Consider the following 60,948-nt stretch of genomic DNA (forward strand, 5'->3'; position numbering starts at 1 on the left):
TATAACTCCTTGTGAGAGGGCGAACCACATGTGGTCCGTGTTTACTCTCTGAGGGTCTTGCTTTATGTGCGATATTAGTGCTGAAGCTTATTGTTATTTTCAAGTCATTTATTCTGTTGATTATTTATACGTGTACTTCTCAGAGCCCAAGATGACGTCTTCAGAATACTTGTTTTGTCTGAGCAACACTCCAAAACTTAAATAAATCAAATTCACCATTATATATCATTAGACGTTGAGAGAAATGTTTGTTACACAGTCTGAAGCTCAAAGTACCCCAAGTTTCCAATTCCTACACACATATATATATATATACTATATTTTTCTTGAAGAGTGGGTTCTGATTAAGCATCCCTTTTGACGTTAAAGTCAGTAATTGTTAGTTATTAAGCCATCGTGCTTGTGCCATTTCCAGAAGTTGCCTGGCACGAGGCGACGCTCTAAAAGCTCCAGGGGCTGCTTGCTCGCCAACCCTCACCGCAAAACAGCCGACAACAGCCAGCAAGACGCCCCTTCAAATCATCTGCTCTCTCCTCACAAGACCTCTTCTTTACCACTCTCCTCCAGGCAAATGGCAGTCACTGTGTGCATTATTCCTCCTGGTGGTGCAAAGTCACGGAGTGATCTGGAGAAGGACAGAGGAGAGGAGGAATGTAGCCACACAGTCACTCAGTGAAAGGGTCCATTTTAAAGGAGCCCCTTTCCCACTGTCACGGCGGGGTTTATGAGGAGGGCAGAGCTGATCTATAGGACTCCACTAACAACACTCCACACACATCGTGCTGACAGTGGCCCTCTGAGTCTTTCCCAGACCAAAGAGGATTGTACTCACAGTGAGTGTCAATCGGGGCTTTGCCAAAGTGCCTTTTAACTATTGTTCTTGCTCATCTGGCAGTCAACAACACCCTTTTGCACCAGAGTGGATTCATTAGCCGTTACCTCAAATTCCCATTCACATCCTCACATTGACTGCAGTTTCTTCTTCATCTGGTAGTTCGTTAGCGTCTAACTCGACAGTGTTCAAAGTGTGACAGTTGGGGTGTTTTGAGGCCTGCATGGAGAAAAGCTGCTAACGTGTGTAACTGTGTGCAGTGTGCTTTGGTTTATATAAGACATAGTATTTATATATACAAATACAAATAAATATTTAGTTTTGGAGTCAGCAGGCCAATTTCCATCAGCTCCCATTCCCATAGATAACAGCTTCAGCCACGAACAAACCAACAAATACACTCAAGATATAGAGTTGAGATCCTTTGGCCACTTCCCAGTAATTGTAATCAACTCTCCTTCTGCTGATCGGTATGTTCAGTTTAGTGTAAACATTCCATGAAGAGGCGATAGCATGATGTGGCGTAAACAGCTGCACTATGTTGTGGAGAAGCTATGAGAGTTGAGGGACGTACAAACCAGCTAATGGTTTGAGTTTTATAGGCTGGGGGTTAAAGTGCGTGTGCATGGTAACATGAAAAGTCCTCTCCACAATAACTCACTCCATCCTGTCTCCACGCGGCCAGTTTGCCCAATTCTTCTATTTATGTTTTCATCATCTGAAACTTTTGGGACGGACATGAGGTGGAAGAGTGTAACTGTTTGTTTGTGTGTTGCCGGTAGCAATGCTATCTCCCCTGACCACCGCTCTGGCCTTGTGTATTTACTCATATTTCGACAGTGTGTCACGTTTCTATGGTTACAGGCATTCCTGGCCGACCACGCCCTGCCATGGGTTATTTGATGACTCACTGCAGTGGCCACCCACACACCCACACCCAGACACAGCCACACACACACACACACACACACACAGAGGAACTCTCATATTTCCTCCTCTGTGGAGTGATTCCTCTTGATACACGGGGCTCTTATGATCCAATCTGGCAAAACCGACAACTGCGGCAAAGTGCAGTCCTCCATTAGCTGCTTCCCAAGTCGGCCATTTTAGCTCCGTGATCTTGCAGACGGACTAAGTCGTGTCACCTCTGCATTGATCAGCATTTCCTCTTTAGATGCTTTCTTCCGTTCGGTCCACACCAGCAGCTGCTTCATGCCTCCCCGAGGTGCCCCGTGGGGTTCATCCATTAGCTGCTCCTACATTTTACCCCAACTGAGCCGCTCATGTTCCAATGCTTCTATACAGGTTTTACAGCCTGAGTGGTTTGTGCAATACCAGCTAAAACTTTACGCCCCAACTTCTCCTTTCACTTTGTCCCATTGGCACTGCCGAGGTACACGTGAGCAAGGCCACCCCAACTTCCCCTATTATTATTAATATTATTACTATTATTATGTATTCTTGTTGTTGTTCCTGGATCACGTGTGAGCAGGCTTGGGTTGCATGCATGTAATCCGTCCGTATGGTGAGCGAAAGAGGCGGAACGCATCGGCCATCGCCTTCATTTACACGCATTCATAAGCAGATATCTGTTTCAGAGATTGACTCTCAACTTTATTCTTGTGTGTAGAGTTGAGAATCGGACTGGAAACACTTGACCAGCACACGGAAGAGCAAGAATTGGAAGATATTCACAGGCTGCGCCTGAACCCCCGAAAGATGAGCCATTAACCCCAAAGACTAAATCGACTCCGAGATTGCTGAACGCCGGAACATAGGCCTAAATAATAATGGTTTCCTCATTTATAATCATTTTAAAAAACGTCTTTTTAATAGGCATTTAATCAGCCTTTTCTGCTCAAAGTAGTTTTGGGGTGTTTCAACCTCTGGAGGATGTTTTGTAAGACACATTCACCGATAATCAGTCTGCCATGGGTCAAGTATGTACTTGAAATATTTAGAAATTCAGTACACATGAGGCGGACAGATGTCAGATCCGACTCCAGAGCATGGAAGAGGACAGACGGTTCTTAGAAAGGCAGTGGAATCGGCCTCAAAGTTGTTTAGCTGGATTGTTATCGTTGCAGAATAGTCAGAGAGTTGGTCACCAGGTGTGTGTGTTTGTGTGTGTGTGTGTGTGTGTGTGTGTGTGTGTGTTCGTTCAAGCAACACTCTCCCAGTACTTTTCCCCGTTTTCCAAATGTCAAAATGCATAGTTGCGTTTAACAACTTGGAAGTCAACAACATGGCTTAAATTCCTGGCTGTAAAGTCTACTGGAATGCAGAGAGCGCTTCATCAGGGGAGTCGAATGGGTTTGTTTTTAAAGTAGCCACCGTCACCTCCAGTCGTCTCCATTCTCCAGTCGTCTGCCACTTCCACCATGGCAATGAGCCTTCCATCACGTCTCTGAGAAGGACCCAATAACACAAGGGCTTTATCTATATCCAGGCAAAGGCAGCCTGGATCCTTCATGCTTACACATATTCACGTTCACATCTTCATTTAAAGAAGTTTCCTTCTAGTATATCAATTCTTTTAACAGTGTGTTAAAAGAAAGGCTTCAGTTAAGAGCTCAAGCTGGAAGAGGTTTGACGTAGGTATTTCTCTACATTTGATATTTGGGGATTGGTAACCAAACAAAAGTCTGTTGCCACAGTTTTGTTTGATTTTGAGCCAAAGGACAGGTAATGAAGAGCACATGAAGATGGGAGTCCACATCCAATAAACCGACACAACCCAGGCCTCAAGTTTTGAAGATGGATCAAAAATACCACGGACTTACCACCGTGAGAGATGTTTTTCTTCTACCGTGCGTGATGTTATCCACCACGCCATATATCAAGACTTTACCCGAGCTAACGAAGCAGCAATTCATCCGCGTTTATGATTTGTGTTTCGCTCTCCTCGACACCTTCTCTTGAGCGCTTCAGTACATCACCCCTGACGATCAAAATACCAGGAACTGGTATGACCTGCAGTGTCTGGAGCGAAATCATTATTTGCAGTGCCGTTTGCAGTTTTAACGTTGCCAAAGACAAAGGGTTATGACTTAGAAATGCATCCTATTGTATTTGTATAGGTTTGATATGGCCTACACACAAAGCCCATATTAAACCGTAGGAATCTTTGACTAACACTGTTTGACCCAGACCGGTTGGAGTCCTCACTAAGCTTATCGCCTCCTCCGCATGCCAGGGATGTTTTAAGAAACCCTGCTCCCACTAGAGAGGAATCTGTTTCACATGCACAGGTCAAAGGGGATTACAAAATGGTTGAGTTGGTAAATCAGCGACTCGTCGAAACAAAACGGTGCTAACTGATGTTCGCCCGTGTTTGCAGAATAACAAGGCTCTCCGTTATCTCACCACTCTGCCCAGTACTCCCAATGCGCTCGACAGAGGGCACTGTAGCATGAGTCTGATATTCATAACAGGATGGCACTGAAGACACACAGCTGTCAGAGGAAGGCACAGCTCTACCGCCTTATTTAAAGGCTAATGGGAAGAAGAAAAAAAAAAAACTTTCCCCGCAAACATTTTTTCCAAGCCTCCTCTTTGTATTTTTAGCCAAACTTAGCCGGTGGTGGGCTGTGACTGCTGAGGAAAGAGCAGAGATCATGGGCAACCTTTGGAAAGGTATAGATGCTTTGACAGCATTATATTGGACGCCTTCAGCAGTTTAACACACAAAGAGCGCTGTTCATTCTGCACTTTTGCTCAAGTGACATGTTCGATACCATCAATCTCTTGCTTTTGAAAGTTGTAGCCCTGCTACAGCTGTGTGCGTTGGGTGGATGGGGGTTTCCCCTCAGCCCTGTTGATAGCGGGTTGTGTGTGTGTGTGTGTGTGTGTGTGTGTGTGTGTGTGTGTGTCATCTCTGCCGCCTATCAGATGTATCTTTATCTCTCTCTGGATACACTATACCTGGTATTTCGAACAGAGCATCGTTTGTACACCAGCTTTCTCAGTATGCACTGTGATGAATATCTTTTCACCAGACAGAGGATGTAATGTTACCGAGCGCTCTCGAACATGACTGAATGATAAGACGACAATCGAGAGAGAAGCAGTTTACATTTGTAAGATAACGGACTTAATTGGGAAAACAAATTCTGACTCATTTAAGGCCTGAAATCCAGAATATATTTGTTATTGTCTACAAAATTGTCCATCTCACAAAAATTGAAAAAAAAAAGGAAAAGTCTGCCATGACAGAGATAATTCTAAGCTTCTAACAATGTTCATACAAATATGAACGCATTTTTCTGATTTGTCTATTTTGTATATACATTTTCAGCCACTATCTCGAAACAAAATACATTAGATTAATATAGTTGTGACATTTTTATTCGTAAAAATCAATTTAGGTTGTTGATTTGTAAAGGAAATGGGTATTTATTTTTATATCTTTAAAATGTTCTAATATATTTCTTATATTTTTCACACAACACGATGGGAATATTTTTGGTTTAAGAACTAAACCTACGTCATTTGTTTTCCTTCATTCTCACCAATTACATTTCAATTAATATTTGCAAAAGAGCGACTTAAGAGAGCTATTTAGGTGCGTCTTAGCTGAGGATTGGTTTGCTTGTTCATGTGTTAGATTGGCTCGTGAGACGGTGGTGGCTTTGAAGCAGTAACGTCCATCAGGACACAAACCTTCTCTACGCAGCTGCCTCTCATCCTTTTGGTTCCTGTTTCCATCCCGTGTGCACACACTCTCCTCCACACAGTTTCTCTTTCGACTGGGGACTGAGAAAGGTAGGAGGGGTTCTGCTGACTCACGATGGTAATGTGGTTAAACAAGGTCTTTTATCACCGTGAGGCAAAACGGAAATATTGTTTTGCGTGATGATACAGCATTCAAACGGTATATATTGACGTTGTTGTCAGAAATATTTTTGAGAAGATATTGGAAAAGTCCAAATGGTGGCAGGAATGGTAATGCCTTTAGCCGACCTGAGGGCAATCTATGAGCTTCATTTTTGTGACGGTGTCATTGTGGCCAAGAAGGACAAGCGTCCACACCCTGACGTCACAGGGCTCGCTCAAACCCAAAGGCTGTGTCAGGGAGACTTTCGCTTGGAAACATGCCTATAACTATCTTAGCAATGAACCTGCCACCAGAGATCATGCCTGCACCCCTTCAACGCCTTCGTTGACCTTTGTCCTCCGCTCGAGGCCCCACATCGTACATCTCAAAACCCGAGTCTGGAAGAGAAATCCAAAAGGCCGCGACGGACAGGCACATTTACCACCGCGAGAGAGTCGGTGAGGAGGGACAACAATCTGAGAGGCCTTCAAAGGCACAATCCACTGTGATGCACTAGTCAGACCAAGGAGGGTTTCTGCAAGTTGTAAGCTCTCCTTTGTTGGGAGAGCTTACTGAAAAGGAAGAACGACAGGACGTTAACGATAAAGGTGAGGAAGCTTATGTGGTGACTGAATTTGAGAAGTATGATGCTGTGTTTATGAAACAGCTGAATGTTTAGGTCTTTGTTCCTGTGGCCCAAGCTAAAACCTTTAACTCTGATCCCGCCCGTAAATCAGCAACACAGCCACAGAAAAAGTGGTGGTCTTATCACCCAGAAAGTCATGGAGCAGACGAGTCCTACAACAGCCATGTCTGAGTCTCTTATCGCCTCAGAGACCTCCACCAGTCCAGCCTTTGAGACAGGTTGTCCCTTCAGAGGGTCCGGTTGTTACCCTGAAGACCACTATGCTTCAGGGAGACCAGGGCTTCCTCACAGAGGGTCCAGCTTGACTTCCTGGAGGGTTTGAGCTTTATTTAGTTCTTCATCCTCCTCTTCATCTGTGTCCTCCTCGTTCCTCTTGTCTGTAGTAGAGGCTATCTGGGTGTTGCTATGGGCACTGCTTGTGTTGGGGAGGTTGAGAGATGGATAATTTGATCTTCTAGCAATACAAGTAATGGACATGTCATTTTCCAAACAGCTAAATAACAACCAGACTGCCAATTAGATTATCTTTTCACCGGATGCATGAAGTATTAGGCCAACATGTGGCTTGCTCGCATGACCAGTGAAGTGTTGTGTAGATGTTTGCACAATTGTTAGCGTTGATTTTCCGTTCAAAAGGGGGCATCTGTGAAGGCAAGAGTTTTAAAACAAAGCACATAGCAACGTACTAATGTCTTTGCTGACTTTTGGGGCAGCTTTCTGTGCTGAAATGAGGAATGTGATCAGTTCTGCACAGTTCAACCACACTTTGATGCTATACGTCTGCTCTGTTTTATCGACACTGCACATATTTATAAATGCTTCCCAGGTCAAACAGAAAGCTGTGGCTGGCCTGTCAGGCAGAGGGAGCAGATCATCAGTTTACTCATGCTGATCAGTATTATTCCCCAATGACGTGTAGTGTAAGGGGTCACGTTTTCCATCACAGTAGTTCTATTACAGTTATTAAGTACGCACTGCAGGTCCGTATGCACCTTTGAGTTGTGTTGATTTGGCCAAACGTTCATAAGACCATACTATTTTAGCAATAATTCTAATGTGTCACCTTGTGTTTGCAATGTGTTTCAAGGTTAAAACATAAGATGCTTCAAAGAAAGTGAGAAAAGAGGCTATGGTGTGCCTCGGTAACCGGACGCGTCCAAAAGTATTACGAGTAAAGTAACTTATTACTTCGGACAACAAGAAACAAGAAGCATTTTTAAAGGAGCAAACAGTACAATTGTTATACTTCCTACTTGCCCAACACTGATGACGTTTCATGTTTGTTCCGTACAAGAACAGACAGACAGTCACCCTATTTATTTATAGTCTATACTGACGCATGAATTCACCATCCCGTGTATCCTCATATGGAACTGGTCTTAGACTTTATCACCCTGGTAGACCAGCTTTAATTATGTCAAAGGATGAAAGATTCATGGCTTGTGCAGAGTACATCATTAATATTAAAGTGTTGGGATTTAATTGTCCATGTAATGTGTACATGTTGTTGACATTGAGTCGTCTCTGCACAGTGATGATTGACGGGCTTCCTTCTGCCATCTGCTGGGGACAAAGTGATCTGCTTTGAATCCTGTCCGGATGCGGCACTGCACATTATTTCTGTGCACAGACCGTCCAGTCGTTCTCTCGTGGTCTTGCAGAACCAGCAGCATTTCCTATTTAAGCTCCCATATCGCAAAAAAAACACTTCCACAGAATGTCAGCTTGATGACCGGGCTTCACCTCCACATGCTGCTGGCTTTGCCTGCAAACTTTTCCGTTTGTCGAGGCCGCTGCGTATGACTGAGCCCGGTTCGAGCCTCACTCAGCTTCTTTCCTGCCCGTGCCTCCTCCGCAAGCAGGGGCCAAGCAGTCCAGATGAGAACATGTGGCAGTTGCCCCCTTTCATCTGCTCTTCAGTGTGTTAGCCCAGTCTGCAATGAAACGTAAAACTCCAACATTCAAACGGACTGCAGTGTCTTTGAATGGACCAGCCACGGCATTACGTGACATAACGGGACACCGCTGGAGCTGCGATGGACACGAATCACAAAAGAGACTTCATGGAGGCTTTGATTCAACACGGCCAAGGTAGGAAGCCTCTGCCGTTGAAACAGTTCTGTCTTCTTACCAAAAGGTGTCAGCACAGAAGTGCTTTACGGCTGGGCTGGTGCAGAGGACCAGAGAGGATGCAGCAGGTACGGGTGTGTCTGCTGCCAAGGCTTTGTGTTTGTCATCAAGTGACGACACGTCACAAGTGTTTTTTGTGTGACTGGATTTCTGATCCCAGATGTGTTTATTTAGAGAGTGAAGGAGATCATAGTTGCTGCTGTAAGACCACAACACCCACGCTGCCCGGCAGTGTCTGGTATCAAGCCCCCTGGTGTTGACTCCAAGCGGGTGGGGGCGGCAGCGGGGGGGGGGCCCCTGACTGGCTGCTCCACGTCTCAGTGAAGCACCGGGCCTGGGTGGGCTCTAACGCACAGCTGTGTAGATATCATGCCTTGGAGAGACCCAGACTGTGCAGAGGGTTGCATTGAACACACGCAGCGTTTCAGTGTTGATGGTAGTTTTCGTTTATTTGCAGGCTTGCAACTAATGATTTGCTACTTTCTTTATTTTTTATGAATCCATGAGATGATAAATTGTGAATGTGAAGAGCTTCAGGCGGCACCGTTATTTAATTTGTTTTGTTCGACTAACTGCAGTCATATAAAACATATTTATCATATTTAGAGAAACCAGCATATTTAGAGAAACCATGGCATTTGTTGCTGAATGATTTCAACCGATCATCAATCCATATTTTTTTCAGCACCATTTATCTTTAGTGTATCATAACAGTTAGTACAAGGAAGAGTACTTTATAATTAATATCAGTCAAATCTTCCAGCTCCGATGTTTGAGTCCATTGCTTTAGTGCTAATGTATGATCCATATCCTGTGGATGTGGGCGCATATTTTAACTGTCAACTCTTTTATATCAACAGAGAAGCCTTTGTTATAGTAGCTCGCTGGAAAAAATCATGTTTTCCGCTCTTTGTCTAAATCCTCTCAGAAATGATGTCCCTGGGAGTGTTTGCAGCGCTGCGCATGGATTTCATCCAGAAGCGCTCGTCAGAACCCACCACGCATGAGACGCTGTTTCCACTGAGGAAGCCTCATGAATTAAGTCAAAACTCTCAGCCCTGTCTCGTTCTCACTTCCCAGCCGAGCCTCCGGTTCTCTGTTCTTTTTCTCTTTTTTTCTTTTTTTTCTCCTTCTTTTTTTTTTTCCCCTCTTGCTTGCCTTCTCAGCACGCCCCCCTTTCATCAGGACATAATGTCGGGAGGTCAGATTTGACTCCTTGCAGTTCAGTGTTTTCTCTAAAAGTTGTGAAGACGCAGAGCAAAGATGGACTTGTGCTGCTGTTTCTGTTCTGGACCACCGAACGGTAGGTTTGCTTTCCATTTTTAAACTCTGTCCGTACATTTAGGGATGCTGCAAAGGGAACTAACTCGGTAGAGTTTAAATTCTTGCCCTCTGCATGCCATCTGAGGACAGGCCCACTCCCGGCATCAGAGTCTTTTTTTTCTTTTGAAGATTGCAGATTAAAAACAAATTGCTGTCATTGCTCACCTGTCTGGGAAGTCTTTGTCATTAGGGATTGAAGCGTTTTAACTGAAATCAAGAGAACCTTGTACTCAACAGACTGATGTGATGTTGGGCTTTATTGCCCTTGTATGCAGGACATGTGTGTATACGGGAATCATTGAGCAAACGCATACCATGAGAGTGGAGTGGGAGGGGGCCGACTCCTCCCACGAAGGAGTGGTGCACTTAATTCATTCCAGACATCTGTACGGCTCCCTTGGTTGGTTCCCTTTGCCCGGTCTTCACTGACTAATCGGCAACTTGAGCCTCCAGTTTCCGAGGCTCGGGGGAAATTCGGTTGACATTTTGAAAACTGGCATAATATGAGGTCTCTCAGATGAAATTACAATCAGCCTTTCCTCTTTGTTGAGAGCGCACACTAAGCTTCTGTCCCCAACCGCTCTACTTAACATGTATTCATTTATCTTTGTCAAAAGGTCTTTCACAAACGACTCCGCTCCTCTGTTACGGGAAGTCACGCTGTTTCCGGCGGCCCAAAGGCGTCTATTTCTGCTTCTTTTCTGCTGGCTTTGTCTATTTGGGCCGCCCCGCGCGTGGCATTGCATTGCTCTGCCGCTGTGTGACCGTGGCACCGGTCTTGGTGTCGGGTTTCTGCGTGACACTATTTGGAGTGCACACCAATAGAGTAATGTTCCCTGCGTGATATGTCCTGACTACAGAACGTCGGGCAGAGACGCTTGATGTTTTTTTTATGTCTCGACAAGCGTGATGCAAGCGTGTGTGTGTCTGTGTGTGTGGGCGTGTGAGAATTTGAGCAGTTAACGTTAATCTTATCAGAGGCGATCAATCAAATGTCAAGGGCTTACAGTCCTTGCAGCTATGAGGAAACACCTTAAGGGGTGAAATCCTTGTGACCGTAGAGTGACAGTTTTAATTCTAGCCGAACAACAGGTTTTGAAATGTCTACAGTGACGCCGTCAGAGGGGACTCGGTGTAGTTTTAAGCAGACGTTTTCCCTCGAGGCTCTGATTGTAAGGGTTAAATCCAAGGGAGAGTTTGAAATGGTTGGTGGTATGCAGCTAAATAGGTTTATGGGAAGCGTTTAGTCGCTGCGCTGCTCGAACATATGGAAGCAATCACCGCAGCGTCTAGGGAGAAGTCGTGAAGTTGCATAACGAGAATGAATGGATAGGTCGTGGGCTTTTTTTGTGAAGGGGGAAAACAATAGCGTGGCTTTAGTATACACATTTGGCGGGGGGAGGAAGGGGTTAGCCTGAGATGATGAGTCGTAAACCAGGATGGAAAATAACTGAAGGGGCTTTGGGCGGTGAAAGAGAATCCTATGGAGTGAGTTTGGAAACTTTGACACTGTCTCAAGGTGGATCTCGCTCAGTTTGCTTATCACCAAGGCTGACTGGAGCGTGTGTGTGTGTGTGTGTGTGTGTGTGTGTGTCATGAAACAGCCTCATGTATTATTAACTCCTGCAGATAGGCTGCAGCGAGCGAGGAGAGCAGCGAGCGGAGTCACTTGAGCCGCTGACGAGGACAAACACCTGAGTTGCTTGTGCTGGCAGACTTGGAGCGGCTTTTGAAAAGAAGTACAATTTAGAATAATAAGGGAGGGGGGGGGGGGGGGGGGGGGGGGGGGGGGGGGGGGGAAGTGTGTAGTAGCGATAGAGGAACTGTTCAGTACAGGGAAAAGGGGGAGGGAGGGAGATCGGCCGCTTGCTCCAGTGGACTGAGTCACCGGGAACAGAGGAGAGGGAGGGGGGTGCTCTCTGGTCCGTCTCTCTCTCTTCTGTGAATGTCACGGACAACTTGGCTGCGTCGCTTGTTTTTAAAGTCCCGGATAGCACCACACCCCTAGGCGCCCACACACCTCTCCGCTCCACCCCCTCCTCCTCCTCCCCCCATCCCCACACCCGCTCCCTCACCTTTCACCCCCCCCCCCCCCCCTCCCCACGCTCCCCAGCCCTCCTGTCCGTCTCCAGAGCCCAGGACTCTCCACTTTGTACCAGGCCCGATGCCGGCAAGCCCCCCTGGAAATGTGTTCCCGGCCCTTGTGGTCGTGGGCCACATTGTTACCTTAATCTTTGCCTGGCAGTGGAGAGTACGGAAGAAGCAAGGTAAGAGAAGCCGGGGGGGGGGGATGTCACCGCTGCTTTCTTCACTTCAGGAGCGATGACGATGCCTTCAGAGGAATTGCACGTTTTTTCTTCTTCTTCTTCTTCTTCTTCTTCTTCTGTTGAAAATAGTTTATTGCCGGCTGTTCCCGTCCGTCGTCTCCGCTCTCTCCTGTTCCGTGTGTTTTCATGACACACACTCCTTCTTTCGCTTCCTCGCTCTCCCTCCCTTCCCTCCCACCCATCTTTTTCTCCCCCTCACACGTCTGGGTTTCCTGTGGTATGGAGATGTTGCTGTTAACCCTCTAAATGCCGGCTGTAATGCAATGACTTCTGAGCCAGAGCATTCGGTTTGACTGGCTGCTTTTTTTCTTGGTCTGAATTGTGTTTTTAAGCCTTTTGACGAGTCCGTTTGTGGTTACCACTTTATTGTGAATGAACTGGTTCAGTCGGTTTCTTCTCGGATTGCTTTTAGTGTAAAACGTCTCTGTTGGTTGGTCAGAATAGTCTGAAGGTTACTCTCCAGGCCCCCCGTAGCTTTTGTTGTCACCAGACACACCTCACACAGGCCCTTTTTTACATATTTGTTGTTGACACAGCTTGGCACAATAGCGGCTGTCAAACACACCTTCGCTGGCGACACGCCCCGAGGCAAATTATAGGATGTCTGACTGACAGTCTGCAGGTGTACATACAGACTATCTGTGCGTTCCTATCTCTGAAAGTATTGAGACAAACCAGTTTGGCAAACAGGAACTTGGAAAAATAATTCAACACACTTAACTTTGGACAAGAAAGAGGCCCGAGTAGATAAAGTGGCCCCAAGTCACGTCTAAACTGCTTCACCTGCAGTCCAGCTGTACACTGTTTATTACAGGATGAAATGGTCTGAAGACAGGCAGTGTACCTTCTCCTCATCGCTCCCGGTGGTCGAGGTCGGGTAACAAAGGGAACAATCCTGTTCGAAGAGGTACATGCCTCGAGTACTTTTCACAACAGTGACTTGCCTGGGTGTTGTAGTGAGTACGCAGTGACAAGAAAAATCAAAAAGTGAAACTAAATTCGAAAGTGACCCTCCTCTCCTCGTCTGTATCTGCATTCTGTAAACTGTGCACAGCTCGAGGGCAAAGGTTGCCTGGAAGATCGATGGGACTGGTGAATCGCAGGCAAACAATGCATTACAAAACCGTGCCTCGTAATCTCGACCTTCTCAATATTGTCAATATCCAGCCCATTCGCTGTGGTCACGTTCCTTCTTTCCCGCGCTTCAATGATGCATTTCGGATCAGAGGAGGGAAGTGACTCCATTGATTTCTGGCCGTCTGATTTGTACCGCACCTGTAATGTACCAACCATCTGTAAGTCTGCCGGAGCCACAAGGTGCCTTTGCCACAGTGGGAAGGGTGGAAGTAGGTAAAAGGGATTTCACCCGGAGCCAGGGTTTAAAAAAAGCTCATAGTGGCGGCCGGCTGATGGTAGTAAACTCGACACTGTGTATCCTGGATACGCTCATAACAAACTGCAGGAGGGGGAGGAGGTCTGGGGTTTTCCGCAAGAGGCCTCACGCCGATCCTCGGGGACCTTTTCTTTTTAAAGAAGACTCTGAGTTCTCTGTTGCTTGGATAATTAAGCAACAAATCCTAAACTGTTCTGATTCTGCGAGGGGGCGTCTGTCGATCTCGACCTCCTCTGCAACACTCTGCAGAGGCGTCTCCTGTAACGCTCGACTTTTAAGTTTCCGTTAACGATATTTTGAGGCTCTCAAAAGATTAGAAAGCTGAATGCGTCTAATCCGTTTGGGAAGCCACACCCAAAAGTCTGTGCCAGTGTTCACGGAGGACCCTCTGGGCCGCTGTCTGCTGAACCACACGGGACTGGGCTCAGGATCTCTGGCCCGTGGTGTGCAGCCGTGACTCACTTCCCCCGTCTTCCTTTCACTGCGACAGTAATAACAGACGAGGGAAGCCCACTCTGGTCTCACTGGAAAGTGAAACAAAAAAACAAGTTCAGTTACTCCTATAAAACACCAGTCCAAGATTTATTCTCTGAATGATTCAAGACACATTTTTTTGTTGATAAATTGCTTTATTGTCATTATTTCATTAATTTGCGTGTATTGAAGTAAGTTATTCGTAAACACAGGCTGTGGTTTTCAGCACTGTTGTGATCCATTGTCGGCTTTTAGTTATCGGTCCTACTTTGAATATCACTGTAAGAGATAATAATTTTAAAAAAATTCTTTTAATTGACAATTTACACACACAAACACTGTAAAAGTGCATCAACATTTGTCAATTGCCTCCTATTAAACTATAACATAGAAAATGTATAATAATCAAACCGTGGATGCATGTAAAGAAATGCATGTGTTCATACCGCGTGTGTGCACAGATGCACACTGTTATGCATTAATGTGTTGCAGCTCAGATCTTTACTGCTGCCACGTGATTCTTGCTTATGTAACCAACCAAGAAGCATACAGACCACTGTCCCTTTAAGTTGAGTGAAGTTTGGTTCTACTGGTTGCTGTATAGCTTTATTGTTTAAATCAGTCCAGATGGTCCACATGGTGAGGTACTGTACTGTCATGGCGGTGTAGTATTTCTTAGTGTTCGCACAGAAAGAGAGGAGAAAACAAGACTCCTGAGGTGGAGTTATTTATGACCAACAGCTGTTGCACATGTGAGGGGGGGAGGGGGGGGGGGGGGGGGAGTAATAGTTTATTACAATGGCAAACGTGAAACCTGCACTCTGCCCTCTGTTGTTCACCGTCAGTGAGACAAAGGATCGGAGCTCGATCAGAAGAGTCCTCCCAGAAGTTATTCTAGTGCTCCTGGAGTCTGCGCGGAGACGCGGACATCGCTCGTGCTAAAATAAGGACATCGTGATGGTCCTCGGCAGTCGACACTGCGCCGTTTATTTCGGGGGATGTTCCTCCCGGGCGCCACGGGTCGACAACCAGAGGAGGATGGAGCGGCACGGAGCTCTGCGTTCATCCCACTGAACGGAGCGCAAGTGGGCCGGGCTAGTGACAAAGGGTCTGCAATATGACACGGCCTGTGTGTGTGTGCGTGGGTTTATTTTTCTCCTCCATGTGGCTCGGATAGAGAGAAGTTGTTTTGAGGGCTGGTCCCACTCACGAGAAACACGCGAGTCAGTGGGGGCGCGTGTTCCTTCTTTCCGGGAAAGTCCAGCGCGCGCGCGAACCAAACACACACACACGCGCACACACACACACAGAGAGACACACACACGCGCACACACACACAGAGAGACAGACACACACACACACACACAGACAGACACACACACACACACACAGACACACACACACACACACGCACAAGGATGGCCGAGGTGGAGGACGCGATGCGCGCCGCCGCGCAGTCCTGGTGCGGCGGCGCGCCGATCTATCGACGAACCAATTACATCCACGAGATGAGCTGCGGAGAAGTGGGCTCTCATCTGTACAGTCGGATGTGCTGCGCAGGTAAGGTCCAGCTGCGGCTCAGCGCTCAGCGCCTGTAACAGGAGCGCGTGTGTGTGTGTGTGTGGAGAGGGGGGGGGGGACGGGACGATGACGATGTTAACCTCTTCCATGCCGCCACCCACAATCCAACAAGCCGCGAGGGTCAAAAGTGTGGGCGTGTCTGAGCAACGTATGGTTTATTGTTTCAGTGACTTTTGTTGCACTTGTGTAACATTTTAAAGGAGCACTTTAATAATAATAATAATAATAGCAATGATGACATTATCCCACAGAGCTGATACTGTAACATAGAGCTGTAACAACTCATCGATTTAGGTGATTACAGAAAGCAACAATCGGGATAATTAATCAATTATAAAAAAAATACTTTTGTGTGTAAAAATGCCAAAAAAAAACAAACCTTTTGATTTCAGTTTCTCAAATGAAACATTTTGTAGGTAATGTTAATAAACCAAACGAGTAGCGTACTTAACAAAAGAGTAATAATGTGAAATGATAATCATATAAAGAAGTAAATAAAGTTGTTAGTGGCAGCCCTTTGGTAATGTGATGGTGTTTGATGGTCCTTATGTTGAACTCAAACTACTCTACTGGAGAAAGAAAGACGTGGCGTGTCACTGCTCACATTTGAATATGCAAACAATGACTGCGTAAACATTCAGTCTGTGTGCTATGAGGCTCTCAAGCTGATGGAAGCTGTCCTTGACGTTTGTTTACCTCCTGATTACACCGTCAGAACGTGTCACAAAGACAATCTGTAGTTCATCAGACGTCTGTGTGTCTGACGTTTGACTGCGGCTGAGTAAAGTTTTTTTTCTCCAGAGGTTTAAGGCCAAAACCACTCCTCTATAAACAGCTCACTGGTGGACTCTGTCTGTTTCTGTGTGTGTGTTTGCTGCGTTGCCATGGCAACCCCTCTCCCAAATCACTCTTCCCATATTTTAACCGCAGGGCCCCAAGAGACCGTGGTCTTTCTTAACACAACTCTTGTTGTGGGACGCGACCCAAAGAGGTAGTCAGCTACCGGTTGGATATGAAATCATCGTTTCTTCTTCATTTTATTTAGTGTTGTGTTCTGTCGTGCAGCCTCTCCAACAGAAGAGGGAGACAAACTGTGTGGAGCAGTAACCTAATCTTCCTCTTCCCATCTGAAGATCCATAAATCCAACAATTATCTTGTCCTCCTATTACCACAAGTTTGTAAATACAACATGTGGCTAATTACATGTCATTTCTTTTTTAATGCACACTCCCTAAAAATGATGCTCTTGTAGTAAAAGTGAGTCATGATGCCTGTTTAATTATGGAGGGAGGACATATTGTGGGCGACTCGGAGGACAACTAAATGTGTTTATGGGGTTCATTGTCCATCTGCATCTCACAAAGCTTCTTCTCGTCTTTTTTTCTGCCACCTGAGTTTATTTTGAAGATGTCTACATTCCTGACAGTGATAACAGACAGAGAGCTCTGTCTTATTCTGGTGGTGCTGCATGCTTTATTGCCAGCTCCGGGTTGGATCTGCCCCATAATGCCCTGGGGCTTTCATTCCTCACCTTGGCAAACGTCCTCCCCCGAACTGTCCAACTCCATCACCCCTCAGTCATGAACTCCATCAAGACCTGCTCTCCAGATGATACTCCAAACATTCCTCTCCTCAGTGGGACTCACCACATGCTGTCACTTGCACGGAGGAACAGGCCGACAAAGTTTACATTTTCTTTAAGGGGGGGTTTTCTGCCCCTCCCGCCCCCCTTACTGCGAGGAGGGCGGGCGCCCTCAGGAATGCATTGACTTGCGTGCTTCTCGCCCCAGAACTGTCATCGTAAAACTCTTATCGGCTCTCAAGGCTCAGCTTTTTGATCAGCGCATGTTATCGGTGACAGAGACCGGAGAACGATCCACACGGGGCTGCACTGTGTGCGCCCATCAGCGCCTCACTGAGGGGACCACAACAAGAGGGCTTCATGAACATGAACAAGTCAATAAATCAAAAACAACTCTCACTGCTTCTGATCGCGTCAAGACTTCAATCAGCTGATAACTGCGCAAATGAAGAGTTTGGCGAGCGTTTTGGGAGCTGCACACCACTACGTTTTTTACACACGTTGCTGATTCTAGAGCCAATAAATAATCTGCGACCGTGTGATCTGTGTCACGTCCTCAGCACGACAGCACTTCGATCCTTTAAATTACATTTTCAGTACGTACACAGCCTGTAGCGACACGTTGAGGGCCGCAATCCCCCACAAACACACACGTCCCGACAAGCCACCTCCGTTACTCCGTCTTGTGTCGGTATCTGCACGGAATGTTGATGCTCCCAAGGGTGAGAGGTGGTGCAGGTATTTAAGGTGCGATGGGACCTGAAGGTGGTAGTGAGGGAGGTGCTATAGAGCACCCGAATGCATAACTTGTGTTGTGTTCATAGTCAGAGTTGTGCAGCTGGACGGAGGTTTTATTGCATGAAACTAGATGCCGATGGAACAATGCTCCCTTTTTTCTTTTACCACTCATGCACTGTTCAGTCCACAGGGGCCACAACGACCACCCTGTGTCTGGGATCCGTTTCTGCAGCAGCGTGGTTACTCTTTGAAGATCTTTTTTATTTGTGTAAGCCAACAGAAGCAAATTATTCCAAATTGGAAATTCATCATAAGAGAAATCAAATGTTGGCCTTGTAGGTTGTTCTCATTAGAGATCTATAAAAGCTTCTATTCTTCCCCTCGCGTACGGAAAGCAACCCTCGCTGCCAGCCACCCCTCCTCCCCCACATAATTGTGTCCTGATGGTGGAGGAGGTTTTCTCGTGATTGTTCCGTGTCGAGAAATGGCCCGCGAACATTTGTTTCCACCGCCGCGGTCTCCCATCCGTGTTGAGGAACAGGCTTTTCATTGAGGCTTTGTGGTGGTTTGCGTGGCAGGTCCCGCCTTCCAGCCTCCGACCGCACACACCGGGGACTGGCAGCCTGCGCTCGTGGAGCTCAGTTGGGGTTAACAAGCTCCAGTGGACCGTTTCTGTACAGCTTGGTCTAAATTAGGCGATCTAAAAGACCGTCTTTTTGACAAACCAGTCTCAAGGACACACACTGTATGTTTTGGAACAGCTTCCTAAGATGAGCCGAGTTAAAGCTCCTGTTTTTACTCATTAGCCTGACCTCTGACCTTTCTCCCCAGATAATCTTCCACAAATCATGCCGTCGTCATTTCCGGCGGTATTGCTGATGCCCTTGTTGAATTTGACTTGGAGTAACATCCAGACGTTCTTTTCTTAAATGTGTAGCGTTCAGTACATTTGTGCTTCTATTTTTCCATTATTACCGATCATTTTCCAACTTTAAATGTACTTTCTTTCTCCATGTGCATGCGTTTGTTTTACGATTTGATAAAGAGCCCTCAGACTTGCAACTTGCTTGAGATTGGGAATCTATCAATCTGAACATACAGTTGCTTTTATATTTTGGTGATATTTGTAGGATTTATGGTTTGGCACAGCAGCTACAAGCAGGAATTTTTTTAATTTTTTTAAATGAAACAGATTTGAGGGCAGCTGTGGAAATTGTGCTCTGTTGCCAGAAAATACACTGTCCTTGAACATATTTAGCTTGCAGAGAAATCTTTCTAAAATATGAGTTTGAAAATGTTTGTAAGTAGCATAAGATAAATGCAACGTCTCTTGTCAAATCCAAAGTGGCTAAAGATCTGACTTACGTCTGTGCCTTGGATGTAATCAGTGCAGACGGTCTGTATTGGTTGGGTGCTCAGTGAGTCTGGTGAGGTGTGTTTTGGTGGGTGGGGTGGGTGCAGAACGGGGCTGGGCCAGGGGGAAGGATCTTCACTCCTTCCAAAGATCACTGCATGCGTGCTGAATGACAGCTTCTGACATTGTAGCCCCCGTGGGCAGGCATTTTACAAGGGCTGCTGGAAAAAAGAAAAAGAAATGGCAGCATTGAATGTTAAAGACATGCCCAGGGAGAAGAGAAAAAAAAGGGAGTAAGAACTGAATCAGTGGCCTGAACACTCCCACTTAAGAACATGATCCTACACTGTGAAGCAGTGTCTCAGGCAAGAAGAAGGAGAAGTGGCAGTCTCATAAAGCAGACAACGGCGTCTCTCAAGCTGCCGTTTTGTTGTTGATCACTGAGATAAGGCCGCCATGGCGATGGAGAGGAGATTCAGGAACTACTCCTCTGACAGTGTAGGTAGCGACGGGGTCTTCATAGAGGAATCCCCCTATCAGGGGGTGCTCAAGGCCATGGATCACAGGAAAGGTAGAGTCTTGTCATCTTTACATTGTTTCTCTTGTGGAGGCCTTTTGTGTTCATTCTTGTTTCATCTTTAGTGTTCTGGTCCAAACCATCACACTAGGTTTGAAAATCTTTGGTATTCTCCGAAGCACTGTGGTAAATGTTGATTAATGTCTTCTGTAATCTCTTTAATTAAAACGGGCCACGCCCCTTCATGTGTCACGCTGTTTCCAGGAATAGCAGCGGTCATGTCAGCAGATTGGTTTTCTACAGAACTTATTATTAACTTCAGGAATTTCTCTGCTTCAGAGGTTTTTTCTTTTTTTAAAATTTCACTTCTGTTGTTCGACTCTGAAACAGCGTGTCGCTGAGTCGGCCCACGGGATGACGCGGCCTTCGCTCTCTGTTCCCTCTTCGTCTGATCACTTCAGTCCATCCAGATAACGGAGTCATGCTCTAAGAAAACCTAACACAATGGTTTCACTGTTGCTTCAGATCAGGTCACTTGTTTACCGGCCTCTGTGTTTCACAACCACTCTCATCACTTATTGAACCGACGCCGTGAAGAAGTGAAGGGAAGACAATGCACACGACATACCTGCTTGCATGCGAGAGCCCTGTTTGTAGTACCCAGACTGTGGAGTTGAACCATAAACAGCAACAGTCATGCAAGCTGAAACATGTTCCCGTCGAGGTGCTAATCTGAGGGATGTCGGCGGTAAATTACACCTTTTATTTCCTTTGTGTTGGTGGACCGATTTTAAACCAGCGTAAGAGACACTTGTGCACTCTCATGTTCAACGTTCTGGTTTCGGGCTTTGGGGAGAACAGATATTCATAAAGTGATGGTTTAGTTGGATGTTTACTGCCAACCATCTTTTACAGCAGTGGTTCCCAACTCGTCTTCTAGCTATTTCTGCTTTTGTTTGACTGCCTCGGGCCTCTAAAGGTCATCAGACTAAGTCCTTGAGAAGTGAACGTTCTCCTCTGGCCAACTGTTTTCCTACTGTAGACATGGGCAGCCTGTTGGGAGTCATTGCTCTACAGTTTGAATTCTTCCATGTGGCCCTTGCTAACCATTAATTTCACGATGTGAACAAAAACAATTTGCATTTGAGACTTGTAACTTACTTGATAGGTCATTCACATGAAACGTCATTGACGTTCTCTTTTGAATGTACTAGATCATTCATCTAAGTTTCATGTCGCTGTAAAATAATTTCCGTGAATGGTAATATTCTCTAAAAATGATTGGTTGTAGTTAACAGGGTAACATGCATTGTGACATCTGATTCGACTTCTGTGTGGTCTGTCTTTCCACAGATGAACGTGACCGAGTTCAGAAGAAGACCTTCACAAAATGGGTCAACAAGCACCTGATGAAGGTAACCTCCGTCTCCAGCAACTCTCGCCAATTCAATACTTGTGTTTTACAGATGTACAGATGTTGAGAAATGATCTAGATTATGAAACAAACATCTTGTAACTGAACAAGTCCTTCCTGGTAAACAGAAGGACTTCAGCTGTCCTTCAATAACCCCAACGGTGGCTGTGATTCACTTACTTTCATATCCCACCTGGTTACAATTGCTTAAATGACATGTTTCCGTAGGTAGGAGGTGATGAACTGTCTGATCTAACTGAGTCTGAGGGCTTTACAAAGTTGCCTGAAAGCAACAACAGATAAACTGGAATCAAAATCAGATTTCGATTCCCAAGCGAAAACCTGGCTCTCTTTGGAAAAGTTGGGGGGAAAAACTAAAAATAACATTATACAAATGGCTCTTTTGTGTTAACTGTTTGCCTGTGAGGGAGTATCATTTTATAGACTCAAAGACTACGAAGTGAATTTACTAAAATACCGATTCAAATGATTATAACAGACGAGTTAAATGGCTCTCTTACTGCTGCTCGACAGACACTCGGGTCGATTAAGGCTTGTTTTCACCCGGGAACTGAAGTGTGTCACACTGTGAGGAATGTGTGCTGTCCTCTCCGTGTGAGGAGGGGCTCTGTCCGAGGCGACCCGTACTCCTCGTTTCTTTGAAATCTGGCTGCCCCGGAGGCGTTTCAGAGCGCCATGGGGATTAAACGACAAAAAGGCCAGGAGCGCTCCATTTTCATTGCATCTTTTTTAGATTACGGAGACGGAAAACCAGACGTAGTTCTGTGTTTCATTTGTGGGCATCCTACATCAATGCAGACCAAACACACACGTTCATAAAGACAATACTGAACAAAACAGTGGTTTTGGATGGGACCACTCAACATATTTCAAATTTTTAAAAAAAACAGGAAAACCTTCTTTGTTTGTCAAATCAAACCAGCGTCTGCCTGCTTGTCTTTGGTCTGCTCTATTCCCCCCACGAGTCCCTGCAGTTCTATACCTTCTCTCATCAAAATGTCTCTTCTTTCCATCCTTCATCTGTCCTCCCATCCTTTTCCCATCAGCACTGGAAGGCAGAGGTAGGGGCTGTCATTGAGTGCTGAGTGTACAAACATACATTTCTGCCTGCATGTCTGTGTCAACATTTCTACTCACTCCCACGTTACCTGAGCTCTTCAGCTTCTAACCCCTGACCCCGTTCCTTTCTCCTTCATTTTAACACTTGGAGCCTTTTCTGCAGTGCAACTTGTCTTTTCATGTTCTGTCCCTCGGTTTACAACAGCTAAAAGAAATAACTCGTTACAAATGAAAGTTTATGAAGTCATATGGGTGCATAAAGTATACTGGAGGCGTTATCAATATATACGTTTCTACTAATAATAGTTCTGGTATCCTTCTTTTTGGTTATGACGTAATATTCTGGTGATCAGCTTTATTGCTGTGATCAGGGGGACACAGCAACATCACCACATCCAAAAGGATGATGGGAAATGACCAATTAAGTGATCAAAGAGGTTCCAAGCAAACTCCCAGGATTTAGTTAGCGTGTTCGGATGAGAAACGTAAACATATTTACCCCAAAACTATATTTGAAACACCCCAGAAATATATTTGAACTTCAAGCTTGACCTATCGAGCTCACCTTTTCTATGCAATGAGGGATTTTAACCCACATTTTAGTACTCTGTGGTTGTCACCTGAATGAGCCAAAACTATGAAGAGAAAAACTATTTAAAAGTGGACGCAGTTGCCTGCAGAAGGCAGACAGTTGTTGTTGTTGTTGTTGTTCCGTCATCCTTGGCTTTTAAAGGAATAGTTTTGAAGTGGGTTTGTATGAGGTGCTCGTCCACAGCAGATGGCGGTCGGCACGCCCCCCAGTTTGAAGAACCAGCAGGGGAGCAACGTAATGTACTCCTGTGGACGCAGCACAACCTATTCAGCTGTAATACAATAATCAACATCAGTTTTAAGCGTATGCTATATTCAGATTCTTGTTCACACAGCAGTTCATTGCTTTGCTCCCGTGCTGCGTCTCCTGTCCGTTAACGGTGAGCAATACACTGATTATGGATTGAGAACCTCATACAACCCCATTAAAACTAAATCCAGACTTTACCTTTAAGTTGCTTCTTTTTTGTTTCCATGTAACATAACAGGATTCAGTCACAAGTGTCTAATCCCCTGTTAGTGTGGCGGTGGTCAGCCGGTCCGGTGCCGTTTGTATCACGTGTGAACGCCACCACTGATGCTCACATGCTGAGAGACTCGATGTACGGGTCAATATTCTATGGTTAACATTTGCCTCCTGTCTTTTCTCCACAGACCCAGAGACACATCACGGACCTGTACGAGGACCTCAGAGATGGACACAACCTCATCTCTCTGCTGGAGGTGCTCTCCGGAGAGACACTGGTGAGCTTTTGGTGACCTTTGAACCTTTAGCTGTGAGGACATCTGCTTCTGCCCTAACCCCCCCCCCCCCCCCCCCCCCTGTCCTGTCCAAACCTGTCTTATTGTCCCTCTGACTTATTTTGCTGCCGCATTTGTTCTACTGTCCAGTCAGCTATGAACCGCTTTCTGTGTTTTTCTGAGTTAAAATGCTGGGTTTCTGGTCTCCACTCTTTGCATGCGTTGACTTTGATTCTGTGGAGATTTTTGGACATTTCAGAACATGCTGAGGTTATGCACACTCTTTTTTACTTTACTACTTACCGTAGCTGTTTTCTTGGGAACACACCTTCCGGTGATGTAGCCTTAAGACACTAATTTTCATTCTTTGCTTCCATCTCGTAACCTTTCTGCACTGACTTGTTTGACCCCTGGTTTATTTTCCTTTCTCTAATTCCTGCTGACCTTTGCCCTGACCTCTTCCCTCTGCCTCCGCCTTCCTCTCTTGCAATGCTCTTGCTGCGGGTAGCCGAGGGAACGTGACGTTGTGAGGAACGTGCGGTTGGTGAGTGGCGCCTGGACTGTGGGCGTCGGGCGTGGCATGCGTCACCACCCCAGGTGGCTGCTGGGTTGTGCATGATGACACTCCCTGTATTGTCCCCTTTCTGTGTCCACATCGTCCCCCCTCCATTGTATCAGTGAGCGAGCCGAGGTCAGAAGTCCTTTGAGGAGACAAGAAGTACAGGTTTTAGTGGAATCTTTTCTACAGTCATTGTTTATTTAAAAGTCATTTAATGGTGGTTATTTATCAAACGTGGAGTCCAGTAATCGGAAAAATTTGCACTCAAATTTCATTGAGAAGTGAAGAGCATAACTTTGAAAAAACATACTTAAAGGTGCACCTGTATCACCAGGACATAATGATTTCAAAGAATATTCATAAGAAATAAAGTCAGTGATTTCTGTAATTATACATTTTCTTGTCTCACAAATGAGTTTGTGGAATGTATGAAATCGATGTTGAGTTATTTTATCCTCTGAACTTAAATGGACAAACCACCGCTGTCATGTTCCTTTACAACATTCCTTTATGTATTGGGTTCCCTCACTGCATTGAAAGCAACGGTGAATATTTCATCACATGCGAGCTGATATGTTGACGAATTCAAAGCTTCTAGCGGCGAATGCATGTCGTGGCAACGCTGCTGGGGAACAAAGACAGTGTAAGACGTAGCAGAACAACAGGTGAAACAGACAATGAGGATTGTGTAGGATGATCGGGGGAATCACTCAGATCGGGTATCATTCATCAACATGCTCCCACCTGCAGACATGCTGGCTGGTTTGTTCGAATGCACTTCTGGTGTCATGTCGGCTCAGATCTGGTCCAAGGTCTGACCGAAACGCTTTGATCACAATCACGCAGAATTTGAATCGCACTTCAAATTTGCCTTATTTGAATTTTTACGTTCAGATCATGACTGGGATGATTTTTTTTTTTTTTATCCAATAGAGTAGATCTTTTGTTTTAATCACAAAAGGTGTTGCTGGTCCACCGAGAACACCTGTTCCTCAGTCATTCAACACACTTTAACGTGTTCTCTCGTCTCTTGCAGCCGCGGGAGAAAGGCCGGATGCGCTTCCACAAGCTGCAGAATGTCCAGATCGCCCTGGACTTTCTCAAACGCAGTCAGGTCGGTCAACCGGGACACTTTAAACAATGCACATCGACCTCAAACACGCACTTGAATGTTTCTGTTTCAACTTCCCACGCTAACCTGAAAACTGCACCGGTTCAGGTCAAACTGGTCAACATCAGGAATGACGACATTGCAGATGGAAACCCCAAGCTGACCCTGGGGCTGATATGGACCATAATCCTTCACTTCCAGGTATGTTGGACACTTTACTATCATTTACTGCAGGTGTGTAACGGTACACAGAAGGTTTGGTTCTCACACAGTTTCAGTGTCACGGTTTGGTATGTTCCGTAAATGCATAAGGATCCTTTTCTTTGCATTTATTTCAAACTGACAGTGGTGCAAACACTGAACAAACACTTTCCCAATTGGCACCAGGTCTCAATAGGCTGTAAAACCTCAAATATTGTCATATTCATGTAATGTGTTTATGTAACTTTGTAAATGCTGTTCATTCTGTACACATGACATCTATTGCATCCGTTCATCCGGGGAGAGGGATCCTCCTCTGTTGCTCTCCTGAAGGTTTCTTCTTCTTTTCCCTGTGAAAGGTTATTTTTGGGGAGTTTTTCCTGATCCGCTGTGAGGTCAAAGGTCAGGGATGTCGTATGTGTACAGATTGTAAAGCCCTCTGAGGCAAATTTGTAATTTGTGATATTGTGCTATATAAAATAAACTGAATTGAATTGAATTGAAAATAATCTCTTATGGACGGACTCGTACCCGAGTCCTCTTTTTGGGCTCGCTAAAAGTTTCCAGACAGAATTTGGGTCCCCCACTAATTGCATCAATCTATATGCAGTGACGCTTACCGTGACGCTTCGGTACAAAAGCACAAAACCGTACAGCCCGAATTTACTGTTGTTACAACAGTGGACTTGAATTAGGAGATTTGGGAGAAACCTTTGGACAAAAACAAAACCAAGTCGATCGTTATTTAAATGACCGTTTGGATGTATTCAAAGTTGACAGACGGAGCCGTGTTGGAAACAGCCGTCTCACATTTCCTGAACTGCATGTGTTTCCTTTTAAACGGCACATTGATTGCTTAAGATCAAATTCTTCCATTGCATGAGCACCGTGCGTTTCATAGTTTACTTTTATTACTTTGTGAATAGTCTGCTTCCGCTGGCGGCTCAGTGAGGAAAAGCCGTTCCCTCTTCGGGGTCCAATCATCAGCCTCGATTTCTCCAGATGTTGACACAGCCGTTACAGTACGGCGGAGTCCGACAGCCAATCATTTCCAAATAGGCTTTATTGAACATTTGGCAGCACTTAGGCTCTTTTATACAACCACCACCGCTTCCCCTGTCCTTGAGTGCACCCAGACTAAACACTGGAGAAAAAAGACATTCATTCATTTTTGAAGAAAAATGTTCACAGATCAATTTCAGAGCCTTTTTAAACGAAAACAACTCCTTTTAGATTAGAACATGTTATTAATTCCCAGTAGGGAAACTCATTTGCCACCAAAAAAAAATCATACAGACAAGAATAGACACAGTCCACAGTGCACAACAGACAAGAAACACACTACAAGGAACAAACAATTCCAGCAAATGCCTTATTAAACATGACCGACATCAGAAAGATGCTAAATATCTATGGTTCTGTGCACATCTGTAGGTTACAGTTAAAGCTAAACGTTTCATTTAAACATTAACAGTATCTAATTGCTTACAGCAGTTCCTGATTACGAAGAGGCGCGCTTGAATATTCATTTAGCAGATTGTTTGGTAAATTTCAGGGGGGGGGGGGGGGGCAAAAAAACAGTGGGAGTAGATGGAAATTCTTTGATGGGTATGATGGTTATGTTGGGATGTGGGTTCCTTTTCCCCGTCCCGTGTGACTCAGTGATTCCCATGAGGAGACGTGGGCGTAACTAAAAAGCTGGAAACAAGAGAAAGGATCTCCTGCCGTCTGCACATGTTATGAAAGTCAAGTTTTCTCTGATATCTAACTGAACATAAGGAAGAAAACCAAAACAAAATGTCCTTGTAGATGCACTCAGTCATCAGGCAGCTATTATTTCTTCAATAACAAACCCATAACCTGCTTTGTTTTGTAACGTGCATCACAAACAATGGTGTAGCTCTCCCCAGATCCAGATCCCAGCTCACTAACACTCCGGTATGAGTAACGGGCCGGCCTCGTGACAGAGAGGGAGCCGATGTCCTCTTTTAAAAGCGAGGCTGCGAGGGCGGAGGTCCCGTTTCAGCTTCTGAGTCACTCTGTGCCCACGTCCACAGTGTAGCACTGGGGTTTCCCTTCTGAAGGGGAAATAGCAGAAGGAAGAGATGCCTTCTTTTTTCCCTCCTCCACCCTTTCCTGCATAAAAAAAGAAAAAAAAAGAAGCCTGTCTGTGAAATTGCTAGTTCTGCTATGACTCATCGTCATACCTAAAAACACTAGAAATAGTATATTGTGGTAATAAAACCCCATTTGTTTCAGTATGAGGCACATTGATGAGGACTGGAAGTGCAACCTTCACTTCATGCATATTGTCCAGAGAACATATTTTATTTATTTATTCATTTATTTTGCAGGGACAATGCACACCAATCAACAGTTGGACTGTAAGTGAGCCAGAGTTAGCCAGAGAGGCTAATTTCCATCTGCTATCCCTGGCCACATGTTTTTAAGGCAGCCTAAAATAACAAAATCTCAAAATAAAAATGGAAATAAAATTCATAGACAAACTGACAACAACATATAAACAAAACCAATACACAGCAAAAAGAAAGGGTACAGCAATAGACCAGAGACATAACGGGCTACAGCATGAATCAGGCAGAACAAACCCAGCTACAATACAACATACACATAAAAAACAAATGCACATATAGCCGAAACAAGCATCAGGACAGACAGCACATCAATGACTGCACACCTGATTGGCAACAAGCCATTCCTTCAGGTTATGCTTGAACGTGTTGTACGTGTTGTGTGCACGTATGTGTGGTGGCAGAGCATTCCACGAGTGACCTGCCTTCACTGAGAATGTAGACTTGCTAAACGAGCTTGACCTATATGAAATGACACAATCACCTCTTGTAGCAGATCTAGTGAGTCTGCTGCTTTCACTGCTTTGTTTAACAAATTCACTAAGCGGGGGCGGAGCCATACCATTTAAAATTTTAAAAACCAGACACACATCAGTGAATTTAATGATGTTCTCCCAACTCAGGATGTGGTGTTTTGTGAGAATATTGCAGTGATGGTGGTGTTTTTGTTTTTTATCAAGTATTTTGATGGCTTGCTTATGGAGAATGGGAATCGATTTTAATGTTGTGCTGTTGGCTTGTGCCCAGCTGGTTAAGCAGTAGGTCACATGGGGGACAATCATTGCATTAAAATACAATTTTGCAGCCCGCATGGTTAAACAGTGTCTTATATATCTAAAATTCATGGGATTAAATTTCAAGACCTTTGTCACATGGTTTACCTGTTTTTTAAAAGAGAGATTAGAATCAATAAAAATACCTAAATATTTAAAATATGACACTACCTGTAGCCTCTCACCAGCAACATAAACGTCTGGCTCCGGTGACACTTTGCAAGCCCTCTTTGTGAAGAACATACAAACAGTCTTTTTAACATTCAGATGAAGGCAGGAATTTGCAAGCCATTTAGTTACATTAGTCATTGTGGACGTGAGTTTGAGTGCAGCTTGTTCTTTGTTCTTTGCATGCACATACATCACTGTATCGTCAGCATACATTTGAATATCACACCCATCGCAGACGTCCGGCAAATCATTAATGTATAAACTGAATAAAAGGGGTCCCAAAATAGAACCCTGGGATACTCCCACAGTAGATCTTAGAGTATATGATGAAACATCACCCACTCTGACACACTGTGTTCTTCCTTCAAGGTAGGATTTCAGCAGGGCAAGAGACTCTCGGGAAAAGTTAAAACTTGACAATTTATTAAGCAGGACATTGTGATTAACCGTATCAAAAGCCTTCTTGAGGTCAAGAAAAACCGCTGCTACTACCCCCCCTTTATTCATTTTAAGCTTCACTTTCTCTAAGAGGAAGCAGTTGGCTGTTTCAGTCGAATGATTGGCCCTGTAACCAAACTGCATAGGATGGAGCTGATATGGAGAGCTGTTGAGATGTTTAGTAAGTTGCTCTGCAACACATTTCTCAGCAATTTTGGAAACAGCAGGAAGAATACTGATCGGCCGATAATTGGAGACATCGGTTGAATCTCCTGACTTAAAAATGGGCGTTACTATGGCTGATTTCCATCCTTTTGGGAACACACATTGCCTGAGAGAGTTATTCACAATGTTTGTGATTGGGTGAGCGAGTGTGCCTTTGTGTTTCTTTAGAAAAATATTGTCAATTCCATAAACATCTTTGGCCCTTGAGTTCTTGAGTGAGCCTAGAACTCTGGTGACAGTAGATTCAGTGACATCTTGAATAGAGAAGCATGGTTGATCTTCATTTACTGGTATAGGATCAAGTTTACCAATACTGGAGCTTTGAATTAAAGCCTCCACTGAGTTGATGAAGTATGAATTAAAAGTTGTACGAATTACAACTTCATCTTGCGTAAGGCCCCCGTTCACTTTAATTTTAAGTTGCTTCCTTGAATTGCTGCTATCTTTGTCTGTTAACTTCTTTAGATTATCCCATATCATTTTAGAATTACCTCCTGCTTCATCAATGATTTTAATAAAAAAAGTAGCCTTTGCTTTTCTAAGTTCTTTTGTTACAAGGTTTCTCAGCATTATGAATTTCTGCCTATCATTTCCTAATTTAGACTTGAGTGCCAGTTTTAACGCATAGTCCCGTTTTTTCATAACATTCCAGATGTCACTATTTAGCCATGGAAGTGCGTTCTTTTGATTTTGTTTAACTTTGGCTTTTTTAAGGAAATGGTTAATTGTGGTCTGTATTGTGGATAAGAAGATGTTGCTATCTTCCTCAGCACTTGCACCTTTTAAACGGTTGCTCCAATCAATTCCTTGTATAGCATCATGAAATGAATTTTGGTCACCTTTCGGTATTCTTAATTGATAAGCCTTTCTGGTAGATGATATATTAAAACGTTTCTTTGTAAGTTTTCTTGTTAAAAGTATTAAATTATGGTCAGACAAACCTGTTACCATATTGTGGGTTTTGATTATTCTTTCTGGTTTATTGCTAAAAATCAAATCAATCTGGGACTGAGAAGAGTTGGTTATTCTTGTGGGCTTGTTCACTAACTGGGTCATATTAAAACAATCAGTTGTATGTTTTAGGGATTTCCTTCCAGACTTATCCTCCCAATTTACATTAAAATCACCCATTAATATAACCTCTTTATCCAAGTCACATTCCTTGAACATGGAATTAAGCTGGTCATAAAATTCACATTTTGATGATGGTGGTCTGTAGAGACAGATTAGAGTAAAAGACATTTGAGGTGATAGTGATACTCTCAGACCAATACATTCCAATGTGACATTACTTGACCACATACAGCAGATGCAACGCCTTTGTCTGGTCTTATATGTAAAATCACAAAGTATGACACGCAGACACGTTGCAGATATTTCTTTTGAACTGAACGGTCTAAACAAATCCAGTCTGAAACGCACCGTTTCACCTTCAGAGGTTTTCCTGTGATTGTTGCCACTTTTTACGACTTGTGCCTAGTTTTGTCCGGAGCCCCGCCCGTCTGGTACGTCAAGCCCACCAAAACAAACACCAGGGACTTTTCATAAGTACCATTTGTACATCTGATGTCTCAGGCAGCAACTACTGGATGATGGATTCATGCAAAATGGACACGGAGTCGACCGCTGCCAAATTTAAATAGTAAAATTCATGTCAAGTCTCTCGGAGTCGACACAGGACATCTGGATTGATTACACCTGTGGTTTATTGGACGTCTTGTCGTCTCAGTAGTGTGTTCTTGTGACTCATAGCTGAGCCTCGCAGCTCTTAAAAAAAGAGGGATCTGGACGTTCTGGGACAGAATGTAGTATTTATTGAGAACTTCTGTTTGTAACAGTATAACTTTGCAAGATCAGCGACTTTTCACTCTTCTGATTTCTGTTTTGCTGGCGTTTAGTACATTTCTCTCAAACAGTGAGCTTAATGTTTCTTTTGCCCTCCAAGTAAAAGTGCTGTTTGTTATTGGAGGTTTCAAACGTGGCTCATCTCAAGTCGATGCCAAGATGAATAAAAAGTCTTTTGAATTTTACTTTTCTTAAACGTTGGATGTAATAATTAGGAAAAACTCTCAAAACTCATTTGGAATTTACCAAAGTCCAAAGTGACTTAAAATACGTGCATTTAAACGCAACAGGATCCCGAGCTAAACATCATCTAAACACTCCCAAAAAACAGCTACAAAGAGCTTCAGTGTAAGTGTTTAGGGCCTTTTTTTTTTTAAAGAAGAGATGAAACTATCTCTGACCAGTTGCACCGTCTCCTCCTTCAGATCTCAGACATTCAGGTGAACGGCCAGTCGGACGACATGACGGCCAAGGAGAAGCTGCTGCTCTGGTCCCAGAGGATGGTGGAGGGATACCAGGGCCTGCGCTGCGACAACTTCACCACCGGCTGGAGGGACGGCAAGCTCTTCAACGCCGTCATACACAAACACAGGTGAGACGCTGGTCCTCAGTAGACGGAGGTTTAGGGTTCGGGTCAAACTTTGCATTATTAAAACGTAAGTCAAAAGAAGTCTTGGATACACATGGTGAGGAAAGGGTAAGGGTTCCCTCACTGTGAATCTAACATTCATACAATAACTAAAACAAAAGGATTATCTAAGATAGGATGCCATGGCGACTTTTTAAATGCGGAGACATTTTCTGATTTAAAAAAAAAGCTTGCCTGGACTTGTTACACCGCAGGACATGAAATTTCCACGTTGAAGAATCTTCTCTGTGACCTTCTTCATATTTCACTTCAGTTTTACAGCAGCACACCTGACTTGTCAGCACAAAAATGCAGCTCGGCTGTTGTAAATCAAATGTTGAGATAATTACCAGAACTCATTCGTTCAATACACTTCTGACCAGAAATCTCTCTGGTAACTGAGTATACTGCTTCCATCAGAAGTGCAGCATGGTCGTATTTATGTAGAAATGGGACTACGTTTTGTGCATACGAAAATAATTGATTTTGTTTTGAAAAACTTTTATAGATGATTTAATCAGTTATATCCTTGCTGCCCACAGCTGCTGTCCATCTCAATAAAGAAACTACAACGTTTAACAGCACCCTTTCGAGCCTTCAGGCGGTGACCGTTTTAGACTCAAACTATATATTTTGGGTGCAGCACCACTTTGGGCTTCCCACCAGACACAAAAATAACATCAACAACCTGAGTTTGGAATCATTCGGTTTGAAGAGGGAGTGCGTCTTCTTTTCATGATGTGGGTGTATCCTCCTCATTTATGAAAAGGCTGCCCTAAAGGTATGCTCACTGCAGGTTGTAGCAAAACGCAGATACGCTAACTGCTCCACCAGAGATTCTGTGTTGGTGGTGAAGAGCAGGACGTGCAGCGAGGAGTCTCAGCGATGATCAGCTGAAACAGAAGTCCGACCAACAACTCACAATAGGAAGAGAATTGGATATTAACTTGCGAAACTTGACCGTTGCAACAATGATGAAGCTAAAGAGGAAATTCCACTCAAAGAGGCGTCTGAACAGTGCCTCCAGCAGCACAGCGGGCTCATACAGTGACCTGGAGGACCGGGTGGTCATGCTGTGCGAGGATATCCCAACGGAGAACTCTTTCGACTCGGGCCGAGGCTCCACCAGCCCCGGGGCTCGCTCCAATCGAGTCTCCCAGAGCGAGGAGCACGAGTCGGGATCGGAGCCTCGCATCGTCCACCTGAGCGGGGACAGACTGCCCTACCGACAGGCCTGCTACGTGGAGCAAGCGTCACCCCGGGCACACAAAGAATACTACATCCAGAGAGTCGTACAAGCGTATGCGTAATACTTTTTCAAATGAATGCTTAAATGTGCAGAATTTACTCCACGTTTTTTGTCCTGAAAGTTATCTTTGTCTTTGCTATTTGTCGACACGAGATGCACTTTTTTTCCTTTACGCTCTGAACTTGTGGCTACATGTTATTAGACTGCAGTTATCTTCCTGCCAAAGTTCACTCCAAGGCAAACGCGTCTGTCTGTGTGTAACGTGTTGGGTGATTGGGTTCGGCTTGCCCTCCCTGGTCTCAGGAAAGACCCACTACTCATGATCAAAGCCCCCCACGGCAACATTAAATATGAAATGTGTGTCTTTCTTTTTTGCCTGACAGCCGTCAATATGGAATTACGGCTGTCAGGTGAGAACATTTAAAAAAATTGCAAAAACACAGAAGTAATAAAAATGAGGTGATTAATCTTTAACCGTCAATCATGAATTAAAGTTGTTAAGTGTTGATTGACAGTAATGACAACGTAGCCACTAATTTGTACTCGCTGTTCTCTCTGGCTCTCTCTCCGAAGGCCCACTCTGATCGACATGAGCCAAGTGTACCGACAGAGTAACCAGGAGAATCTGGAGCAGGCCTTCAGCGTGGCAGAGAGAGACCTGGGCGTCACCCGACTGCTGGACCCCGAGGGTGAGAGAATCCTGAAGACTTTGCTCAGGGAATATCTGAGTTGGTTTGCCTTTCTTGTCTTCAGCTTCACACTTACAATTCCATAATAAAAATGAAGAAACATGTGTTTTACCTCCTATCTATAGATGTGGATGTGCCCCATCCAGATGAGAAATCCATCATCACATACGTCTCCTCCCTGTACGACGCCATGCCCAGGGTACCAGACGTTCAGAGCGGGGTCAAAGCCAATGTGAGTCCCCTCTTCCTCCTCATCAGATCATCAACAGATCACTATAAAGATATTTTGCAGCAGAGACTATGAGTATTTCATACATGGCCTAAATGATCACCGTAATGATTGATGGAGTAGTTGTAGCAGGCGCTCTTATTCATAGCAGTTCACAATGACTGCAATAGTGCAAACTAAAAAAACTAAAACGTCTATGCACCCGCTCCGTGCAGTTTAACTGCAGTTCACCGTGTGCACCTTCATGCCGTGTGTCTAGTTCCGTTAGCTGTTAGCTCGGTTAGTCAAACCCGCTCCCAGACGCTGCTGCCCACCGGCTGCTAACGGCTCCGACCGACACGAGAAGACATGCTCCGTTCAGTTTGTCCTTTGCTTTCTACATTCACACATGTACACACGTGACTGAATACACAATCCCCTGGCAGGGATAATGATAATATGAACGAGAGATCATCGAAGCAATTAGCTAAATATTCGCGTTCCGTCCATTCCACCAAAAGGATTCGCACAATCATCGATTAATAAGTTGTTTTTACTTTAATGAACCAACACTCAACTCTACACACGGGAGACGGGCTCTTTGTTATTTACTATGCAAGACCTTAGGTAGGACTGTACTGGGCACAAACCTGTACCCCTCTTTTGGAGCCCACTCACCATCACAAGCAAGTTCCACTACTTCCCCAGATGTTCTGTATGTCTGTTATATTTACAATCTCTTCTTTCTCCGTCAAACTTACTTTAGCACACACCAGTATCTATGTTGTTGTGTGGACAGAATGTTGAAAATATCGAATTTAAAGCTTTCGACTCATAAAACCTTTTCAAAGAAAGGATGATTCTGGTAAAAGCAGTGTTACAACATCTGTGTAACAGAAGCTACAGCTCAGCTCGTATAACTGCAACGTCCTGGGTTCAAATCTTCGCCTCCATTTCTACTCAAAGCAAAGCAGAAATGGCCTAAAACATGAACAATCACTAATACTAATAGGTCTCCGCTTAACTTGAACCTCTTTCCGTTTCTGTGCTTCAGGAGCTGGAGCTTCGTTGGCAGGAGTATTACGAGCTGGTCACCATGCTGCTGCAGTGGATCAGACACCACATCCTCGTCTTTGAGGAGAGGAAGTTCCCCACCAGCTACGAGGAGATCGAGGTGAGTGGTCTGGGCCTTAAGTCTTAAAGAAAGTGTTTTGACTGACATAACAGCAGAATAACTAATGATGATTAAGCCGACAATACATTTATTAATCCCTTTTTTGGTCTGCAGGTTCTTTGGCGTCAGTTTCTAAAGTTTAAGGAAACCGAGCTTCCTGCTAAAGAGGCAGACAAGAACCGCTCCAAACACATCTTCAAGTCTTTTGAGGTGAGTTTCCTCGGCAACGCTTGAGAGAATAAATCAAGTAGCTTTAGTTTACTTTATCTGTTTTAGAGCTTAAATAATCAATCCATTACTCGATTGACAGAAAATTAATCGGCAACTTTCTGATAATTGATTCATGGTTGCAGTCATTGTTCAAGCATCGAGTTACAGCTCTTTTGTCAACGGTTGGGCAGAACAACACATTTGAATATGTTAACTTGGGTTTTGGGATTTTCTTCCCGACTTCTTTCTGATATTTTTCACGCCATTAAAGAAAATAATTGTCAGCCCTAATCTACTTGTTATTTTGCAGGGTGCCGTTCAGGCAGGTCTCGTCAAAGTGCCGCCAAGTTACCATCCCTTTGATGTGGAGAAGGAATGGGGTCGCCTGCACATCGCCATACTAGAGAGAGAACGTCTCCTCAGGACCGAATTTGAGAGGTGAGTAGACCAATAGATCTGAGCCTCATCACACATCACATGCTCTGTTGCCAAAGCAAACACATTTAAATAAACAAACAAAGATCAGAAATGATTCACCCACCGGTTACTGTGTGCCCATGACGATGACTCATTTCCTAATGATAAAGTCCACTTTGGCAATAAAATGAAACTGGGTTGGCTTTGTGGGATGGGAAGTAAAAGTCGTATTAGGGCAAACACATGACAACTGGGCCTTCACCACGGCAACCATCTTACAAAAATATTATGGTCATCTGATAGACCTAAAAATGTGTCGTTAATCACAAGGTTATCAGGGCGTTGCTTTTAACGGGCTGTGGAGTTCTAAAAAACATCAGCGCTATTCTAGTGGACACACAGGGCTCTAAAATGGCTTTCATGCATCAGGGATACGAGTTAAAGTATTTATTCCGCCGGAAGACGGAGTGAGTGCTTTTTTTCCCTTTTCAGTAGTCTAACTATTATCAACAGGTAGTTTTTACCTTGGAAGCTAGAAACTACCGTGGAAGCTGTGAGTTAGTCAACCTTATTTAAAGTGTTTTTTGACCTTTGACCTCCTCCTCTCCCTCTGCAGGCTGGAGCGACTTCAGAGGGTCGTCAGTAAGGTCCAGATGGAGTCCGGGGTGTGTGAGGAGCAGCTCAACCAGGTGGAGACTCTGCTGCAGACGGTGAGACACAAACATTGAGTGACTTCAGTTTGACCAGGAACCCTTCGAGCGCTGTAACGTTGTTTGTCTGCGCGCTGCAGGAGGTGAGGATGCTGAGCTCAGGGAGACCTGCTCAGCACGCAGCAGAGATGGATGCAGACCTGGACAAAGCAGAAGGAATGATCCGCTTCCTCTTCAATGATGTTCAGCTGCTCAAAGACGGACGCCACCTTCAGGCCGAGCAGATGTATCGCAGGTGCAAAAATGAAACTGCAACATTAAGGATGAACAACCTTTGACATGAAGGCTGGAACTAATGATTACTCTCACTATCAATTGATCTGAACTAATGATTACTCTCACTATCAATTCACCTGAACTAATGATTACTCTCACTATCAATTCACCTGAACTAATGATTACTCTCACTATCAATTGATCTGAACTAATGATTACTCTCACTATCAATTGATCTGAACTAATGATTACTCTCACTATCAATTCACCTGAACTAATGATTACTCTCACTATCAATTGATCTGAACTAATGATTACTCTCACTATCAATTGATCTGAACTAATGATTACTCTCACTATCAATTCACCTGAACTAATGATTACTCTCACTATCAATTGATCTGAACTAATGATTACTCTCACTATCAATTGATCTGAACTAATGATTACTCTCACTATCAATTGATCTGAACTAATGATTACTCTCACTATCAATTCACCTGAACTAATGATTACTCTCACTATCAATTGATCTGAACTAATGATTACTCTCACTATCAATTCACCTGAACTAATGATTACTCTCACTATCAATTCACCTGAACTAATGATTACTCTCACTATCAATTCACCTGAACTAATGATTACTCTCACTATCAATTCACCTGAACTAATGATTACTCTCACTATCAATTGATCTGAACTAATGATTACTCTCACTATTACTCTCAATATCAATTGATCTGAACTAATGATTACTCTCACTATCAATTGATCTGAACTAATGATTACTCTCACTATCAATTGATCTGAACTAATGATTACTCTCACTATTACTCTCACTATCAATTCATCTGAACTAATGATTACTCTCACTATCAATTCATCTGAACTAATGATTACTCTCACTATCAATTCATCTGAACTAATGATTACTCTCACTATCAATTCATCTGAACTAATGATTACTCTCACTATCAATTGATCTGCCAATCTCTTTTTAGTTACTCAGAGTGCAGCAGGAATTAGTCCTATCCGGAATCGAGTTAGATTGTTTGCACTTCCAGTTCCCTCGTCTTGTAGTCAATAATTGTTTTTGAATAAGCTTTTGTTGAGATGCCTGACAATAAGATCTTTGGTTATCACACGCCTAAGAGATTTTAATGTTTTGTTCTACAATATATAAAATACATCAATGAAACCCCTCTAGTAAATTAGCTTTTGTATGTCCTTGTAAATGTTTGCTCTCGCTCATGTGGCTCTTTTTTTAAAACATGTTAGTATTTTCTGCATTAATCCAAAAGCCAATGGAAAAATCCCCTTTTTGTCGAGGGAACCAGTGGGATGATAAATTCCGTGGATAAAAAATACATCATCCCTCCAGCACTCTTAATTGTTTATTTGATCAACTGTCACTGCAGTGAAATTTGCAGAATCAATAGTCTGGAACCCAAATAATAATAATAATTAACAAATATCTACCACAAAGTTGAGAAACTGGATTCAGTGAATATTTTGTATTTTCTTCTTGAGTAAAACAATGAACAGATTAAAAAATGCTGTAGATTTATTTTTCTGTTGATCGACTAATCAATTAATGAATTGACATTCTTTATTCTTATTCTGGCTCTAGAGTGTATCGTCTCCATGAGAGGCTGGTGAACCTCCGAAGTGAGTACAACTTGCGCCTCAAGTCCAGTGTGACCACCACACAGATCCCCATGACTCAGATCCACACCGCCCAGGTCACCACCCTGCAGCAGGCCCCCATGAGGGTGCGGCCTGAGCTGGATGAGGTCACCATGCGTTACATCCAAGATCTGCTGGGCTGGGTGGAGGAGAACCAACGTCGGGTGGATGACGGGCAGTGGGGCTCCGACCTGCCCACCGTTGAGTCCCAGCTGGGCAGCCACCGTGGCCTGCACCAGTCTGTGGAGGAGTTCCGCTCCAAGATCGAGAGGGCAAAGGCAGATGAGGTACGGACAGCTGTCGTGATACATTAGGAAATATTTGTGATAGAGCAGAACGATATTTGATCTGAGATGGAAAATTGGGTTATAGTCTGCAGCAAAGGAGCCTGGTTCAAGACCTCTGAATTAACATCTCAGATGAACGAGTAAAGTGAAACAAAATATGTATATATGATTATGAAGTTAGTAGCATGGATGATGGTACATTATTTATTTTTTAAGGACTGAAATCTGCAAGTGAAACCATTTAAAACCGCTCGTCCTTTTCTGGTTTATTATTTAATTCCTTAAACCCGTTTTTCTTTCTCCATCCATCCCGTCTTGGATAATATACATTAATTGTGTTGCCATTCTGATGAATGGCAACACAATTTAGATTTTAATAGATTAACCTAGTAATAAATAATATAATTACATAAAATATATATATTAGAACAAAAAGATCTCTTCAGAAGAGGCAAAAAAGTGTTTTCTTTCTAATTTATTACCATCATATCTTGACTGATCTATTTTTGTATGTTTCTTTTTGCCTCTTCCTCCTCCAGAGTCAGGTCTCACCTGTCAGTAAAGCTGCTTATCGCGAGTATCTGGGAAAGCTGGAGCTGCAGTACAGCAAGCTGCAGGTAAGCTTCAACAAATACACAAAAAGAGATCCTGGCTAAAGAAGTATATTTGTCAACTTAAAGCTCCTAGTATCAAGTCAAACTCAAAACCGCATTAAGCATGACAGCACCAAGTCATTTTTTTAGCGCTCTGTTGCCGTCCAGTTACTTCTGAATGAGTCCCTCAAAAGGCAACATAACGGTTTATCATCTGCCCCTTTGCAGAACGCCTCTAAGGCCCGTCTGCACGACCTGGACCAGCTCCACGCCTTCGTCATTGCAGCCACCAAAGAGCTGATGTGGCTGAATGACAAAGAGGAGGAGGAGGTCAACTACGACTGGAGTGAACGAAACACCAACATGTCAGTCAAGAAAGACAACTACTCGGTAGGGTGACGATGATCTAATGACGTTTACCAGCAGTGCTTTCTACTGAGGAAGAGTGTGACGTGATTCTGATTGTGTTCTGAGCAGGGATTGATGAGAGATCTGGAGCTCAGGGAGAAGAAGATGAACGGTGTCCAGGTCACAGGAGACAAGCTGCTGAGGGACGGACACCCTGCCAGGAAGACTGTAGAGGTACGATGATTAGAGAAGGACTCACTTGACGACTAAACACCGTATCAAATTGTAGTCGTTTTTATTAGAAGCCTTTTTAAATCGGAGTGTTTACCCTCCTCCTCCTGCTCAGGCCTTCACTGCAGCTCTGCAGACTCAGTGGAGTTGGATCCTCCAGCTGTGCTGCTGCGTCGAAACCCACCTGAAAGAAAACACCGCCTACTACCAGGTATGGTTACTAACACTCACAAGACCCAGCTAAAAGGAAAGTTCCCTCCAACATCCAAACTACATATTCTTCCTCTCACCTATCGTGCTGTTTATCAATCTAGAGTGTTTTGGTGTGAGTGGTAGAGATGTCTGCCTTATTTCCAATATAATGGACCAACATGCCACTTTGCTTGTGGTGCTCAAAGCGCCAAAACATACAAGACTCAACAGCAATGTTTCTTTCCAGTAATTCTGACCCGGTTCCTCAAGATAATCCAAAGACCTTCCTCATGTAGGAACTATTTTCTTTCTACATAACTACATCACCACGCAAGCGTGGGTCATTGATTAAGCTGTAAGGTTAGCTAGCTCACTGTTGCTAGGTGAGCTAGTAAGGTTAGCTAGCTCACTGTTGCTAGGTGAGCTAGTAAGGTTAGCTAGCTCACTGTTGCTAGGTGAGCTAGTAAGGTTAGCTAGCTCACTGTTGCTAGGTGAGCTAGCAGTATCAGGTATAGGTTCATGCTTCATGCTGCGCGTTGATACGGTGGGAGTGTGTATTTCTGGAGAAAGAACATAGTTCCTACGGCTCACAACAAGGTCTTTAGATTATCTTGAATACCTGCGTTTGTTTTGAGAGCCATGTAGTCCCATTCTACTGGAGAGACGATATCGGCTGATATCACTCTGCAACTCGCACTAACTTCTAGATTGATAAATAGCACTTCTGGCAAGAGGAAAAATGTATCATACATTTTGGTTAACTGTCCGTTCACTTAATCAAAGCACCATTAGTATCCCTCATTGCTCACCTGTCCATCAGTAGGCTACACATGTTGCCCTTTTGTTTGTCCTGCTGTTGCTGCCTGTGTATTTAGGGTGAGATCTCAAAGCTGCTGCTTAACGTCTTTCCCTTTCCTCCTCGTCAAGTTTTTCTCTGACGTGAAGGAGGCGGAGGACAAGATCAAAAAGATGCAGGACGCAATGAAGAGGAAGTACACCTGCGACCGCTCCACCACAGTCACACGGCTGGAAGATCTCCTGCAGGACGCAGCTGTGGGTTTCTTCACCATCATGTTTTTTATGTAGCAAACGCATCAACACACTGTTACGTTGTCATACTTCAGCTCTGTCGTGACAAGAGAATGCTTAACGAGAGTAATTGTGCATGGAACACCATAACACATGAATTCATTATTTCTTCCCAGGATGAAAAAAGAGCAACTCATTGAATTCAAAACTCACCTGGAAGGCCTGAAGCGAAGGGCCAAGACCATCGTCCTGCTGAAACCACGTAACCCAGCGACGGCAATAAAGGGCAACAGCCCGTCCAGGCCGTGTGCGACTTCAAGCAGATGGAGGTAGGCGTCTTAACTCTTACATTTATTATTTTAACTAATTAATTCTGTTCAATATTTTGAGATATCCCCATAATTGATCATTGTTTTAATTATTGTTCAATATTCTATTCTTTTGCTCAATTCTTAATGATATGCAGTTCAAAAGCATTTTAGGAAGTGAAGTCATTCTCTTGGTAAACATCAGTACATTTACAGGAATATCAAGTAGTAGATTGAGTCATGAGCATCTTCATTGACCTTCCTCCAGATCACGGTCCACAGAGGAGACGAGTGCGCTCTGTTGAACAACTCGCAGCCTTTCAAGTGGAGAGTGCTGAATGATCAAGGCAGCGAGGCGACTGTACCGTCCATCTGCTTCCTGGTTCCGCCCACTAATAAGGAAGCTGTGAACAGTGTTGCCGGGTGAGATGAGAGTCGCTGTCTTACATTACTTTAAGTCCAAATTCACGTGCACACAGTGTGGCGTTAAGTGCTAATCTCCATTAACCTTCCTCAGACTGGACGGAAACCTCCAGAGGCTGCAGACGATGTGGCAGACGATGTTTGTGGACATGAAGAGCATGCAGTCCTGGCAGTACCTGATGAGAGACATCACCATCATCAAGACCTGGAACGTCACCATGGTAATAGCACTGGGCATACTGTATGAGAGAAAAGCTAATGCACTAACGAGGCCTTTAAGTTAAAAAATCCATGGAGCACAGTGACACTGAATGTAACTTGCTACAAAGACAAGAGGGATGCATATATACACTTTTAAATATTCAGCATCAAAATCTACATTGTCATTAAACCTGGCGAATTGCAGAAGAGTATTTTAGTGGTAATGATATTAAAGCAATATCATTTTTAGTTGCTGCATTTATATCTGCAATGAACCATTATGTGGAAACAGATAGATTTACCCTCAGTTACTCTGAAGATCCGTCTCTGAACTTAATGGTTTTCTCTCCTGTGTTTATGACCTAAGAACAGGTGGAAAAGAGTTTTGACAGGTTGTTGTTGTCGGATCATTTTGGTCCACTAACACATGTTTTAAAAAGGACTAAAATGTACGTTTCTTCCGGGTGAGTTTTAATGTACATACCTTGCTAACCACAATAAGTATACCTTGTGTTTAGAGTGCATGAAGAAATTAAACTCTGTGGAAGAAAAGGTTAATGCCCAAACACCTAAAAAGGTTTTGAATGCGGTCTATTTCTGCCACTAAATCCTCCACAATGTTCCCTTCAAGTCTCAAACACAGGAGAGGATACAGTTTATACAAGACATAGAAAATGAACAGGGTTTTTTCTCTCTTTCGCTCCTCTTCGGGCTAAAGTAAACTTAAATTCAGATGATGAGGGTCAGGGCTATTGTTTCACCTCATTTGAACCAAGTATTACATAGTATGTACAGATATTTACATATTGTTTCATATTTACCATGCAAATATCAATTTGACTTCAAATTAAGTATGTCTTAAGGATAAAACTTTCCTTAAGACATACTTAGTCTACTTGTTATTATACTGTCAATTATTTATTTAAATAAACAAACGGCATTTAATATCCATCTTTCATCTGCACCCTCGTAGTTTAAGACCCTGAGGGTGGAGGAGTACCGTCTAGCACTGAGGAACCTGGAGCTGCACTACAGGACTTCCTGAGAGACAGTCAGGACTCCCAGATGTTCGGGGCGGAGGATCGCATGCAGGTTGAGTCCAACTACAACAGAGCCAACCAGCACTACAACACAATGGTCAGCTCTTCAGAGCAAGGTGTGTACGGTTTAGTATTTCATGAAGCACTGCGAGGTCTTTCATCACCTAAACATGGTCCAACATTGATTATGAGACATTATGGGACAAAACAATTCTCTCATCCAATCAGTTCTCAGACATTTGTGTTGACATACAGTCATGGTCATTTGAGTGTGAGTTGACTGTTGGATTCACATTACAGGCTATGTGCCACCCAGAGCAGGTAAGGTGCTTCAGTTACAGTGCTAGATGTGCAGTAGGAGCTTTTGATTGGATGAGCAGGAACGCGTGTGTGTGTGTGTGTGTGTGTGTGTGTGTGTGTGTATCGAGTGCTGTTGTGTTGTCATGTTTCATTCCATCCATTAACTCAATCAGCTTCATGTTCCTCACTGATTCTGGTTTCCCTCCTAACTTCACTCAGTGTTGCATTCTTGTCTGCATGAGTTTAACAGCAGCTGATTTTCAATCTTTAGCACGGAATGATTTAATTAATTAACTGATAAATTAACCACTGTGACCAATAATCAAATGGAACCAATCAAGCATGAATAAGTACATGTACTGTGCACAATGTGACATTAATACTTTTGCAAATCATAGACAGTAATTGTACTAAAGCCCGTGTAGTTTTTTTTGTAACGTATTACACTTATCAAGAGTGTGTGTTCTCTGCAAACTTATAATAATCAATATTTTATTTCCAATCCAACCAGGAGAGCAAGACGAGTCGGCGTGTAAGACGTACCTGACGAAGATCAAAGACCTTCGTCTGCGGCTGGAGGGTTGTGAGAGTCGAACAATGACACGTCTCCGCCAGCCTGTGGACAGGGAGCCGCTCAAAGCCTGCGCCCTGAAGACTGCGGAGCAAATGGTACCAATGACATAACACAAAATCAGGAAGGAAAGATAATTACCAAAATGTATTTCTAGAGTGCTTGATAAATGTTGTGTTTCAATACTCATCAGGTATCATTTGATTTTAAAATAATGGTAATATATTCATATTATTGGCTATAATATCAGTTCTCCACCACCTCCCTTTTTCCAATGACAGAAGTCCAGTCTGAGTTGGAGGGCTTAAAGAAAGACTTGAACTCCATCAGTGAGAAGACCGAGGAGGTCCTGGTGTCTCCTCAGCAGACCGCCTCCGCCCCGATGCTGCGCTCCGAACTAGACGTCACGCTGAGGAAGATGGACCACGTCTACGGCCTCTCCTCCGTCTACCTGGACAAGTGAGGCGTTTGTGACTGAGCGCCTCGCGGAGAATTCCCTGCTGGGATTGTGCTTCTTTTTGTTAACGTGGAAACCTCTTTGATTTTAGGCTGAAGACCATTGATGTTGTGATCAGAAACACTAAAGACGCAGAAGACACACTGAAGAATTATGAGACTCGTCTGCTCGATGTGAGCAAAGTGCCAGCCGAAGAGAAGGAGGTGGAAGACCAGCGCAGCCATCTGAGTATTTCCTCTTTTCCGGATACTATGATTGAACGCATACCCTGGTCTTGATCGTTTCCCGAGGCTGGAACTTGCATTGCTTCCATGTCAAGGTGATGATGTTTTTCCCATCTGACAGGCGATGCACGCTGAAGCGGAGGGCCGACCAGGGTGGTATTCGACCGCCTGCAGGACGAGTTGAAGAAGGCAAACGTTTGTCAACGCAAGATGACGAGGATCCACGGCGAGCGCGACGCCGAGCTGGAGCATTACCGCCAGCTGGTCAACGGCCTGCTGGATCGCTGGCAGGCCGTTTTCGCTCAGATGGACCTGAGGGAAGCGGTAGCTCGACATCCTCGGGCGCCACATGAACTCCTACAACGGAGCTACGAGTGCTCATCCATTGGCTCGGAGAGCGCGGCAGAGGCCGGAGAACATTCAGGCTGTGCCCATCAGTGACAGCAAGGCTCTCAAGGAGCAACTGGCAGAGGAGAAGGTATTGGAAAGGAAAGGAATGAGTTGTGTGGGGTAAAGGGAAGTATGGTCATTATGCCCTCTGGTGGTCACAGTGAGGGCACTTTACTCGCCGTTAGTGATCATATTAAGAGGAGTAGATGTAGATAACAAGAATTGTGAAATATGCAATGAAAAAGTAAAAAAAGTCTTTTTGAATAGTGAAGCATTGTCTGTTTTTTATGTTTATACTTACAGAAACTCCTGGAAGAGATTGAGAATAATAGAGGCAAGATTGAAAATTGCCAGAAAAATGCAAAGGCTTACATTGATTCAGTCAAGGTATGTATAGCTACTTTAAGCTTGACAACAAGCTTTTTTTAATGGCTTGGTTTAAGATTATTTTCTTCCCTTTTTAGGATTACGAGCTCCAGATTTTGACTTACAAAGCCCTCCAGGATCCCATTGCATCTCCTTTAAAGAAACCCAAAATGGAGTGTGCATCTGATGATATCATTCAAGAGGTAAGTCACCTGAGAAGAGTAAAGCTGTGCTTACATCTAGTTACCATGGTTGAGTATGCTACCGCTTTTGTCTTTCTGTCATAAAAATGTACTTAAAAGGTATAAGTCAGATGTATTGAAGTGGGGTTATGTGAGGTACTTATTCATCATCCTACAGTAGAGACAGATGGGAGAACTAGCTAAAAGTATTTTTAAAAACAAATAATAATAACAATATCAGTATTAAGTGTAAACTATATTTACCTTGCCGTCAGACTGAAGCTGTCATATCCATCTGTGCTCTCTTCAAAGCCACCAGACTCCTGTGACAAAAAGAGCAGAATATTTGCTGGTCTCACGCTGCCTCTATTCAATAGTTTGGTATTTTTAAAGGTTTGGTTTGGTTTCAACAAAAGTCACATGATAACACGAACCAACCAATCGAGGCAGAGGTAGGTAGACCAATAACTTGCATGTTTTGCTCGGTGAAATTATTGTTTTTTGGGGTAGAACGACTTGGCCGTAAATAACAAGGCTGGCGGTTCGATCCCCGGCGCCGACTGTCTGGCTGTCCTTGAGGAAGACACTGTACCCAGACAGTTATAACACAATTTAAAGTTTTAAAGCACTGAAGTTGTGTGGCTTTGAAGGGAGCAGAGAAAACGTCTTCGGTAAGAGTTGTCTGGTCAGGTAAAAATATTCTTGGTATATTTTGTCAACTTTTTTTTCAATAGGTGTATAAAATACATTTTGTTGCTGCCCCGTCCACAGCCGTAAATTAAGAAACTCAAACGACCCCACTTAGCTCTTAAGTAACTCACTGCATTCCTTTCAGTACGTTACTCTGAGAACCCGCTACAGTGAGCTGATGACTCTCACCAGCCAGTACATTAAGTTCATGACGGAGACGCAGCGCCGCCTGGAGGAGGACGAGGTAAATACACACAGACTCTGGAGACATGCAGGAGCAGGTTTTCTGTCAAAAGCCTAATGTCCCACTATGTTAACTGATTTAATGTGTGGGAAATCATGTGTCACTCAAAACGTGTGGTTACTGTAGAATGACAGGACAGTGTTCAGTGGTGAAGCAAAAGGTTTCATCACATCACATCCCCACTACAGTATATGTCTCTCATTCCCCTACACTGTGTATTTAGTCTAATCATGTCACATAGTCAGTACATATATGTACAGCCATCTGCCTTGACCTCACGTTTTGCAACTGCTTGATTTAGGATTTGCTTCTTTATTTCCTCTTGAAATCACCTACACTTGTGATTTGAAGACTTCAATTTGGCTGCCTGCCTTCTCAGATATATCATTTTAAAATCTACTTTACCTTTTACCTTCCCCCCCCCCCTTTTCTAACTTTCTATTGTGTTTGATCCTTTCGACCTGCTCGCCAGTGCTTTGTCATGATGAATATTAATCACACCCTTAAGAGATGAATTAACCCCAAAGCACCAGGTATTTAAAAGAAAACTAAAAACCTCACAGTTCATGTCATTCGTCTCTGTCAGACCCTTGTATGTAGTCAAGGGAAGGTTCAGGATTTTTTGGAGACCTTTTGTTATTGAGTTGAGTGAATTGGCATCCAGTTTCTATCAGGTTTAGCTTTGCTAGTGTAAATGTCCACTTTTAATGAAATTCACTAGACATCATATGTATTTCTACTATTTTAATATAATAACTGTCACAAAAGCACTTTCCCTTTTCAAAGGACTTATGTTTTTGTTTTTTATATAACACGCTTTTATAATAGTGGAAAAGGGCACATCACAACTATGCAGTTTTGAGTCGAAAGTAAGATCTTGAAATGCCTTGTGTTTGAAGTTTAAAAAAAACTAAGATATTTGTTTTGCAATAATATATAACAAAGAAAAGTCAGCAAATCCTCAAATTATTTCCCCCCGATTATCAAAGGGGTTGCAAATTATTTTTCTGTCTTTTGTTTCAGCTGTAAAACTTTTTTCCCTCCATTTGTACTGGCAAATAAATATAAGAGGCTGATGCAAATATATCAGAAATAAGAGTGCTAAACCAGAGCATAATCAGATATCAATATGACAGGTTTCTCAAGTGTTGGACCTTCCTTTTTAGAGTGTCGATCACCTGTTGCTGTCGCCCATGTTACTGAAGAGTAGAAGTCGTCTCTTGATGTTTACTGTGCCTTGATCTTGTAATCGACGTTTACATCCAATCATGCTGTGTTTGCTGCATCATTCTGCTCTTCTTCCTACAAGGGTATCTTTTTTTTCTACTTTTTGCATGCTGCTAATTATCTATTGTTCCTTGCCCATTTATATCAATGAGTCGACACATTTAACGGTAGCTGCTATTTATGAATGTAAAGATGGAGGAGTCGAACCCCTAAATATCAAATGGTGACTGACTAACGCAACAACGTTCCTCTAGAAACCAGAACATTCAATATTCAAAAGCAGCAACATCACACCTTTACGAAAGCTTCTACTACATAGATAATGTTCTATTATTTATAACAAACCCGTCAGATATAATACTGATTATATCAAATGTGACCAAGGTTGTCTCACAGATTATATAAAACATCGATCGATTCAAATAGCTCAACTGCATGAAAGCAAAGTGTAGTGACGTGCTGTGATGTTGTGAAGTAAAGTGTCATTCTGTGTGCCACACATTAAATTAACTTGACAAGCATTTCCCTATACTGTATTTTCTCTCTAGTTAAAAGACGGTCTCTTTGTAGACAATTAACTGTAACATATTCTCATGTATTTACATTTTCATGTACCTACACGTTTTATTTTGTAGTCCAACACCGCTAACATTTTCTCAATGACCTTTGATCCCTCTTTGCTTCTACAAATGCAGAAAACTTCAGAGAAACTGAAAGAAGAGGAGAGGAAAAGGATGGCAGAGATACAAGCTGAGTTAGACAAACAGAAACAGTTGGCGGAGGCTCATGCTAAGTCAGTAGCCAAAGCAGAACAAGAGGCCCAGGAGCTGAAGCTGAGGATGAAGGAAGAAGCCAGCAAGAGGCAAGATGTCGCGGTGGATGCTGAGAAACAGAAGCAAAACATACAGCATGAGCTGCATCATCTGAAGAGTCTGTCTGAGCAAGAGATCAAGTCCAAGAGCCAGCAGCTGGAGGAGGCACTAGTCAGTCATACCAAAATCGAGGAGGAGATCCACATAATTAGACTCCAGTTAGAGACAACAATAAAACAGAAAGGCACCGCTGAGGCCGAGTTGCAGCAGCTCAGAGACAGGGCTGCTGATGCTGAGAAGCTCAGGGAAAGCTGCTCAAGAAGACGCAGAGAGGCTTCGCAAGCAGTGACTGAAGAGACTCAGAAGAAGAAGAATGCAGAAGATGAGCTGAAACGGAAATCCGAGGCAGAAAAAGAGGCTGCCAAGCAAAAGCAAAAAGCAATGGATGACCTGCAGAAATTCAAATGCAAGCAGAGGAGGCAGAGAGGCGCATGAAACAGGCTGAGGAGGAGAAGCTGAGGCAGATCAAGGTCCGTAGAGGAGGTGGCACAAAAGAGTGCTGCCACACAGCTGCAATCCCATTCCATGTCATTCAGTGAGAAGACTACAAAACTGGAGGCATCCCTTAAGAAAGAGGCAGGGCACTGTTCTTCAGTTGCAGGAGGAAGCCGAAAAACTCAGGAAGCAACAAGAGGAAGCGAACAAAGCCAGGGAGCAAGCAGAGAAAGAGCTTGAAACATGGAGACAAAAAGCCAATGAGGCTCTCCGCTTGAGGCTGCAAGCTGAAGAGGAAGCTCAAAAGAAGAGTCAGGCTCAAGAGGATGCAGAGAGGCAGAAAATAGAGGCTGAGCGGGATGCCAAGAAAAGGGCTAAAGCTGAAGATGCTGCTCTTAAACAGAAGGAGAATGCAGAGAAAGAGTTGGAAAAGCAGAGGAAATTTGCAGAACAAGTGGCCCAGCAAAAGCTGTCTGCAGAACAGGAATGCATACGACTAAAGGCCGACTTTGACCATGCTGAACAACAGAGGGGCCTGTTGGATAATGAGCTCCAGCGTCTGAAAAATGAGGTGAATGCTGCCGAAAACCAGAGGAAGCAACTGGAAACCGAGTTGGCCAAAGTCAGAAGTGAAATGGATGCTCTTCTGCAGATGAAGATTCAAGCTGAGAAGCAGACGATGTCCAACACAGAAAAGAGCAAGCAGCTTCTTGAGTCTGAAGTGTTGAAAATGAAACAACTTGCAGATGAAGCAACTCGACTGAGATCGGTCGCCGAAGAGGCAAAGAAGCAGAGGCAGACTGCGGAGGATGAGGCAGCGCGGCAGAGAGCTGAGGCAGAGAAAATACTTAAAGAAAAACTGGCCGCCATCAACGAGGCAACTCGTCTGAAGACTGAAGCTGAGATTGCCCTGAAAGCCAAAGAAGCAGAAAACGAAAGACTGAAAAGAAAAACTGAAGACGAAGCTTATCAGAGAAAGCTGCTGGAGGATCAAGCTGCTCAGCATAAACGAGACATACAAGAGAAAATCACACACCTGAAGAGCTCGTCTGATTCTGAGTTGGAGAGACAAAAAACAATCGTGGAAGAAACTCTGAGACAAAAGAAGGTGGTTGAAGAGGAAATTCACATAATTAAAATCAATTTTGAGAAAGCTTCAAAAGGCAAGTCGGAATTAGAGGTGGAATTAAAGAAGTTGAAGGGTATTGCAGAGGAAACCCAGAAGAGCAAACTCAAAGCTGAGGCAGAGGCTGAGAAACTAAAAAAGTTTGCTGCTGAGGAAGAGAAGAAAAGGAAGGAATCAGAGGAGAAGGTGAAGAGGATTACTGCAGCAGAAGAAGAGGCAGCTCGACAATGCAAAGCCGCTCAGGAGGAAGTTGAACGTCTCAAAAAGAAAGCTGCTGAAACAAATAAACAGAAAGAAAAGGCTGAGAAAGAAGCGGGGAAGCAGGTTATTCTGGCCAAAGAGGCAGCACAGAAATGCAGTTCAGCAGAGCAGAAAGCCCAAGATGTCCTCAGCAAGAATAAAGAGGACAGCCTCGCTCAGGCAAAGCTGAAAGAGGAGTTTGAAAATGCTAAGAAGCTTGCACAAGCGGCTGAGAAGGCCAAAGAGAAAGCGGAGAAAGAGGCTGCCTTGTTCCGACAAAAAGCTACAGAGGCTGAGAAGCAAGAAAAATCTGCAGAGGATGAAGCCGCCAAACAAGCCAAAGCTCAAAAAGACGCGGAGAGACTGCGTAAAGAAGCAGAGGAGGAGACCTCCAAGCGAGCGGCAGCTGAGGCGGCAGCACTTAAGCAGAAGAAGCAGGCTGATGAAGAGATGGCCAAGCACAAAAAAACAAGCAGAACAAGCGCTCAAGCAGAAGTCCCAGGTTGAGAAGGAACTTACAATGGTCAAACTGCAGCTGGACGAGACTGACACGCAGAAAGCTGTGTTGGATGAGGAGCTTCAGCGAGTTAAAGGTGAAGTAAATGATGCCGTCAAGCAAAAGGCACAGGTGGAGGATGAACTGTCCAAAGTCAAGATCCAAATGGACGAGCTCCTGAAACTTAAGCTTAAGATTGAGGGAGAAAACCGGCGCCTCATGCAGAAAGACAAAGATAATACACAGACTCTACTTGCGGAGGAAGCAGGGAAAATGAAGAGCTTGGCGGAGGATGCTGCCAGACTGACTGTGGAAGCTGAGGAAGCAGCCAAACAGAGAAAGACCGCTGAGTCTGACTTGGCTGAACAGAGGGCACTTGCAGAGAAAATGCTAAAAGAGAAGATGCAGGCTATCCAGGAGGCGACAAAACTTAAAGCGGAGGCCGAGGAGCTCCAGAAACAGAAGAACCAGGCACAGGAAAAAGCTAAGAAACTACTGGAGGACAAACTTCAGATCCAGCAGCGCCTTGATAAGGAGACAGGGGACTTCCAAAAATCATTAGAGGCTGAGCGGAAGAGGCAGCTTGAAGTTTCGGCTGAAGCGGAGCAACTGAAATTGAGGGTGAAAGAGCTCAGTGATGCTCAGTCAAAAGCTGAAAAGGAGGCTAAGAAATTCAAAAAGCAAGCAGATGAAGCAAAAGTGCGTCTCCAGGAGACAGAAAAACAAACTACAGAAACTGTTGTGCAGAAGTTGGAGACACAGAGGCTGCAGAGCACCAAAGAGGCAGGTGACCTAAAGGGGGCCATCGCTGACCTGGAAAATGAGAAGGAAAAACTGAAAAAGGAGGCAGAGGAACTTCAGAAAAAATCTAAAGAGGTATTTGAGATGAATTATTAACACTGTCAGGTCAATTTACATAACCCTTCCAATTAACACAGTCCTGTTAAACATGCTAACTAGCTACAGTATTTGTGGAATCACATGTAGCAGTTCATGTGATTCCACTACATGTATAGTAACAACCAGCAATTTATATGAATGCCATTCAAAACACAACACTGCAGAGTTCAAATGGTCACTAATACTGACTGAAATACTTGTATTCACTTAATTACAGAAAGTTAGATTTAAAAAGACTGATATGGCTATGCTAAAGCTGAAGAGAAAATGTAAGCCCAGCAAAAAGACTTGAAACTGCTAGCCTGGCCGTCAAGTTCACTTTGGTCTTTGCACGTATGTTAATTAGTGAGCTTTAGCTTTAGAGATGCTGGTAGGCAGAGTAACCTGTGGACAGAGGGAAATGTTTCTTTCCATATTCAGTCTGTTTGCTGAGCTTCATACAGCGTACAGTGAATGTGTTCAGTCTTCTCATGCAACTCAGCAAGAAAGCATATTTCCAATATTGTTTAACTATTAGTCTTAATAATATTGCATCCAATGACATTTGACTAATGTTGTTCTACTTTTTTCCAATTAGATGGCAAATGCCCAACAAGAACAAATTGTGCAACAGCAGGCCATTCTTCAGCAGTCTTTCCTCGCAGAGAAGGAACTGTTGTTGAAAAGAGAAAAGGCTGTTGAAGATGAGAAAAGAAAGCTTGAGAAACAGTTTGAGGATGAGGTCAACAAGGCTAAAGCTCTCAAAGATGAACAAGAACGTCAGCAGAAGCTAATGGAAGAGGAGAAGAAGAAACTGAAGGCCATTTTGGATGATGCTTTAAAGAAGCAAAAGGCGGCTGAAGAAGAAATGAAAAACAAACAGAAAGAAATGGAAGTGCTTGAAAAGAAAAGGCTTGAACAAGAAAAACTCCTGGGAGAGGAAAACAAAAAGCTCAGGGAGAAACTTCAGACTCTGGAGGTCGCCTCCAAACAGGGTGCCTCCAAAATGAAGGACATTAAAGTCCAGACTGATGAGGTTCCTGAGGAGCAGTTAGTTGCCATGACAACGGTGGGAACAACAAAGAAAGTTTTCAATGGGTCTGTTGAAGTGGACGGAGCGAAGAAGGATGCAGAATCACCGTTTGCATTTGATGGAATTAGAGAGAAGGTTCCTGCTAAAAGGCTTCATGAAATTGGTGTCCTGACCAAAAAGGAATTGGACAAATTGAAAAAGGGTAAGGTCTCGGTGCAGGACCTTGGAAAGACTGATAAAGTGAATTCATGTCTTAAGGGTCAGAGCTGTGTCGGAGGGGTCTTGACTCCATCCAAAAGAAAAATGAGCATCTATCAGGCTATGACTGAGAACAAGATCACGCCTAACACTGCCACAATGCTCCTGGAAGCTCAAGCAGCTTCTGGTTACATCGTAGATCCAGTAAAAAATAAACTCCTCACTGTAGATGAGGCTGTTAAAGATGAGCTAATCGGCCCTGAGCTTCATGACCGGATGCTCTCTGCAGAGCGAGCGTCCACTGGCTTCAAAGATCCCTATACCGGAGCCAGAATCTCTCTCTATGAGGCCATGAAGAAGGGACTTATTGAAAAGGAGCAGGCCACCAAATTCCTAGATGTACAGCTTGCAACTGGCGGCATCGTTGACCCTATCAATAGCCATAGAGTGCCACTTCAGACTGCCTACAAGCAAGGTCAGTTTGATGCAGACATGAACCAAAAACTCACTGATCCCAGTGATGATTGCAAGTTATTCATTGACCCCAGCACTCAGGAGCAACTCACCTATAAACAGTTGCTGGAGAAATGCTCCAAGGATGCAGAGACAGGACTCCTGATATTACCAGTAACCGAGAAAGCTGCTCAGAGTGAGAGAACATACACAGATCAGGAGACCAAAGACGTGTTCAGTACATCAACTGTTGTTGTGCCTTTTGGAAGGTTCAAAGGCAAAACCGTCACCATTTGGGAAGTCATAAATTCTGAATATTTTACAGAAGAGCAAAGAAGAGAATTGATTCGCCAGTACAGGACAGGCAAGATCACGGTAGAGAAAATCATCAAAATTGTCATCACTGTTGTGGAAGACAAGGAGAAGGATAAAGAAAACGTGTTTAATGGTTTGAGGGCTCCAGTCTCTGCCAGTGAACTGTTAGAGTCTAAGATTATAAACAAAGACTTGTTCAACAAACTGAGTAATGGCAAGATAACGGTGAAAGAGATCTCTGAGATGGAGCCTGTGAAGAAGGCGCTACAAGGAACACCGAGCATTGCTGGACTACTGAATGAACCAACCAAGGAGAAAATGCCTTTCTATCAAGCTATGAAAGAGGAATTACTGTCACCAGAAACTGTGTCAAACCTTCTCGAAGCTCAAGCAGCGACTGGGTTTGTAATCGATCCTGTCAAAAATGAGAAGGTCCCTGTTGATGAAGCTGTTAAGTCGGGTCTTGTGGGCCCAGAACTCCATGAACGACTCCTGTCAGCAGAGAGAGCCGTCAGTGGCTACAAAGATCCATATACAGGAAAGAAGGTGTCTCTGTTTGAAGCCATGAACAAAGGCCTCATAAAGAAAGACCATGGCATCCGTCTGCTGGAGGCACAACTCTCAACAGGTGGAATTATTGACCCTGTTAACAGCTATCGCATCCCACATGAGGTGGCCTGTAAGCGTGGATATTTTGATGAGGAAATCTGCAAAACCTTGAACAAAAACACTGACGACACAAAGGTGTTTTATGATCCTAACTCACAAGAGCATTCAACCTATGCTCAGCTCATGGAGAAATGTGTCCCAGACAAGGAAACTGGACTTCTATTGCTTCCTCTTTCAAAGAAGGCTGCAAAAAAGCCAAAAGAAGGCAAACAGGTTACAGAGGCGGAGACAAAAGAGGCTTTGAACCATTCAACCATGGAGCTGGACTATGGCCCTTTCAAAGGCAGAACAATCACAATTTGGGAGATCATACACTCTGAATACATCACTGAGGAGCAAAGAATACAGCTGATTCGCCAGTATAGAATGGGGCAGGTGACAATTGAGAAGTTGATAACGATTGTGATAACAATGGTTGACGAAAAAGAAGACAAAACAAAGGAAGAGGCCTGTTTTGAAGGCCTTAGAGCACCAGTCACTGCCAGCGCTTTGCTTGATTCCAACATCATTGATAAGGCTACATTTGACCAAATTCAACAGGGTAAAAAGACACCTAAAGAGGTGAGTGAAACTGATAAAGTACAGAAGTACTTGCAGGGCACAGACCGCATTGATGGTATCACTATGGGAGATGCAAATGAGAAGTTAAGCATATATCAAGCAATGAAGAAGAATGTTTTGCAGCAAAACACTGGGCTTGCGCTACTTGAGGCCCAAGCTGGAACTGGTTTCATAACTGATCCGGTCAGAAATCTGAAATACTCTGTGGATGATGCTGTGAAGGATGGAGTAGTTGGCCCAGAGCTTCATGAAAAACTTCTTTCAGCTGAAAAAGCAGTGACTGGATACAAAGATCCGTATACAGGCAATACAATTTCTCTATTCCAAGCCATGAAGAAGGAACTTATCCTGAGGGAGCATGCTATTCCTCTCCTGGAGGCTCAGTTTACTACAGGAGGGATCATTGATCCAGTCAGCAGCCATCGTGTTCCCAATGATGTGGCCATTCAGCGTGGCTTTTGCAGTAAACAAATGTCGAAGTCCTTCAATGAACCCTCAGGCGATGTTAAATGCTTCACCAATCCCAACACCAATGAAAGTGTTACTTACAAGCAGTTGGTGGAGAAATGTGTAAGAGATGCCAACTCTGGTCTTTGCTACCTGCCTCTGTCAAAGGTCGAAGCTCCTACTCCTGTTGAGAAATCGTACCACTACACAGAGGAGCAAGCCCAAACAGATCTAGCTGAGACTCAAATTGAGATCCCTCATAAGAGTTTTGAAGGAAAGACTATGACCATTTGGGAAGTCATGAACTCAAATATGCTTCCTGTGGAGGAGAGACTACGCCTCATGGAGCAGTATCGCTTGGGACAAATCACAAAGGACAGAATGCTTATCATCATCATTGAACTCATTGAACAAAGAGAGACTCTAAAGTCGGAGCAGAGCATGTCATGTGATGTAATCAGAAGAAGAATTACTATTGAAGAGTTATACAGTGCTCGAATTATTGACTTGCAGACATACAACCTCTTGAAACAAGAAATGATGACTATTCGGGAGGTAATGGAAATGCCGTCAGTCAAACAGTACCTCTTTGGTACAGGCTGCATTGCTGGAATCATGTCAGACAATCCTCCAAAGATCAGCATTTACCAGGCAATGAAGAGCAAACAGATTAAACCTGAAGTTGCTTTGAATCTCCTCGAGGCACAAGCAGCGACAGGATTCATGATCGATCCAGTGAAAGATGAACTTCTAACAGTAGATGAAGCGGTACGCAAGGGGCTTGTGGGCCCTGAACTTCATGACAAACTTCTCTCTGCTGAAAGGGCAGTTACAGGTTACAAGGATCCGTACAGCGGGAAAGTGATTTCTCTCTTCCAGGCAATGAAAAAGGACCTTGTTCCTGAGGATTATGCCTTGAGGCTGTTGGAAGCCCAGAATGCCACTGGTGGATTAATTGATCCTGATTACTACTTCCGCCTCCCTACAGATGCTGCCATGCAGCGTGGATACATCAACAAGGAGACACTCGACAGAATATCTGAACCTACTGAGGATGTGCAAGGCTACACTGATCCAACGACCGATGAAAAACAGTCCTACGCCCAGCTACTGAAAAGATGCAGAGTTGATAAAGCAAGTGGTTTGCGGCTGCTTTCACTAGCAGACAGAAGACTTCTCTTCAAGGGTCTCAGAAAGCCAATCACTGTGGATGAGCTGCTTCGTTCACAGATCATCAACCAAAAGACATACGATGAACTCACAGATGGTACCATTTCAGTGGAGGAGGTCAGCAGAGAGGTGAAGAAATACCTGGAGGGTACCAGCTGTATTGCTGGTGTGTTTGTAGAATCTAGCAAAGACCGCCTGTCTATCTACCAAGCAATGAAGAAGAACATGATCAGACCAGGGACTGCCTTTGAGCTCCTTGAGGCTCAAGCCGCCACAGGATATGTAATTGATCCTATTAAGAACCTGAAACTAACAGTCCCTGATGCTGTTAAGATGGGTGTTGTTGGCCCAGAGTTTAAAGATAAACTCCACTCTGCTGAACGAGCAGTCACCGGCTACAAGGATCCTTATTCTGGCAAGATAATCTTCTCTATTCCAGGCTATGAAAAAAGGGCCTCATTCTGAAAGATCATGGCATTCGCCTGCTAGAGGCTCAAATTGCTACTGGTGGAATCATTGATCCAGAGCAGAGCCATCGCTTGCCGTTGAAACAGCCTATGAACGTGGCCTCTTGATGAGGAAATGAATGAAATCCTCACTGACCCATCCGATGACACAAAGGGATTCTTTGACCCCAACACTGAGGAAAATCTCACCTACCTGCAACTGATGGAGCGATGTATGATTGACCCAGAAACAGGCCTCGCTCTCCTGCTGCTGAAAGAGAAGAAGCGCGAGAGGAAGACATCATCCAAGTCCTCTGTTCGCAAACGTAGGGTCGTCATCGTTGATCCAGAGACGGGGAAAGAGATGTCTGTGTATGAGGCGTACCAGAAAGGGCTCATTGACCACCAGACCTATCTTGAGCTGGCAGAGCAGGAGTGTGAGTGGGAGGAAATTACCATCACCTCATCTGATGGAGTTGTGAAATCCATGATCACTGACAGAAGGTCTGGTCGGCAGTATGACATTGATGATGCAATCTCAAGAGGCCTGATCGACAAGTCAGCTCTGATCAGTACCGTGCAGGAACTCTGTCCATCACAGAGTTTGCAGACAGGCTATCTGGAAATGTGAGCGGTGTCCGATCACGGTCATCCTCCTTTGGCTCCTCTTCCTCTTACCCCATGACTCCAATCCCTTCCATCAACGCACCAGCAACCATATGGAACGACCCAACTGAGGAAACTTGCCCTGTGGCTGGAATCTTAGACACAGAAACACTAGAGAAGGTGTCCATCACAGAGGCCATACACAGAACCTTGTGGACAATATAACAGGTCAAAGGTTGCTGGAAGCTCAGGCTTGCACGGGAGGTATTAGTCGACCCAAATACGGGAGAGAAATTTGCTGTTGCGGATGCAATGAACAAGGGGCTTGTGGATAAAATCATGGTTGGACCGCATCAGTCTCGCACAGAAGGCGTGCAATGGATTTGAGGATCCTAGAACCAAAACCAAAATGTCAGCAGCCCAAGCTCTAAAGAAAGGCTGGCTATACTATGAAGGCTGGCCAGAGATTCCTTGAGGTCCAGTATCTCACTGGTGGATTAATTGAACCAGATGCTACCAGCAGAGTCCCCATCGATGAGGCCTTAAAGAAAGGCACCTTAGATGCACGCACTGCTCAGAAGTTACGAGATGTTAGTGCATACTCAAAATACCTCACGTGCCCTAAAACTAAGCTGAAGATCTCTTACAAGGATGCTATGGAAAGGAAGCATGATAGAGGAGGGGACTAGGTCTGTCGGCTACTTGAAGCATCATCCCAATCAAGCAAAGGCCTGTACAGCCCCTACAGCGTCAGCGCGTCAGGCTCCGCTTCTGGCTCACGGGTCCGGCTCCAGGTCGGGCTCCAGAAGAGGCAGCTTTGATGCCACAGGATCAAGTTTCACAACAAACTTCTCTTCCTCGTCCTCTTCCTATAGTTCACCAAGTTATGGCCGCCGATACTAATGAGTTTGAAAGTTAAGCAATGATTTTCTAAGGGAAGGACACACTAAAAAGCCACAGTGCTCACCAGATGCCTACTTCTCAGTGGAATATGGACTACTTTTATTCTGCTCTGCATGTGGCTATTACAGGACTTTAATACAAGTTAAATAATTATGTTTATTTTATGTGTCACATTTACTTTTAGTTATGTCTTTGCTATGTATCAGACTTTCTGATTACCGTACTGAAAGCAGCATACGCAGGAGCTGTTTATTATTTCCAATATCTATAACAAAGGTTTCAAGTGTATATGGTATCTTTTTTCGTTTGGATTTTTTTTAAGTTTAACGACTTACTGTTCCACAAACAGGATGTTATTTACAATATTGTGCGTGTTACACTAGAACTGCTTATTACCTGATTGAACCAAACAAACATTTCTGTACATGTGTACATTTCTGAATATTAGCAAAAGAAAGATAAATGCCACTCTGCAGAGCAGAATAAGGAGTCTCTCCCAAAGACGAATAATACACATAATATAATACATGTCATTTAGCTGACGCTTTTATCCAAAGCGACTTACAATCATGTTACAGTCATACACTGTAGACACAGCTACAGGGAACAATTCAGGGTTAAGTGTCTTGCTCAAGGACACATTGGCTAGGGGCGGGGGATTGAACCACCAAGCCCCTCAATGAAAGACAGACCTGCTAACCACTTGACCCACAGTCGCCCCCCCGAATACACACTAAGAGTGTCTGCTTTAAGAATGCCAAGCTTCAAGATCTTTTCTCTCCTGGCTCCACATATACTCCCCATTATCTACTCCATTCCCAGTTGTCTGTCATATAACCTGGAGTTACAGCAACATGCTAACCCTGTGATGAACCTCAAAGAGCAAGATCCAATGAATGGAAGGATTATGTAGCCTATTATGACCATTAACACCATCTGACCGAGACATCATACAAGGCCCCGCCTCTCTGGAAGCTTTAAAAGGGTACGTTTACAAAAGATTCAACTATGTCTCAATTTAGTGCAATTTCTGGGTACGTTTGTGTCATTTCGGTTCTGAACTCCAAAGTCTAATGTTGTTGTTCAATGTTGAATTCTTCTGTTTCAGACATCGTCCCCACAGTTCATCTCCAGTTCCCCTGGCATTAACGTCGGACTTTGTCCATGATTTTAATATAACAGTTACAAAAACACAATTGCTCATATGACATTTCATTCTAATCTTGAACTTATATAAAGGCCTATACCATGCTTTGTAAATGCCTGCAAAATACTCTGAAACACTTCAATGGGAAGTTGAGTATTATAACAAGATGCAGTGGTTACTCTGCAAACTGGCTGATGCATGACTGAAAGAGCAACGCTACCCGTACTGGTATAAGTACTGTGCTATCAGGTGAGCCTGTTTTACAGTCCGACTACAGTATGTCACACACTTTAGAATAACTGTTCATGTCAGTGTCAGCAATGTAATATTCACACAGGGCTACAATGTAATGTTTAGGTGTTTAATAGCTCAAATTAAATCCCCCACCGTACACAGATAGTAATGTAATATATGTACTGTACACTGACGATTGAGAAAGATCTTTAAGCTTTGCCACAGACTCAGAATTTGTATTTTTCACAGCATATACTTATTTTAATTCTCCTTTGTAAAGTAACACATGTGATCTCTTATCATTTTATTTTCTTACTCTTTATTTCTGCTTTGCATGATTTACTAACATCTAAAAAGGTGCAAACACAAAATAGTGGAATACATTAAAGAATTTGTTTTACGATTATGTTTCAAAAGGTTTGAAGGATGTATTTTAATGAGGGTTGTCAAACCTTTTCGAAAAGGGTGTATTTATAATAAAATGGTGACATGGAATTTTATTGTAACACCGTACGCTATGTAAATAAACATGAAAATTAAAGTTTTCTCTCTGGTTTATTGTTACATTTTGAAAGATCATGTTGGCTTTAAATCCGATAAATATGTGTTTAATGTGTAGATGGCAGCACACTAAAAGCCAACAAGAATAGCTCCACTTTAGTGATATTAAAAACAAACTTATTTATTAGAACTGCTCGAAAATTGCATACCCAAACTAAAGAGGGTGCATCTCTGCAACCACAACGTATATTTTAATATTTTTTGTTATAATTGTGAGCTATTTTTCATATATGTAAATATCAGTCTATATGTTACTGGTTATTATTAAATGAAGTTGGCACACAGCACAAATGAAAAGAATTCAGGTTTGTCTGAAAAAAAAGAAGCACTTTTAGGAAGATAAATATTTAGGAATGATGCAGCTGACCGTTTGAACCTTTCATAAATCATAGTAAAATATGTGATACGTCTCTGCAAAAGCTGACTGTA

General features: G+C 43.7%; 1 protein-coding gene across 1 annotated transcript; it reads left to right on the forward strand.

Annotated features, from left to right (window-relative positions):
• Positions 1 to 15,274: 15,274 nt before the first annotated feature.
• pleca (plectin a) lies at positions 15,275 to 59,016 on the forward strand. The gene is given in 50 exon segments (XM_034544964.1): positions 15,275 to 15,501; positions 21,068 to 21,129; positions 23,454 to 23,543; positions 25,136 to 25,213; positions 25,319 to 25,411; positions 31,661 to 31,827; positions 33,686 to 33,801; positions 33,927 to 34,033; positions 35,064 to 35,183; positions 35,298 to 35,393; positions 35,704 to 35,831; positions 36,427 to 36,520; positions 36,601 to 36,755; positions 38,370 to 38,712; positions 39,252 to 39,329; positions 39,534 to 39,695; positions 39,783 to 39,887; positions 40,000 to 40,095; positions 41,004 to 41,133; positions 41,287 to 41,394; positions 41,397 to 41,434; positions 41,682 to 41,836; positions 41,931 to 42,057; positions 43,011 to 43,071; positions 43,074 to 43,193; positions 43,889 to 44,046; position 44,106; positions 44,230 to 44,407; positions 44,497 to 44,633; positions 44,751 to 44,950; positions 44,952 to 45,107; positions 45,323 to 45,406; positions 45,484 to 45,588; positions 46,403 to 46,501; positions 48,424 to 48,991; positions 48,994 to 49,073; positions 49,075 to 49,176; positions 49,178 to 50,872; positions 50,874 to 51,773; positions 52,375 to 57,048; positions 57,050 to 57,067; positions 57,069 to 57,165; positions 57,168 to 57,191; positions 57,194 to 57,631; positions 57,634 to 57,876; positions 57,879 to 57,943; positions 57,945 to 58,019; positions 58,021 to 58,128; positions 58,130 to 58,455; positions 58,457 to 59,016. Coding segments are annotated over 50 exon segments (13,623 nt in total). The 5' UTR covers positions 15,275 to 15,359; the 3' UTR covers positions 58,578 to 59,016.
• The last annotated feature ends 1,932 nt before the right edge of the window (positions 59,017 to 60,948 follow it).

This window comes from Cyclopterus lumpus, chromosome 11, assembly GCF_009769545.1.
Source record: "Cyclopterus lumpus isolate fCycLum1 chromosome 11, fCycLum1.pri, whole genome shotgun sequence".
Lineage (NCBI taxonomy): Eukaryota > Metazoa > Chordata > Actinopteri > Perciformes > Cyclopteridae > Cyclopterus > Cyclopterus lumpus.